This window comes from Lactuca sativa, chromosome 2 (assembly GCF_002870075.4).
Source record: "Lactuca sativa cultivar Salinas chromosome 2, Lsat_Salinas_v11, whole genome shotgun sequence".
NCBI classification, from domain to species: domain Eukaryota; kingdom Viridiplantae; phylum Streptophyta; class Magnoliopsida; order Asterales; family Asteraceae; genus Lactuca; species Lactuca sativa.
The window spans coordinates 120,951,753-121,023,841 of record NC_056624.2 but is presented as its reverse complement, the minus strand read 5'-3'; the positions used below and the strand labels follow the sequence as shown (position 1 = coordinate 121,023,841).

General features: G+C 38.1%; 2 protein-coding genes and 1 long non-coding RNA gene across 3 annotated transcripts; all 3 read left to right on the top strand.

Moving 5' to 3' along the window:
• Nucleotides 1-18,862: 18,862 nt before the first annotated feature.
• Nucleotides 18,863-21,216, top strand: LOC111887751 (uncharacterized). Its single transcript, XM_023883914.3, has 2 exons — nucleotides 18,863-19,074; nucleotides 20,679-21,216. The coding sequence occupies exons 1-2, from the start codon at nucleotides 18,901-18,903 to the stop codon at nucleotides 21,015-21,017; spliced, it is 513 nt and encodes a 170-aa protein (XP_023739682.1). The 5' UTR covers nucleotides 18,863-18,900; the 3' UTR covers nucleotides 21,018-21,216.
• A 20,506-nt stretch (nucleotides 21,217-41,722) lies between these two features.
• LOC111887743 (uncharacterized) lies at nucleotides 41,723-43,096 on the top strand. The gene is made up of 2 exons (XR_002848893.3): nucleotides 41,723-42,797; nucleotides 42,865-43,096. It is a non-coding gene; the product is annotated as an uncharacterized LOC111887743 (long non-coding RNA).
• An 8,223-nt stretch (nucleotides 43,097-51,319) lies between these two features.
• Nucleotides 51,320-52,379, top strand: LOC111887732 (ras-related protein RABA5e). Its single transcript, XM_023883897.3, has 2 exons — nucleotides 51,320-51,769; nucleotides 51,868-52,379. The coding sequence occupies exons 1-2, from the start codon at nucleotides 51,436-51,438 to the stop codon at nucleotides 52,188-52,190; spliced, it is 657 nt and encodes a 218-aa protein (XP_023739665.1). The 5' UTR covers nucleotides 51,320-51,435; the 3' UTR covers nucleotides 52,191-52,379.
• Nucleotides 52,380-72,089: the final 19,710 nt, after the last annotated feature.

Below are 72,089 nucleotides of genomic sequence, written 5' to 3'. Positions count from 1 at the left end.
AAAACAGGTAGAAGAATCAAACACAAAGAATGGAGATCAAAGTTGTGCTAAATTATTCAAAAGCACCGCCTTAGAAGAGCTCAACTAAGAACGGCTACTGTAAAGGCAATGTAGGGTTACAAGATCATTAATTCAAAACACGGTACATACATGTACTATTTATACTCTAACCCTAGAACAATAAAGAACCGGGTGGACAGGCCCAACCCATTACAAAAGATGGAATAAAACAATACAATAATTGACACAACAAAATATAACCCCAACTATCTCCCCCTTTGTGTCAATAAGGAAGGTAGATCTTCATTGTTGTTGGCGCTTTTGAACTTTAAACAACTTCGACATAATCCCCAGCAGTGTCTTGTGAACCAATACATACCAATTGATCATGTCAGAAAAACACTTCTTGTCCGCAACACTGTCCACTTTATTCTGACTCACAAAATCCACGATATATTCTAGATAGGAGGAGGAGTATAGATGTTTGTCTGGCAAATAGAAGCAGACTCTGTGAAAGTGCGCATCTGGTTTCTCTCTTATCTGAAAAGTGACACTGCAATCCTTCTTTCGTATCCTCCCCAACTTCATCGTATCAAGATCCTTTGGAGGCTACTTAGGGAGAACTGTAGGTTTCTTATGCAGAACAGTGGCAATCTCCATGTCCATCTTTCCAACCTCTAGAATGTAACTGACCAACATTAGTTTCAGATGTGCAATGATAGGCTCGAATTTCTGTTGATCCTTCAACGGTAGAAGTAACAGAGAAATCCAATCGAATGGGTTGAGGCAGGGCAGATCTGCAAGAGTAAATTCGTGCATTGAACTCACAGCCCCACAAGCAACCTTGAAACGTGCATTAATGAAGCTCTCAGTTTCAATTGGTCTGAACACCTTAACAGTTGTGATCTTCTTTGAGCTACACGTTTCGTATTATGACCTCATGTGCTTTAGATAAAACAAAAAGAGCACCTAATCAGCACCTTTGTCAGCAGGAGAGACATTCGCAATCTTATCAAACTGCGAAACAGAAAACCCTTCGGTGTAATAGGCACATCAAGCTAGAAATCCGAAGAGTTCTCCAAATTGAATGATCTAATAGGCTCTAGCCAATAAACATTCGGATTTTCGACAACTTCTTTCAGAATTCGTTCCAATGTCCACAGAGGAAAGATAGTTTTCTGAGCTTTCAAGGTTTCCTCTGCTTCATGAGCAAGCATTTCTTTCTCTTCAGCTTCCCTGACAATATGATGATTTTCATCTATTTCAGCTCGACAAATCTTCCTTCTCAATTTCTCATTCTCATCTTCTTCTTCCATATCACTTTCATTAATCAGTTTCTCTTTGCCTCTTGAACTCGAAGCTGCATTAACCTTCTGTTTGTTTATCTTGGGCTTTTGTTCTTGATCATCACCACATCAGCTGGTTTTTGACATCTTCAGTTGTCACTTTCTTTGCTTCTTTCATTGCTTCTCCCCCTTGTTTTGGAATAAAAGATTCCAAAACACCTTGAATTCTGTCTAACATGGAGAAGATAGGTTGTAATTTCTTTGCAAGATGTTGACGGACAGAAACAGTGCGGAGAGAGTTCTCGATCAGACTATGTAAATCAACATTCACATCAGCAACACAACTTCGGATGACAGCATTCTCAGACTTTAGATTAGCAATCTGGGAATTCACATGTGTTAATTTGACTGATAGAACTTTCACCCGTTCAGTTTTAACAGCAAGGTCATCCATTATCTTGTTTTCATGAGCCAAATCAGCCTGAAGTTTGTTGATTTTGGAAGAGATGGAAGTGTGAAACTTAGTATTATCTGATTGAATGCTTGTATGAACCTTCTCCAGAGCATCCTTCTCAGTTTGAAGAGAAGTTTTGAGACTAGAATTCACCTGATTTGCTTTGGCAGTATTTGATTCAAAGGATGTTTGGAAAATACCCATAAAGGTTTGAGCATCATAAATTAGTTTTGCAACTTTTTTGGTCGTTTCCTTGCAAGTCTGTGCAGAATCAACAACTACTTTTTTTGGTGAGAGCGAGATTAGAAGTATGCTCCTTAGTGAGAGTTTCAAGGAAGGCTTTGACAGAGGCCTGAGAGTATTTGTTGTTGGACGAGGCTTTGGTGGACTCAAGTAAAGAATCCAACTTGGAATTCAATGCCTTGAATTGCTTTGTGGTTATGGGAGCTTTGTCTTCATCACACTCTGGTTAGATGTTAAAAGGACTAAAATGAAAATCCTCAAAAGCATCCCGATCATCACCAAATACGGTATCTGGATCATCTTGATGAAGTGGTGAGATGGGAGTGGACTTTGTACCAACAGAAAAACCAGAAGCTCTTACCCCCATATCAGATACGTTAGTAGTGACTGGTGGCGAACTAGTGGTTGTTGTAGTGGTTCTTGTTGAGTCTATGAAGAGCGGAGGTGATAACTGAATCGAAGCTTAAGGTTGCGAAACACCCACAAAAACGTTTGGGCAGGGAGAAATTAAGATCGGTGTTGTTGTAGCAGTGGGTGAAGGTGGAGTAAAATATTGAAAGAAATCATCTGTAATTGGAGTTGAAGTAGGCATAAAAAAGGTTACCTCATGATTCATAGTTATTGGCTCTGAAACCGTTGGTCGCAAAGACACACCAATATCATATGTTTCACGTTGGTCTTGCTCGGGTCTACAAACATTAGAAATCGTATGAGACTCCGAGTCCTCCTTATCGCTTGGTGAAGGAGTTCGTGGTTTGTGACCTACTTTCTTTTTCTTCTTCGGAGCCTGAGCAGGTTCGGAGGCTCCAACCTTAGCCTTTCACTTTCCCCCTTTCTTAAGCTTGCCAGCCTCTTAAAAAACTTGTTTTATTGCAGCAGTGAGTGGACAAACACCCGAAGTTGGTTGTCTGCGATACTCAATAATAACTTTACTGTTTGTTGGGACATTTCATAGCATCGGTTTTGGAATTGAACCAATAAAGGAAAATCTTGAACTATCTGAGAGAATCACATTTGATGTGTGGAAAATCAGAATGGCAGCAATGATCGAACTCTCTATAACTGGAATGCAAAGACGATTAATCGCCCTTTGAACAATAATCGGCCAAAAACGAGCACATTAAATCTCGTTGTGCCTTGTATCAGAAAGAGTGCTTTGTACAAGTTGAGCCCAAAGCACAGACCCATAATCCAAATTGACCCTTTAGTAAATCTCATACATAATCGTGAGAAAGATCTTACTTGCGTTGTCGGATCCGGTGACCCTTTCAGAGAAGCTCATGAATATAAGGGTAAATAGCCCATTCCACACAGGAGGAAGGTTGGGCTTTTTGAATTTGGAGATGACGGCAAGATATTCCTTGTAGCCCATCTGGTAAAACATCTCCAGAATAGCAGAGTTGGAGATGGTTTCATGATTAATTGAATCTCTATCATCATGAAATCAGCATGAAATCCAGGTAAGCGACTGAAGCTAGACTTGGTGATTGAGGTTTGACGATTATCTAGTTCAAACGTGATAGTTGCAGTTCTCTCTTCATAGCGGGTAGTGGAGTAAGATTTCGAGAGAAGAGCCAATGGAACGGACGCCGTCTTGGATAGAACAGTAGATATAGGAGAGTATTTCAGACACTCGATCAACGGTTGGAGAAAAGCCTCATACTTGGAAGAGTTAATGTCCAAGACAAGGTTCTGGTTAGCCTTAATTCCCAGTAAGGTTGATTGTGCCATTTTTTCATCAACAGAAGAAGAAACAACCATTGATGTTGTTGAAGACGATGATGAACAATACTTTGAGAGAGAGAGAGAGAGGTTTTCTTGTGCCGGAAGGGTAATTACTTGGAAAGCGGCGAATAAAAGTGAACCGTCGAATTTCCTTTTATAATATACGATTGGAGAGAGAAAACTGATGTTTTGTGTTTCGAAATCCCAATAAAGTAGCCTTGAAAGGCGTGACAGGTTGGCGTGTGTCAGCATGATGTTAGGTGGGGTGATGTCACTGTCAGTTTGAAAGTCTCCACGCGCCAAATGCTCAACCTTATCCATTAAATATTGTCGTTTCAGTTGCTTACTTTCGCAATTGATCACCATTTCCTGTACTCTGAATCTGAAAGCAACCATTAGGACTATGAACCAGACTTTTGAAAATCACAAGGATCTTCATGCAAGAGTGTTCAAAAGATAAAGAAATAAAACAAGTTCTCTAAAAGATTCTAGTGATGTCACTAAAGACATAAAGCAGATGGATCCCGGGCAACGATCTCTTCCTTCGCAGTCAAGAGAGACTTTGAAGTGCATGTGTGGTGTCCTGTTGAATTACGATCATCTATTTATGGAGAAACAATGAAAGGCTTCTTTTTAATAAGGAGAAAGGGGTGGCTTCATCTTCAACTAAGTCTGAAACTCGATATACGTCTGAACGTTCATATGAAGTACTTTTCTGACCAGTGTAGCCATAAGAACAAGTATGCTTTGGAAAAAAATTTAGTGGTTGGATAATTTAGAAATCTCAAGAAAAATAAAATTTGGATCTTATGGGAAGAAATGTCTTAGGTCTAGAACATTTCATTAAGATCTCACAAAAATAAAAAGAGATTTCAAGGTACGAACCACAAAAGTGGAGTTTCGTCAATTCCATGCAGGGGCGGATGCAGGATTTCATAGTAGGGGTTGCACGATAGTAGAAAAAATAAAAATTTTAAAAATTTTCGAAATTTTTTCCACTGCGGCCGGAAAATTTAGGGGTTGCCGGTGCCACACCAGAACCCCCCTAAATCCGCCCCTGATTCCATGGTGATTAATCTAGAACATTTAAATTGTTCACCGTCAATTCGTAAATATGTGTTGGATTTTGGGTTTCACTCAATTCGTGGTGATAACGAATTTAAGATCATAAACACAGAATTTGTGTAACCGTAAACCTCAGTGGTAATTTCTAAGAGTCTCAAGGGTTACTAGTGTGAAATTGTATGTGATGGAGAAATATTGGGAGATGGTTCCGAAGAGTAATATACCTCTGTTATATGAAAGTGACCAAGCACTCAACTCTTAACTCAATGTGAGAAGAGTAAGTTAGCTCAATGACTTATGTAAATATTATATTGATTGGGAAGAAATGATTGGTATTATCAATTTATTAAGGCTTCAAACATAAAGTCTCAGACGCTTCGGACTACATGCAGCAACATGCTAAGCGTACTAAGTGGTACGCACCGCGTACTGGCTTTACAACTAGTATGCTAAGAGTACCAAGTTGTACGCCCCACGTACTACTTCAGAGACTAAAATGCACAATTCCAAAAATAAAAGGGCCATAGGGTACATAATAGGGTACGAGTGTTACAACAAACATACCATTCTTGGACAAAACAAACTTTTCCAACTCAAACACAAGCTTAAAATCAAATTTATTCAACAAACCACCCGACACTGGATTATTACGAAGTTTAGGAACATACAAAACATCCCTAAGTTCCAATTCTTTCCACGAAGTCATTTTTAGAACGACACCCCTAAGTTTCAACTCTTATCATGACAAACATGATGAGTAGCCCCCGTGTTAATCCACCACTCCTTTGAATTTGTATTTATGATATTCACCTTAGAGACCATAGCCATGAGATCGGTTATCATGACCACCAACTCTATGTTATCATTCACCATGTTTGCTTGATGGTTTTCCCACTTAGGTTGCGGGAACTCTGAAAACTTGTGACCCGGTTGGCCATAATTGTAGCACTTGAACTTCTTCTTGAAAGTTCCTGCCTTAGGGCCTAAGTTTTTGTCATTTGCTTTCCCTTTGTGAGGCCCCTTGCCTTTTCTCTTGGAAGTTTGACCAACTTCCACCATATAAACCTTAGAATATTCAACTTCAATACCTTTCTTTAAAACCATTCGATTGTCTTCGTGCGGTAACTCTCCAACCCACGAAACTATCATAGAACATTCAGCCCACATAACACAACTCATGTTATCCACATCCACCCTCGCTGTCGGTAGCCTTATGCATGCAAATTATACACAGAACAGGATCTAATAGACTATCAAATAATAGACTCTACCCTAGGACCACAACCATAAAAGGAACAGGAAATAAGGCCAAATCAATTATTCTAAGGCTATAAGATCTTAACCGTATAAAATTTTCAAATCATACACTTAGCAGTTACTAATACCAATAGTCATTCTCATTCCAGCCTGGCATCCAATATCCCCAAGTCTACAAGCATCACATGTCAGGCCAATCTATTGCTGACTACTCGACACTAGCATGCAAGTCTACCAACTCATACAACATATACAACATCTCTCTAACCCTAACTAGCATGCGATTCAGAAATTCATAAATCAAATCATAATAGATAACATATATGGGTATTATGGGGAAAACTTACTTGAGCTCAGCCGATTGCATGCACCACACCCTTTCTTGTCTTATAAAACTCTTTCCTTGAAAACATTTTTCTTTTGAAAACTTTACAGATCCTCAGTTTGAGTTCAGACACACCCGAAAGTATGTCTAAATCCCTCAAACCAAGGCTCTGATACCAACTTGTAACGACCCAAAAATCAAGGGTAAAAATTTCATTTTTAATATAGTCAAAACACAGATATCATTTAATTCAACATTCCGAATCCTTGCTAATTAAAAACATTTATCAGAGTTCATCCCGAAATCACATGTTGTGGAGAACACGGGTGTGTGCGTTGCGATCAAGTTGTGCCCTTCCTTTCCAAACCAGTGATACCTTAAACCATAAACAAAACTGTAAGCATGAAGCTTAGTGAGTTCCCCAGAGCATACCCCACATAATCCACATAATCACATAAACCATATCAGTCACATAAACCATGCATATAAACATATAAGGATGTCGTGGACTCCCCCAGGGTTTTACTCCAGGATATCGTGGGCTCCCCCCTAGGGTCTTACACCTATGTGTCATGGGCTCCCCCATGGTCTTTACCTAGAATGTCATGGGCTCCCCCATATGGTCCGATAACCAAGTGCCATAGGCTCATCCCATGGTCTTTACCTGGAATGCCATGGGCTCCCCCACATGGTATGATATCCAAGTGTCATGAGCTCCCCCATGGTTTTACCCGGAATGCTATGGGCTCCCCCATATGGTCTGATTACCAAGTACCATGGGCTCCCTCGTGGTCTTTCAATCAAATATCACAGAGACAACTAACATACCACATAGCACATAACCAACTAGTATACTACATATCACTAAATCAACTAGTGTACCACATATCACAAAATAGGCCAGCCTTGGTGCCTTCGACCTATAGGTATGGTGAGGAGACTCATCTCGATTGTAGAAGCTTCCTGAATGAAATCCCTAGTTGCTGCCTTGTCAACTCCTTGAGCTGTCAATACCAAAATATCACCCAATTAGCAATTGGGTCCCAAACCATGATCCATAATCCATCCTTGGGGTAATTTGACCATTTTACCCCTGGCCCAACAAGGTTCCTAGCTAAGTACCAAGCCCAAAAGCGACAAGGACCAAAAATGTAAAATCCATAAAAGCCACTAATGGCCCAATTTTCCAAATTAGGCCCAACTCCTCAAATGGGCCTTCCCTTTAAGCCCAAACACATTCTTAATGCAAGTCCTTTCATAATGGCCCAAGAGTCTTCCCTTTGCTAATGGGCCCGAAATCCATTTCCAAATCTACTAATGGTCCATATAGCCCAATAAGGCCTAACCAAAACAACCATGGCCCAAAACATATAGATCGGACCACTAACCTAAAATATGACCAGGCCCAAAGGGCTTACAAGCCCAAACGAAGCCCAAAACCCAACTAGAGTGCGTACGCCCTACGTACCACTCTAGTACGCTCAGCGTACTACCCCTTCAAGTATTACGCGTTGTGTACACGAATTTACGCACGATGTACAAGCAGGATGTGCACATTTGACCATTAAGTGCTTAATACTTGGGATTCCAACGTCTAACTTTAGATCTGAGTCCATTAAGACGTCCTAAGGCATAAAGTTGGCACCTTTATGTGTTTGCATGCTCCATATGCTCCTAACAACCCATTAAGACCTTTCCAAGGGTATTAACTCATGCATGAGGTCATAACACCCATTAAGACTACATTTTTATGGTACTAATGAACCAAGGGACCTCAGATCTACTCTTCCTAAGCTCTGGAGTTACTCAAACTCCCAAGAGATGATTCATGAACACAAAAAGGGACAATATAGCAAACCCTAACTCAATCTAATGAACAAGGTGTCAAGATTAAGACTTTATACCTCCAAAAGTTCCTCAAAGTGAACGTAGGGTCTTGAAGCCCAATGCCACCCCAACCTTGCTTACTAACTCATTCTTCTTAAATAAGCTCCAAAATGGCCACCAACACACTTCTATGCTCCAAAGTCACACTCTCAAAGAAAAATTGAGGTAAAGGGACGAAATGACGCTCTGGAGGCTGAGTAGGGTTTAGTCCCAATGACTTAAGGATGCTTAAATAGGTTTCAAGTTCGAGAATTAGGGTTTTGCATATTCATCACGTACACCTCGCATACCCTTTGGTAAGCCTAGTGTACATGCTGACCCTCCGCGATCATCCATCCTTAGTACGCTAAGCGTACTACAAGAGGACGCCCAGCGTACGAAGGGACCATTATGCCACAATTTTCATTTCAAGGGTATAAAAAGTAACTACCAGATTTTGAGTGTTACAATATACTCTTCTTAAACATCAAAATATCATATTTGTCCAACCTAATTTTTAAATATAATATTTACCCTTCATAAACTTTCAAAATATCGTATGTCTTTTTTAAACATCAAAATGTCATATATCATTCTCATATATCAAAGTATCATATATTGTCTTCTTAAACACTAAAATATCAAGAGTAATATCTAAACTATCATCCATCTACAACATTGTAACACCGAAAATTTCAAAACCATTTTTCATTTGAAAATAATCGTTTAATTCTTAAAAACACTTTGCTTAAAATCTCATTCATAATCGAATTACAAAACATAATTCCATTTTCACTTGCATAATAAACCAGGATCCTCAAAACATGACTCTTTCTTTGGTGTGTACAATCGAGCTGGTGCCGTCCCGTGATCTTGAGAGAAACCTGAAACACATAACACAGAACACTGTAAGCACAAAGCTTAGTGAGTTCCCCAAAATACCACACATAACACATATTAGCCACTCAAGGCTATAACTCTGTGGGTCCGTGGACCCTACTCTATGAACCCTCTGGTTCTAACTCTGTGAACCCCCCGGTTCTAACTCTGGGAACCTTCCGGTTCCAACTCTATACACATGCACAGCATAAATCACATAGAAATAATGCAGTACAACACATAACAGACATATAACATACAAATACTCTATCACATAACTCTGATTACCTACTCAAGGTAAAGTATAGTGAGAAGACTCACCTGGCAAGCAGAAAGCAGATATCCCCACACTTGAATCTCGAACTTGCCGCCTAACACATAAGGCAAATACTCTCATGAATATAACTCTCGAGTCTAGGATCAACCCTCTCTTGACACCCTCTTAAGGGTAAAAGACCATTTTACCCCTCTCTTGGCCCAAAGGCCACATCGCTGACCAAACCCTAAAAGTCAACAAAAGTCAACGGTCAACTTTGACCGGACTCGGCGAGTGCACTAGGGCGACTCGGCGAGTCTACACGTGTCCTCTGACTCCCTTGGTTCCTCTCTTGACACGTCGAGTATTTCTCTGACTCGACGAGTTTCACCTGGCATAATCGCGGGGCCACCACGACTCAACTCGCCGAGTCTCAAGAACAACTCGGCGAGTTCTAGCTTGACTCAGTCCACCTGTCAACCCTCTCTAACTCTCCCTGACTCACTGAGTCATCCCTTAACTCGGCAAGACCACTCGCTGAGTGGTTAGGACAATCTTCATGCTACTCGCCGAGTCTGTTCTTCGGACTCGGCGAGTCCATGCCATGCATCGACTCAATCTCGCTTCCGAGGTCAGATCCGCTCCAACAACTCATAGATCTAGCCCTCCCAAGCACATTCATCACGTAAAGTCATAATCTTGGCTACCAAGAAACGCCTACAAGGCTTCTTTTGATGAAATGACATCTAAAATGGAAACCTAAGTCTCCAACTAAAAAGGAAAGGCATAAAGCATGGCATTTGGGACTCTCTGGACCTACTAAGGTCCAGATCTAGGTACCATTTCCCCATGGGACCTCTCATACTCCAAATACAACGCAAACAAGGCATGAAGAAACCCTAGATTTGGCCATATCAAGAAAAACACGAGAATAAGCTCCGAATGTTACCTTAATTAGCTTCCTCTGTCGAAATGGGAGTAAATCTAAGCTCCCCAACTCCCTTAGCTTGGTTTTCCTCTTCCTTTCTTGCAAATACACACAAAATGGTGAATAGTGGCCTCTTATCTCACTCACAAGAACTCTCAGCTGCTCTGGTGCTCTTAAGGTCGAAGGTAGCCGTAATGAAGGCCATAAGGTCCCTTAAATAGGGCTCAGGACCGGGAAATTAGGGTTTCATTAAACAGCATGGACTCGCAGAGTCTTTTCCTTGGACTCGTCGAGTCCAGGTGTGAACCCGCGTCGAAAACCGTGATCCTACTCGGCGAGTTTGAGCTCCAACTCGCCGAGTCCCCTCACAAAACACCAAAAATATATGAATAAATAACACCTGGAGTTCCGGGCTGTTACAATTCTCCCCCACTAGAACTAGACTTCGCCCTCGAAGTCTCGCTCTGCAAAAAAACTCCGGATGCTGCCCACGCATCTCACGCTCCGGCTCCCAGGTCATCTCGGATCCCTTACCATGCTGCCACTGAACCAAAACCAAGGGTACCTCCTTGTTCCTCAGAATCTTGATTTTCCGATCTCCGATCTCCACTGGTCTCTTAGCATAATTCAGGCTCGCATCCACCTGAATATCCTCTATTGGAACCACTGCCAACTCATCGGCTAAACATTTCCTCAGTTGCGACACATGAAAAGTGTTGTGAATCTGCCCCAACTCTGCTAGCAAATCCAAACGATAGACTACCCAGTCTACCCTCGCGATCACTCGGAATGGACCAATATATCGGGGCCCCAACTTGCCCCTCTTCCTGAATCGAATCACTCCTTTCCAAGGAGAGACCTTCAGGAGTACAAAGTCATCGACCAACAATTCGAGCTCGGATCGGCACCTGTCCGCATAACTCTTCTGGCGACTCTGAGCGGTCAACAACCCCTGCCTGACCTGTTGTATCTGCTCTGACGTCTGAAGCACGATCTCTGTACTTCCCATCACACGTTGCTCTACCTCTTCCTCGCAAATCGGGTCCGATACTCCCTTCCCTACAACAACTCAAAGGGTGGCATACTGATGCATTAATGATGGATGTTGTTGTAGGAAAACTCTGCCAAGGGAAAATACGGCCACGATTCCCCCCCTCCCCCCCGAAATCTAATACACAAGCCTGAAACATATCCTCGAGCATCCGAATCGTTCGCTCGCTCTGAAGTGTCCGCAGACATCACCATGGTAAACTCTATCTCATTTCTCGCATTCATCCTCGATACCGAGCACCAAGTCAGCTTTTGGCCCCTCAGATTAACCCCCATAGGTGACACATAACATGATCCAAAACATCTCACTAACTTCTTCCCCGTGACCACTATCACGGCCCAGTGACACGCAAGTCATGAAATTCCCTTTTCCTCATAAAAATACAATCCAATCGAAGATTGACTCAGCTCTAACCTTTGGCGTTCGCTGCGCATATTCTCCCGCGCGCCTCGCTGACCCTCCCGACAGAGACGGAGACCCCAGTCTCGCCCTGGTTTAACCACTAGGCTCCAAAAACTCAACACTAGGGCTACTCAAGCCCCAAACTCTTCTGCATTATGCACTTATCGGAGAACACTCCATCATCACACTCTCTTGTCGTCTAGTGGGTACTATAGCTTCCCACAACATTACGAAAGCCTCTGACAAGTGAGTACTACGGCTCCCCGTAGTATCACAACGCCAACTAACTAATGAGTACTACGGCTCCCAGTAGTACCACAACTCCTTCCCTCTGACTTGTGAGTACTACGGCTCCCCGTAGCATCACAACACCCTTTGACTGGCAAATACTACGGCTCCCCGTAGCTTCACCCTATACTCTCATTCTCATTACAACACCACACTATGTTCACTCACCCATGCACCGAAGACTATCATAGGTAGTTACACACACTTGCCCCGATATGCATTACAGACTCTGGCGGCAACCGCCATAACACAGAACCTAACTCTGCGGAGATCCACTTCCTTAAATAATCCCTCTTGACGACAATACACGATGGGCTCCCACTGGAACCGTGGATACATGATACATCACTAGTCATATTAACCCAAGACTCTAAATAACTCTGAAATCGGGACGCTATATGCGGAAACCACAGAACGCCCTAACAGAGCATCACAATGTCCTGCCTCTACCACTGATCCCCTTACTTCCAATACCATACACACACAACAATACATTTCCTCTGAATCCCATAATAATTTCTTATATCACTCGATGCGCAACTTCAGTGCATCCAAACACTCAATTGGAATACAAGGAAGGTGCTAACCCTTCGGAACACATCGATGATTCTCCGAAACCCTTTCCACTACTGCTCAAAATTCAAGCAAGAATGCACATCCCAGCCCGGGAGTTGGCTACTCGATAATCTTCTACCCATATTTCAACCCAGAAGTTCTCAACTGCCCATACCATCATTACGAGTCTTCCACTTGAAACGACTCTGACCAACACCAGATTCCTGACCATTGACCACCCGTCGTGGAGACACCCATCCTTCTCTCAGGCATACAGCACATGCATTACCTCGCCCTACACCTTTCCTTGACCACCAATGACCCTGATCTCATGAATTAAAGCCGCAGGTTTCTGCATCCAACCCCTAACCGCTCTTGCACAAATCTCTGGTTCTCTCAATAAACCACCCGGTTCTCCCCCACTTAGGGTTCGAACCATCACTATCTGACACATCAACAACCTCACGAACTATTTCCAACAGCAATAACGCACCTGTCCTTGGAAAGTGCTACGCAACGCCCGATAATCCCCTTTAAGGAAATCAATCGATCTCATAACTCTGAACCTCAGATGAAATCCTCAAGAACTTCTCGTCACGACTGCCTCTAGTCGTTCCAAGTCTCGTACTAATCCAATACCAACAACTCAACTGTCCAATAACATCACTGACTCATAGACTGGACCACGAAATCATCATATTCCCCACTTCGACTCATCAACCAACGTTCCAACACATGGATCATCCCAAGAACAGGGACCCACTCCCATATTCAATACCCAACATGGATAGAAAAACCACTACAGTGATTAACTCGACTGGACTCCCCACTAATACCTCTACAATACGCCCTACTATACTCAAATAGGTGTAACGTGGCCCTTGACTATCTCAGTCCCAACTGACTATCTGCTCATGGTAAATCACTGTCTCGCAGCACACATGCTACCTCATACTCTGATGGAAAATCATCATCAATGACAACCTGCAGGGTTTTACCCCCAAACCCGAAACTTGAACATCAGGCCTCTCATGTTCCGCACACGAACATAAATAGCACCACTCAGGTCATAGAAGGTGACATCTCCTCTATCGACTGATTGCCCAACTCAGACCAAAATTCTCCCCTCCCTCTAACTCCTTACCAAAATACTCTGATAGGCTCTCGACCTCCCTCTCGAGGGATGCCTCTCCAAACTCAATCATGGCCTACAGGCCTAAAACCCATATCGTCCAATCTCTACCTCATCAATCGTGACCGGATAACCGGAGAATCACAAGCATCATTCACTACGAACCATGGTACTCATCCCATGACATCTCTTCTCAATATGCTCCGGTGTATGGTACCTGAACCATAGCATCACTCCTCCATCTGTTTCGATGTATGGTACTCGAACCATAACATCACTCCTCGATCTGCTCCGATGTATGGTACTCGAACCATAACATCACTCCTCGATCTGCTCCGATGTATGGTACTCGAACCATAACATCACTTCTCAATCCGCTCCGATGTATGGTACTCGAACCATAACATCATTCCTCAATCTGCTCCGCTGCATGGTACTCGAATCATAACATCATTCCTCAATCTGCTCCGATGCATGGTACTCGAACCATAACATCACTTCTCAATCCGCTCCGATGTATGGTACTCGAACCATAACATCATTCCTCAATCCGCTCCGATGTATGGTACTCGAACCATAACATCACTCCTCAATCTGCTCCGATGCATGGTACTCGAACCATAACATCACTCCTCATTACGCTCGTTAGAACCTTCAGAATACTCCCTATATCAAGTATGGGTCCTCTGCTTTCAGTAGTACGAGCCCATACTACCTGCCACATCTACCCATACTTTCCACACGGACTATCCCGGAGCTCCTAAGTAGCTGCTCGACCTTCTCGTTCACCAATTTCCGACGCGCGCTCGTTCCCCAGCGAAATTCTCTACTCTGCCAGCGCACTCATCTGGCTAAGGTTACTCCCTAGGCTCTTCCTAGATTCCCACACTTCTCTGCCATCAGCTGCTGAAGAGCTCCTAATGATGCCAGCCATCTACCTCCTGAATATCGTTATATTCGCTTGGTAGCTGACTCCCATCATCGAGAGTTCCACAAAGCACGAAGCAAGCAGCATTCGAGCATCGAAGAATATATATGACTCACTCTAGGTGATAACTCCGCTTGCTCTGCTCATCCTCGAAAGTACCACCGAACTCTGCAACTCTTCCCCTCGCGGGTTCTAACTATTCTTTCTCTAAGTACCACAGTACTCATCTAGGTATCTCCCCTAGATTACTCCTCTACTCAAATCCCCTAAAGGATTCCAACTAAATATTCTCACTCATCACATACTCAAAAGCACATCGCATATAACAACAATTCCTAGGCTAAGGCATCACAAATCAGGCCACTCTAGTCCTAAGATATGGAATACCTAGCCTGTCTCTAGCATGCAATAATACCTCATAAAGTGCATCATAAATATCTTATAACACAAAAGTAAGGGTATTTTGGGAAATCACCGTTCGGGCTCTGGCTGATTGTACACACTGCTCTTTCTCGCTTTCTCTTTGAACTCTTATTCGCTTTAGAAAATTATTTCTTTGAAAACTTTTCTTACTTCCTCAGTTTGAGTCCAGAATTACCCGAAGGCGCATCCGAATCCCTCAAACCAAGGCTCTGATACCAACTTGTAACACCGAAAATTTCAAAACCATTTTTCATTTGAAAATAATCATTTAATTTTTAAAAACACTTTGCTTAAAATCTCATTCATAATCGAATTACAAAACATAATTCCATTTTCACTTGCATAATAAACCAGGATCCTCAAAACATGACTCTTTCTTTAGTGTGTACAATCGAGCCGGTGCCGTTCCGTGATCCTGAGAGAAACCTGAAACACATAACACAAAACAATGTAAGCACGAAGCTTAGTGAGTTCCCCAAAATACCACACATAACACATATTAGCCACTCGAGGCTATAACTCTGTGGGTCCGTGGACCCTACTCTATGAACCCTCTGGTTCTAACTCTGTGAACCCCCCGGTTCTAACTCTGGGAACCTTCCGGTTCCAACTCTGTAAACATGCACAGCATAAATCACATAGAAATAATGCAGTACAACACATAACAGACATATAACATACAAATACTCTATCACATAACTCTGATTACCTACTCAAGGTAAAGTATAGTGAGAAGACTCACCTGGCAAGCAGAAAGCAGATATCCCCACACTTGAATCTCGAACTTGCCACCGCCTAACACATAAGGAAAATACTCTCATGAATATAACTCTCGAGTCTAGGATCAACCCTCTCTTGACACCCTCTTAAGGGTAAAAGACCATTTTACCCCTCTCTTGGCCCAAAGGCCACATCGTTGACCAAACCCTAAAAGTCAACAAAAGTCAACGGTCAACTTTGACCGGACTCGGCGAGTCTACACGTGTCCTCTGACTCCCTTGGTTCCTCTCTTGACACGTCGAGTATTTCTCTGACTCGACGAGTTTCACCTGGCATAATCGCGGGGCCACCACGACTCAACTCGCCGAGTCTCAAGAACAACTCGGCGAGTTCCAGCTTGACTCAGTCCACCTGTCAACCCTCTCTAACTCTCCCTGACTCACTGAGTCATCCCTTAACTCGGCAAGACCACTCGCTGAGTGGTTAGGACAATCTTCATGCTACTCGCCGAGTCTGTTCTTCGGACTCGGCGAGTCCATGCCATGCATCGACTCAATCTCGCTTCTGAGGTCAGATCCGCTCCAACAACTCATAGATCTAGCCCTCCCAAGCACATTCATCACGTAAAGTCATAATCTTGGCTACCAAGAAACGCCTACAAGGCTTCTTTTGATGAAATGACATCTAAAATGGAAACCTAAGTCTCCAACTAAAAAGGAAAGGCATAAAGCATGGCATTTGGGACTCTCTGGACCTACTAAGGTCCAGATCTAGGTACCATTTCCCCATGGGACCTCTCATACTCCAAATACAACGCAAACAAGGCATGAAGAAACCCTAGATTTGGCCATATCAAGAAAAACACGAGAATAAGCTCCGAATGTTACCTTAATTAGCTTCCTCTGTCGAAATGGGAGTAAATCTAAGCTCCCCAACTCCCTTAGCTTGGTTTTCCTCTTCCTTTCTTGCAAATACACACAAAATGGTGAATAGTGGCCTCTTATCTCACTCACAAGAACTCTCAGCTGCTCTGGTGCTCTTAAGGTCGAAGGTAGCCGTAATGAAGGCCATAAGGTCCCTTAAATAGGGCTCAGGACCGGGAAATTAGGGTTTCATTAAACAGCATGGACTCGCAGAGTCTTTTCCTTGGACTCGTCGAGTCCAGGTGTGAACCCGCGTCGAAAACCGTGATCCTACTCGGCGAGTTTGAGCTCCAACTCGCCGAGTCCCCTCACAAAACACCAAAAATATATGAATAAATAACACCTGGGGTTCCGGGCTGTTACAAACATGAAAATAATAAATAAATTAATAAATAAAAAACTAAGCAATCGATACATACATTTCATGGAGAGTGTTGAAGATTAAACATTGTGTGTGTCAAAATGCCACATTTCAACAATTTAAAATGAGATGATCCATTATTATAGAAACTAGGTGGGGAACCCCTGCATTGCGGGGGTCGAATGCGATCCGTCTTTCAGCAAAATTGAAATATGTACAAAATAACTTTACATTTTAAGAATGACTTTTAAAAAAATTAAATTCATCTTTTTTAAATATTCATTTTCACTATAGGATGTAAAAAGTTTGTCTTTTTTATATATTTGTTTTAAAAAACAAAATTTGTACCTTAAGACGGATTTGAACACAAAATGATCGGGAAACCGTAACTATTCCCAACACGTGTCCGCACAAAATATGGGTACGGACATAAATAACCTAAAGATGGATTTGAACACAAACACATAAACAGATATATATGTATATATATATATATATATATATATATATATATATATATATATAATATGATCACCTTTTTTAATTATTATAATAATCCAAGACATAAAAATGATTATAAAATGTATATAAAAATTTTGGAAATATATGATATTTTAAAGAGTAAATTACACGAATGGTCCCTATGGTTTGGGGTAATTTGCGCGTTTGGTTCCTAACTTATTTTTTGAACTCGGAAGATTCTTACTGTTTGTTTTTGTTACGCGTTTGGTCCCTTCTATCTGTTTTTGTTACACGTTTGGTCCATGTCTTACCTAAAAAGACTATTATTTGAATAGGAAAAAGTGATGAGATAGGTAGGATAAGGTGAGGGGAGTGGGGTTGGGAGTGTATTTATTTAAATAAATTAAAAAATCAAGGGAAAAATAGTCTTTTTATGTAAGACAGGGACCACGCGAAACAGTAGGGACCTTCCGAGTTAAAAAAATAAGTTAGAGACCAAACGCGTAAATTAACCTAAACCATAGGAACCATTCGTGTAATTTACTCTATTTTAAAAGTTTATGAAAAATAATATGATATTAAAAAATTAAATTGGTCACATATTATATTTTGATTTTAAAAAATGCAAAATATGTATCAAATAAAAGCTACGTCAAAAAAAAATTACTAGCCAAATTGATCAACAAATTAACGAATGACTTAGAAGGTGTTTCGTTAAGTTTATCTAAAAAGTTATTTAACTTATTATCAATTTCATAACCGTATAACCTAAAACTAGTATTTGAATAGAGATTTTTTCAAAAATAGTTTACAACAATTTCATATCAGAGATAAGTCTTTGATAATTTACTTCTCACTAACTTATCAAAAACTTTCAAAAAATTTTGTAACAACTTCATTTTGATACCGCTATAAATTAATAAGTTCAAAATGTTTAGCATTTTAAATAAACTCTACTAGACACCCTAGTAAATGAATAATTGATATATCAAATTTTATTTTCTAATCAACAATATATAAAAATACAAATATTAAAAGATAAAATCATAAACATTCATCAATATAGACTTTTTGTGTAATCATGATAACCTAAATTTAAGGTAATCATGCTGATAAATGCTATGGTTGTACCAATTTAATGCTATTACTCTAGCAAATTCCACCCTAAAGAAAAAAAAAATTGGTAACAAAACAAAGGAAATAAGTAGGGCCTAAAAGGTCCCCGAGGTTAGTATGTATACCACGTGGCAAAAGAATTTAAGGGTAACCGGCTATATCCGGTAACCGAATCCCGGTCACTTTCAATACAAAAAGCTTATATCAAGACCCTTCTGGTCACCTTTTTCTTCGTCTTCCTCCCCCTAGACAACAATGGGCGGCGGAGCAGAAAAATCGTTCGCCTCAACGGCGGCCGGAGATATCACCACTCCAAAAGATAAAGAAGAAGATGTAAGCTTGACTGACTTAAAGAAAAGAATGGCCGATTTCGCAAAGGAAAGAGATTGGGATCAGTTTCATAGTCCACGAAATCTCCTCCTCGCACTGGTAAAATCTTCCGATCTTGCTCTATGCTTCCTCTTTTCATTATCATATGCTCGCGTACACATGATTCAGTTAATCTAGTTGTTTATTTGAATTTACGTTTCTGCTGTTCAGATTGATTACGAATGCAGAATCGATTGTAGAAGCTTTTATGCTTATTCTCTATATCGTTTATATCCGAGTTTCAGTTTCTGTAAATTTATCTTCCTAAATGTTGCTTTGATTTCACGCATTTCAATTCATATCCAAAAAATACCAATTACGATGCGACTAAAACCTTCAAAAACCTATTCGTCGATTTCAAACCGAGTATCCATTACAAAATTTCCTCGCGTTCGCTGTAAATTTACCTCTAAAATTTGTACTATTTCCTATGAAGCAACATTTACTCTGCTGTTTCAGTATACAGAAGGGATTTTGAAGTTAAAACAATAAATTGCTTACGTTTGAAAAGTAAACCCTTTTTTTTGGAATGAATTACTTTTCCTCTTTTTGCTTTTTCTGGGGAAAAGGTTATGAGAATTGAGGTGCATCAATGGACCAGTACTTGCTTCGTGGCACCCCATCACACCCCATGTCACATGCAATGTCCAAAGAAATTTAGACTTAATAATCCCAATTTATTAATATCAGATTCTATAAAAGTAAAAAATTCTTTGAAATCAGTAGCTGTAATTAGGGGTTTATAATTGTGATCAGAGTAATTACCTCTAATTTACTCTAATCACAGCTATATACACTGCTAATTACAAAATCCCCAATCTTCATTAGATTCAAATCCAGATTGAGGATTAGTTTCTGGTTTAGTTGAGTATTAAAAGTTCTAATGATGTTATTTTTATATGCCAAAAGCCCAAAACCATTAGCTTTTTGCTTGAATGATATGTTATTCTTACATATGATATTATTGATGCAATGAAAGATTAAGAAAGAAGACTGAAACTACATGTTTCAACTGCTGTAATATGATTTAATTACTGTAGACTAATCTTTGTAGATTAATATCATGAATCTTTATTTGGTATAATTAAATTTTTTTAAGTGATTTACACATTAAACCATATAAACCATTTGTGGTAAATGTTTGGGGGTGATTAAAGCTGGCAGTTGTCTGCTTCTGAGAAAAAGACACTGCCTGGTAAAGGCAGCCTTGTTTTGGTCGTTGTAGGACCACTTCAAAAGTGGGTTAATTTTTTTTTGTTGAAATATCCATTTACTTACATAAAGTGACATTTTTTTTCCTTCTACAATTTTTTTTAACCTTATATACGAGTAGTTGTTAAAAATATAGCTTTGGATAGTAGGGTTTTAATCTCAATAGTCGCAATATAAGATATGCAATTACTATACGTACCCCCCTCCCAATGTGTGTACCCCCTCCATGTGAGGATAATAGTGTTTTGTGTATCCCTCATTGTGAGTGGATGTGGAGGGGGGTACTTATAGCACAATTCTATAAGATATTTATAGAATTGTGAACAATTAACCCAACCAAAAATTAGCTGGTTGGGTTGAAGGGTTGAAATTTTCAACCCATCAGATCAACTTGTATTATAAATAAGTTGTTAGGTTATTGACCTAACACAAGCGTGTTTTTTGTTATTCAGGTGGGGGAAGTGGGAGAGTTATCGGAGATATTTCAATGGAAAGGCGAGGTGCCAAAAGGGCTTCCGGATTGGAAAGATGAAGAAAAAGAACATCTCGGGGAGGAATTATCAGATGTGTTGTTATATCTAATCAGGCTATCAGATATTTGTGGTATTGATCTTGGGAAAGCTGCACTTAGAAAACTACAAGTCAACGCCATTAAGTACCCGGTCAACCTTTGCAAGGGATCTTCCAAAAAACATAATCAAACCGTAAACACCTCTTTTCCGGCGGCCACCACTAGCAATGGTAGCGGCAGCATAGAGGATGGTGTTGGTGTCTCTCATGATGGTGTTTGATTTTTTATTTTTTTTTCTCTTTTTGTTTTATTTCTTGTTTTTACTGTTGACTTAATGAAATTTCTTTTATATGGTTTGTTTTTTTATATGGGTTATAATTGTTTAATCAATTTTCATTTGTATGGTCCCTGTTTGTGTGGTTGCGGATATATGGTCCTCGTTGTTTTAACTTTTTCTTCTAGAATGTTTGGTTTTTTAATTTCTTTCAACTGTTTCTTCTATGGTAAACCATTATTGTTAATACGATTAATTTGCATTGACATAGAAACTGTGGAAAACTTTAGGAGAGTTTGGAAATAGAGAGATTTTCTTGACTTTTTACGGGGTGTTTGGGATTGCTAATTTAAACCATTTTTTTCAAGTGTTGGTGAAAACTGAAAACTCCACAAATCATAGCAACAAGTTGGATCAGTAAAAACTGAAAACTCTGACAAGGGTTAACTGATATATGTGTATAGTTGGTTATGTAAAGAGAAAAGAAAATGATGATACAATCTATATTATTTTTAAGTTAAAATATTGGTAAGAGAGTAACTTGGTTTGCTACGTATCAAAAGCATTTTTAAATCATTTATTAATACTATAAAATAAGTTGGAAAATTAATTTATTTAACTGTATTTCTTTTTTCAAATATCCAATACTACTTATTACTCATGATAAATTAATAAACATCTTAAATAAACAAATCAACCCATTTCTACCTTCCCACCCTTAAAGAACACTTTTTGGAGTTATATGGAGTATGGCACAAGTACAAATACACATACTCTCTAATCTCTATGTACCTCAAATTGTCTTATGTTCATATCTTTATCAAAGTAATGTTTTTGTATTACATACCATAATTTGGATAATGACAACAATAATAACAATTTCAGTCATAATTTAATGAATCTATATGAACCGGTTAGAATCAATTTGAAAATAGTTCGATAAAATTTAGGATATGTTAAGTTATGGAAAAACAACTTGTTTTCCAAAAAATAAAAAAAATAGATAAAATAAATAAATTGAAAGAACGTTTTCTTTAACATTTTTTATTATTTCTAAGAAACAAGAATTTTTCATTTTCAAAAATTATAAAAAACAAAAAGAAAAAAAAAACTTGAAAACTGATAGTTATTGTTTTTCATACTTTTCCAATTCTAAAAGTTTCTTTAAATATAAGAAAACCTATGCACCTATTCATACCTACACCCCACACATATCTCATTCATCCGCCCCCATTTCATCCCTACCCACCCCCATACAGTGGGTAGGGGTTGGGGTAGTATATGAGTAAGTAGGTAGGTAATGGGTATAACTGGGTAAGGATAGGTACGTTGGGTAGGGATAGATACGATGGATGTAGAGTGGACAAATATTGATGTAGGTGGATGGAGTGGTATGTGTGGTGGTAGGATATTGTAGCGGTGTGGCCCTACCATACCCACACACACATACACCTTACCCACCCATCATAACCTATCTACACCTACCTTGATTAGGTAGGTGGGGTAGGGTAGGAAGGTGGATGGTTGTACGAGGTAGGTATGTATGGGTGTAGGTGTGTTTATAAGGATGTAGGTGTTGGGTGTGGATATGTGTAAGGTTGTATGTAACACCCGGTTTGAAAGCGTTCGATTGTGTCTTCGGAGACCAAGGGTATAAGCATAATTTGACGATTCGGTCTTTTATGGGTCTCGGGTCTCACTCGGAAGGTTGTAGGGCTCGAGTATGGATCTGGGAGCGTAGGGTTTCTTATCACCTTTTCGCGGATATAAAGTTCGTAGGAAACGAGATTAGAAGGAAGACGTCATAGTACTTTGAGGGTATTGGCATTATTGGTCCTTAATAGAGAAAAATGGCAAAGAAGGTGGCCAGCATGAGTACGCCCAGCGTAGAAGGGATGAGGAGTCGCGGGTGTTGGAGACGTACGCCCAGCGTACGAGAAGTACGCCCAGAGTCTTTAAACCCTAATTTTTAGGGTGTGCCATTATATAAAGAACATTATACCCTCAAGGGTCAGCCTCCTTCTCACCCTTAGACAGTTTTGACGAAACCCTAATCCTCTTTGAGTGTTCTTGGAGCATGGAAGGCTTTGTGTGAGCATTTTGGTGTTTTGGAGCCACTCTTCAAGGAAGCAAAGGTCAAGGCAAGGTGTTAGTGCAAAAGAGGAAGTTTAGATCTAGTATTGTTGCTTCTTTACAGATCTTTTCAATGTATAAAGTCATGAACTTGATGATTATCTCCTTAGATCTCTTAGATTGAGTTTTGGGACCATTTTGGTCCAAAGGATGAAGCTTTGTGGTTCAATCCGATTTCTAGGACTTGGAGTTGCTACTCTCAGTTCTAAATGAGTCCTTAAGGCAGAAAGTTGCCACCTTTGATGTCCTAATGGGTTAATGCATGAGTTAAGACCATTTACATAGAAGTAGATTGTCATTTTTGGAGTTTGAGCTTATGTGGGTCGTGCAAAGCCATCAAGTAAGCAACTTTATGGTTTAAGACGTCAATAAGGACTTGGATCTGTGTTTGTAGCTTCTGGATCGGAGTATTAAGCACTTAATGGGAAAGTGACTTAACAGGGGGATTACGTTGAGTGTACATGCAGGTACGCCCAACGTACTCACCATTTGGCTTGTACGCTTAGCGTACATAGGAGTACGCCCAACGTACTCATCAGATATGGTTTTGGGCTGTTTTAGGCCTCGATTTGGGTCATGTAAGGGATTTTGGTTCCTTGGGCCTTAGTGGGCCATCAGAAGTCAGATAATGTGTGCTAAGGAGATGTTCGGGCTTAGGGTAAAGCCCATTAGAGGATTTGGACCCAATTTGGCAAATTTGGCCATTAGCGGGATACTACTGGGCTTGGAAAGCCTACCTAGTGTTGGGCTTTTGTGTTGGAATTGGGCCTAATTTTGGATCATACCAGGCCAAGGGTAGAATGGTCATTTTACCCCATGCATGGATTAAGGATTATAGTATGGGACCTAATTGCTAATTGGGTATATTGGTTGGTATTGATAGCTCAGGAAGTAGACAGGACAGCAGCTAAAGACTTCTTTTAGGGAGCTTTTGCATTCAAGGTGAGTCTCATCACCATACCAATGGGTTTAAGGCACCAAGGTCAGCCCATTTTATGTTATGTAGTATGCTAGCCATTTTATGTTATGTAGTATGTTAGCCATTATGTGTTATGTGGTATGCGAGATGTTTCTGTGATATGCGGTATGCTAGTTAACTATGTGTTACTTGCATGGAAGACCATGGGAGAGCCCATGGTAACTAGATGTAAGACCCTGGGGACGAGCCCACGACTTTCCTATTAAAGACTAAGGGAGAGCCCATGGCACTTAGGTGTAAGACCATGTGGGGAGCCCATTGCATCCTGGAGTAAGACCCTGGGGACGAGCCCACGACATCCTCATATGTTTATACCTATGGCTTATGTGATTGATATGTGGTATGTGGTAGAGATAGCTTTTATAGCTAATATGATATGTACTGTGTGGATTGTGTGTGGGGTATGCTCTGGGGGACTCACTAAGCTTTGTGCTTACAGTTTGCAGTTTTGATTTCAGGTATCAACGTTTTGGAAAAGAAGAGCTCGGATTGATCGCAGTGCACACACCTATGGTTTCCGCAACGAATGATTCTGGGGATAAACTCTGATTAATGTTTTACTTAACGACGATTTGAAATGTTAGAAATAAATGGAATTAATGTTTTAGCTATATTTAAAATGAAATTTTTATCCTTGAATCTTGGGTCGTTACAAGTTGGTATCAGAGCCTTGGTTTGAGGGATTCGGACATACTTTCAGGTGTGTCTGAACTCAGCCTGAGGATCTGTAAAGCTTTCAAAAGAAAAATGTTTTAAGTAAAGAATTTTTAAGACAAGAAAGGGTGTGGTGCATGCAATCAGCCAAGCTCGAGTAAGTTTCCCCAGAATGCCCACATTTGTTATCTGTTATGATTTGATTATGAACCTGTGAATCACATGCTAGTTAGGGCTAAGGGAGATGCCTGTATATGTTGTATGAGCTGATAGATTTGCATGCTAGTGCTGAGCAGTCAGCAATAGGTTGGCCTGATATGTGGTGCTTGTAGCCATGAGGATATTGGATGTTATGTTGGAATGAGAATGATAAATGGTATTTGTAACTGCAATGTGTATGTTTTGAAAATTGTATACGGTTAAGATCTTATAGCCTTAGAATAGTTGATTTAACCTTATTTCCTACGGTCTTAGGGTAGAGTCTTTTCTTCGACAGTCTATTAGATCATGTTCTGTGTATAATTTGCATGCATAAGGCAGCCAACAGCGAGAGTGGATGTGGTCAGCAGAGGTTGTTGTATATGGGCCGAATGTTCTATGATAGTTTGTCGGTCAGAGGTTACCCTAGGGTCAGCCTAGGATGAGGTTAGCGACAGGTGTTACCTGCTTGCAGGATATATGTGTGGATAGACTAATTTGGCTGGTATATGCTGGTTATAATTTTCATTTTTTCTAGTTAAATGTTTCGATTTTCTTTTTTGCACTTTATTTTTCGCATTGCATTTAGAAAAAAATGAGAAAAGTCCAAAAATATTTCCTTTTATTTTCTGTTATTTGCATTATAAAAAAAAAAACATAAAGATTTTTTTTATTAGTTTTTTTCTGAATAAAAATTAAAAATTAAAAAAAAAATACATGGTATAATGACATTATTTGCATTCGATAACTACGTAAAGATGGAAAATGAAAGTCTGAAAACAACAAGATCGATAGCGGTAAGTGTAGTAACAGTTTCCATAACTATGGGATTGCAAGAGCAAAAATAGAATAGTTTTTAGACTAACTCTTCAAAACTTATGATTAAGAACCTGGTTCGATAACTCTTAGCCCCACAATACACGAACATATTTATCTTCACACGTTACCTTTCGGGATAACAGAGAGCTCTATATCGTATTCATACAACCAAAAAAAGAAATGAAGAAGCGAGAAAAAATGTGATATCTGAGGTCGTCGCAGGTATAAAAAAAAAGTCAAATTCGGTATTTAAGCAAATTTCAAGCACTTAACTGAAGAAATATCAAGAAATACACTAAGACGATTGAAGAAATTAAAGATGAATGCAAAAGATACAAAATTCAAGTTTCAATCAAGCCAAACGCCACCTCAAAGTCAAATATGGCGTAACTAAAGAACTATGTGATATGGTATATGATGCTCACGGGTTTAGGTGTAGTGTTGATGCAACGAGGTCATGTGATTGCATACACGTCGAGGCAGCTGAAGCCTCATGAGTCGTATTACCCTACACACAATTTGGAGTTGGGGCAGTGGTGTTTCCCCTCAATATTTGGCAACATTACCTCTATGGGGTCCATTGTACTATCTACACGAATCATAATATCTTGCGGTATTTGATGGATCAACCAAATCTGAACATGAGGCGATGCAGATGGTTGGATGTGGTGAAGGATTATGATTGTTAGATCCTTTATCACCCTGGGAAGGAAAACGTGGTGGCCGATGCACTCAGATGCAAGGTGGTCGCTAACTCTGGTTAGGGATTTATGTTTGAGGATGACAGTGATTACCCCATTATTAGAGCATATTCGAGAGGCCCAGATTGAGGGTATGAAGAAAGAGCACCGGAAGAGTGAGCACATTATGGGGCAGGTGGCTTCTATTGATTATTGTAGTCAGGGGTTATTGAACCTTCATCAGAGGTTGTGGGTTCCATATTAGGGTGTTGTGTGGTAGATTTGAAAGGAAGATGCACATAAGTCGAGATTCTCTATTCATCTCAGAGCGACAAAGATGTATAGATATCTTCGGCCTGGTTATTGGTGGCCATGTATGAAGCGAGATGTAGCATGGTATGCAGAGAGGTGCTTAATTTTTAGGAAAGCCAAGGTCGAGCATCAATTGCCCTATGGAAAAATGAAGTCGTTGAATATTCCCGTTTGGAAATGGGAGGAGATTACGATGAATTTTATGACTAAATTGCCCCAAACGACGCACGTTGGATTCGATATAGGTCATCGTGGATCGATTGGCTAAGTGCGCGCATTTTATTCCAATCCATGAGAGTGTCTCTACAGAGAAGTTGACAAATATCTATATTCGGGAGGTTGTGGCACACCATGGGGTGCCGATTTTTATGGTCTCGAATATGGATGTTTGGTTAACTTCCCGATTTTGGAATAGGTTCCATGAGGAGTTAGGTATTCGTTTGCACTTCAGTATGGATTTTCACCCACAAACAGATGGTCAGACTGAGCGGACCATCCAGACATTTGAGGATATGATGCGGGCATACTTTCTGGATTTTAGCGGTAGCTGGGATATGTATCTTTCGTTAGCGGAATTTTTGTATAACAGTTATTATGCCAACATCGATCGAACTCCTTTTGAGATGCTCTATGGGAGGAAGTGTAGGACCCCGGTATTTTGGGGTGAGGTTGGTCAACAGGTCATAGGGAGTATCGAGGTGGTACTCAAAATGACCGAGATGATTCAGCAGGTTCGTGGTAGACTTCAGATAACATAGAGTCGACAGAAAAGCTATACAAACAGATGTTGGTCAGACTTGGAATTCTAGGTCGGGGATATGGTACTCTTGAAGGTGTCACCTTGGAAAGGTGTCATCCAGTTTAGGAAGCAAGGTAAGTTGGGCCCCAGGTATATTGGTCCTTTCAAGGTTGCATCCCGGGTGGGGAGAGTAGCGTATTGATTAGATCTTTCGGAGGAGCTCATTCAAATTCATAGTACTTTTCATGTCTCTTAGTTGCGGATGTGTTTGTTTGATGATTCCGCAGTAGTTCTATTAGAGGATATTAAGGTGGATGATCGTCTGAACTACATTGAGAGACCGGTGGCAATCCTTGACCGGAAGACGAAAACTTTGAGAAACAAGGTTGTAGGATTGGTGAAGGTGCAGTGGCAACACCAGAAAGGTTCGGAGTGGACTTTGGAGCCTGAGGAAGGGATGAGGGAGAATTACCTAGAGTTATTAACGGAAACGGACTTTGAGGATGAAGTCTGATTCAAGAGGGTGAGAATTGTAACGCCCGAATCGTCAGGTAAACCTCTTTTGCAATTATCTTGATTATACATGGAGTAGACCGAAGTACGATGGGCGTATACAAGGTACGCACCACGTACTCCCATGCATGTGCGAATTGGGGATGCCCCCTGTGTACCCATGCGTATGTAGGGTGTACACAAGCTAGGAGCAAACCCTAATTTTTAGGGTTTTCACCCTATTTAAGCTCATTAAGTCCTTCAATTTCATTACCTTATCAGCCCCATTACCCCTTTGTGCTAATCTCAAAACCCTATCCATCTTGAGAGCATTCTTGATCTTGCAAAGAGTTTTTGGGTGTTATTTGTAATCTGAAGAAGAAGAAGAAGAAGAAGACTTGAGGATAAGATTGGTATAAGAAGGAGCTTGTAGATCCAGAGATTATTCATCATTTCTAGCTCATTGGAGGTATAAAAATCTGAAACTTGTTTATCTAGGTTTAGGGAAGAACTTAGCATCTTTTGGTCACATAACTTAGTCTCATGGATTGTGGACTACTCCAGACCATTTGAGCTATCCTTTTGGGCTCTTAGGGGTGCATGAAGTCATAAAAATCAAATCTTGGAGGTTATAACTCAACCATGCATGAGTTGGTTACCACTTAAGGGGGGTAGCAGGCTTAATTCATGGTTTGAGTCCCAATAAGTCATGCAAAAGCATAAAGTTTTCAACTTTATGGCTTAATACACTTTAATGACCTTGGATCTGAATTTGGATGTCAAAATCTTAATGGGTAAGACAATACAAGATGGATGGCTGTCTGACCAGTACGATGGGCGTACTCTTGAGTACGTCGCGTGTACTGGGCCAACGCCCCGATTTCGGATCATGCAGTGTACCCCGGGCGTACGAGCCAGGTATGTTGCGTGTACGAGCTTCCGTGGGACTTGGAAGTTTTGGGCTCGGGATTTGATGGGATTTTTGGGGGAGCTCACTAATCTTTGTGCTTACAGTTTTCAGTTTATGTTTCAAGTACTTCTAGCTCGAAAGGGAAGGGCCCAGCCTGATCGCACCGTATTCGCCTATATTTTCCGCATTACATTAGGATTTGTACTCTGATATTTTTACACTATGATGCACTTTTGGTTGTTTTGACATGTTTACTAGACATTCTGGAATGAATTGGAAATGAAAATTTTTTTCTGTGAATTTTAGGGTGCTACACAAAGATCTTGGTAACATGTGACCATCTCACATGAAACCATGGAATGAGTTTGCAAATCCCTTCTTGTAGATCATCGCTATCTAGAATATCAGTAATACTCACAAGCATCACTGCTTTCTAGGGATAAAAATCATAAGTCTCAAAGCTTTAGGACAACTCACAACTTTCAACCTAGCACACATTCATGTTTGACATCTCATTTCCAAATGAAATAGTTTGTCTCCATTTCTAAAAGTTCTTTACAAATACATTTTGTGAATATGTATATATATATATATATATATATATATATATATATATATATATATATATATATATATATATATATATATATATATATATATAGGTTCAAATGTTTTTGATAATTATTGTGTGCATGAATGCACCAATAGGAATTCAGGAAAAAATAAATACTTAAATAATCAAAATAAGGCTAGATATGTAATTTTACATATAAAGTAAATAATAACCAAAATTAAATCTCTTAATTTATGGATCAAATCCCTTAAACGAGGCCATCGATTTAGCAAACCTATAGCACCACCACCGATTCCCCCTTTTCTTTACGAATCATCGTCTACAACAACCCTTCGTTGTTGCCTCGTTTCCGTCGGTCCTCCACTTGCCGCTGTTAATCGCTCGAAGTTCACCACCGTTCTCGCTACCCTCTAAAAACTCTATAACATAAACATACATGCTCAATTGAATAGTTCATCAATTAGGTTTTCTTATATTACAGGTAATTTTGATTATTGAGTTTTTGATTTGGAAAAATATGATTATGTAGTTTTGGTGTTTGTTGAAAATGGTTTAAAATTTTAAACGTTTTGGGAAATTAGCAAAACGTTGCTATGTATTTATTGTAATCGAAGATTGGTCATGGCAATTCAAGAACCCAACATTGCGATTATTAAGGTTAGTTTGATATTTTACTTATATTTTTGTTCTTGCATTTGAATTTAATTAGGGATTTTAGTTGTAATCTTGATTCTATTCGTAGCTTCTTTTTATCTTCGTATGTTTTTTTAATACAAATCCATGTTGTAGTTTTTTTTTAAAATAAAAGGAATTATTAATTTTTTCCACCATTATATTGACAAAATTCGTATGGTGTCAAAACTGATACAAATTCTATAAGAATATTGAAAATCATTCTTGGAGAATTTTTACAGTATCATTCTTGTAGAATAAACATGTTTCTTGATAGCTATTAGACTCTAGGTAATATTATGTTAGAATAATTCATTAATTTGGTGTATTTTATGTTTTTGGAGTCTTTTTTCGATTTAAAATTGGTGGTTCAAGGTTTACATTCTATCAAAATGGTTCAACAAGTTCACACTTCTTTAAATACTTTATATTAACTGTAACATCCGGAATTTCGGGTATGATAGTCTGTGTTTCAATTTTGAGGATTTAGGAGGGACTCGACGAGTCGTAGGTCTGACTCGCCGAGTCACGTCGAGTTAATCACGTGGATTTAATGAGAGGATTCGACGAGTCCAAGTATGGACTCGCCGAGTAGGTATTAGGCAGAGAAAACCCTAAGTTCCGGGGTTGGAGCCTATTTAAAGGAACTTATGACCTTAGATGCGCCTCATATCTCCTGTGAGAAACCCTAAATCACCATTGGAGCCAAGGGAGAGTTCTTATGATTAAATCAAGTAATTATGGTGGGATTTTGCAAAGGAAGAGAAGGGATTCAGCTAGAAGGATCAAAGGAGGTTGTTATTCTGAGACATCTAAGCAAGCATCTCCATTCTGAGGTACTATTTCACCCCTTCCTTCTGTTTTGTGTAGAATCATTGAATCTAGGGTTTTCTTATGCCTTCTTTAGCTTGAATTCGAAGCATATGATGTCCCAAGGTGGAATTCTTCATAGATTTGGACCTTAAGAGGTACAGAGAGTCCTATCTATCCTGCTTTATGCTATTCCTCTGGAGATATGAACCTAGGTTGCCATTTTAGAAGCTATTTCACCAAAAGAAGCCCTATGAGTGTTGCATGAGTGTAAAGGTTGGACCTTTACGTGATTATTGTGTATTGGAAGGTCAGATCTATAGGTTAGAGAAGCAGATCTGACCTCAGAAGGTCTTTTGAGTGTTGCCATGGAGGGAACTCGTCGAGTCCATAAGGGGACTCGACAAGTCGAGTCGGGTTACCCCGCGATTCGTGACCAGTGGTAACCCGTCGATTGAAAGTTTAAATCGACGAGTCGAGTGAGGATTTATGAGGATTAAGAGGACACGCATGGACTCGCCGAGTCACACGAGTGCACTCGACGAGTTTGGTCAAAGTTTGACCGTTGACTAGAGTTGACTTCAGTTGACCTTAGGGTTTTGGTCAAGATGGTTCAAGAGAGGGCAGGGAGGGGTAGAATGGTCTTCTACCCATTCTATAGAGATGAGGACAAGAGGAAGTATTAATTAGAAATGTTTGCCTTATGTGTTAGGCGGAGGCACGATCAAGGTTATCAAGCCAGAAGGTTTACTAGACATCATGTGAGGTGAGTCTTCTCACTATATTTTACCTAGAGTGGTAATTATGTGTGACCGGAAGGTCGTATGTGCTATGATGAGTACGTGATGCATGTTGTTACATGATATGTATGTGCTATTTTATGTTATGAGTATTATGATATGTACTGGAAGGTCAACAGTGTATGGACCGGAAGGTCAACAGGGTATGGACTGGAAGGTCAATATGGTATGGGCCGGAAGGTCAATATGGTACGGACCAGAAGGTCGGCAGAATAGGACCGGAAGGTCAGAGAAGTGGGACCGGAAGGTCTACCAGGATTGTGGGACGGAAGTCCCCTAAGACACATTGACCGGAAGGTCTTGTAGAGTTGTAGCCTTGAGTGGCATATGTGTTGTATGTGGTATTTTGGGGAACTCACTAAGCATTTATGCTTACCGTGTTGTGTGATATGTGTTTCAGGTACTAGCGAGGATCGTGGGAAGGCGCTGGCATGATCTATACACACTGATGAAGATCCATATGTTTGAGATTCTGGGATATGATTTATGAGATAACATTAGATGGAATGAGTTTTGAAATTATTTTATGAAATTTATTATGTTTGGAATGAAAAATTGTTTTGAGATTTTACGTCGTTACATTAGTGATTTGTTTTCCATTGGAGAATCTTCTTCCTACTTACTGTTCCCTTACGAAGATGGTTTATATATTCTAATTGTTTTTTTCCTTAGTCACCTTTTGTGTTAACGTGATCTTTTCATGTATTTATATTTCAAATGTTTTGTTCGTTGGGTATATTCTTGATAATACAAATTCTTTAAGAATATTCAAAACCATTCTGCAATAGTAATTTATTCTGTAAGATTATTTTTTTTGGTTTATGATAGAATTGTAGTTAATTATTTATATGTTTAATGTGCAGTTGTTACAAGCGTATCGCTATAAAATATTTTGTGATGAATTTGTGATAGAAATAGCTTGAAGAATGGCTTGAAGACCTGATGGGAAAGGCTTGTAGAATGAATTAAAGAATGACCACACTCATTGTTTAAGAATGTTGTTATTTTTTAAGAAATACACTTGTTATTCTTTCAGAATGATGTTATTATTCAACGAATCACAATCATACAATGTAATTATTTGGTATATTATTAGTTCAAGAATCGATTTTGTGTATTTTCCGAATGTATTTACTAGTTTATGGTTAGCATTCTGTCATTCTGACAGAATAAAATCGAAAAATATATTTACTAGTTTATGGTTTGCATTCTATCATTCTGACAAAAATAAAATCGGATTTTTAAATTTGTATTAATTAAAATATTCAGATTTTTTAAAATAAATGAATTAATTATCCCTAAAAATCTGAAAATTTCCTTTTTTAGTATAGTTAATTGACCAATATGCCCTAGGCTGAAATTTGTGTGATTATATGGTACATGTTATCCTATTCTAATATCATAGACACTTAGATCATGACATTTGATTCTATTTCATCCGGTGGTCCAGATCTGTGCATTCTGACACATAATAATTAGTAAAAACAAAATAATCTAAGCCTATATATATATATATATATATATATATATATATATATATATATATATATATATATAATTTTATGTAGTGGATGTATATAAAAATTCAATAAATGATGATAATAATTAACCTCTAATTTTATGACTATTTTAATGGCCTTAAAATAATTATTAATTAATTATAGAGTAAATTACAGTTTTGGTCCATGTGGTTTGGTCAGATTCACACATTTAGTCCTATCTTTGAAAAATTGACAAGATATATTCCTATGGTTTAAAGAAATCACACTTGTATTCCCTGGTCCAGATAAAAAGACAATATTACCCTTTCTAATTTAAATTTTCTTTTTTCTGTTACTCATTTATATTATTATTAATTAATAATATGAAATAAATAAATAATGTCTTGGTTTGATTAATATGACATTATAGAAATCACCCACTTCACCTCAACACCCATCCTTATGTTGTCCTTCTTCTTTCTGTCTTCCTCCCCCATTACCCTTAGACGGATCGGTATGGGCCACAACGAGAAACGATTTGGCTGAGGTGGCGCATGAAAACACCGTCATAACCGGGGGGAGGGGGACACCGCCCCCTACTCGTTGAATCTCGTTATGTCTTCACTCGTGGCTGTTACCACGGATCGCAACGGATGAAATTTTGAATGTTAATTACTTCGACCGTTTGCAAACTGTCAAAACTTAAATAAAAAAATTTACTTTTTTATCCTTGTAAATACTATTTTAACCTATTTTTTAAAACCTTTACCTCATTCTCTCTATATCTTATACATATATTTTCTTCAAATTTTTAAAAAATGGAGCAAAACCCAAACACCCCCCCCCCTCCATCATCAAAGCCAAACACAAGCTCGCCTCTCGGACTTGCGGATTATGAAAATTATATCAATATTTATCGTCTTAAGGATCACCACAAATCTCATACCAAGGCGCCGCTTTCAATCCCGCTTCACCGCCACTGCAATTTTCCAACTCACCTTACCTTCAACAAAATTTAATTGGTCAAAACCCAAATTTACAACAAAATCTTTTCCCTACTTTTGCTTCAATGCAACAAACAACCAACCAACCATCACCTACAACACAACCATCAGTTGAAGTGGAAGCGAGAAGTAGTAGGAGAGGCAAAGGGAAAGGGAAATCGATAGCGGTTGAAATAGAAAATGCAGACGTTCCACAATAGTGGACACCGGAGGAGGAATATGCTTTGACGGCGGCTTGGTGTGCTACTTTAAAAGATGAACTCCGCGGAATTTCAATGGAATAAAGAAAGGAGCTTAATGGGGGTGGGATGCGTGACAAGTTTCACGCTATTTTAAAGAAAATTTCGTATCACAAAATGACATGTTGAGTAGCAAATGGGGTCAAATAACTAAGCGGTGCAACAAATTCAACGGTATTTACAACCAGCTTCAGGCGCAACAGCAAAGTGAAACCAACGACTTCAATTTGTTAAAATCTACTAAGGAACAATATCGGATCAATATGAGACATGTTTTCGACTTTGAAAAATCATGGGAGTTGTTGTGAGTGGATCCAAGGTGGAATAAAATGCCTACATCGTCGGAGGTTCAATACAAAAGGTCTCGAAAATCGAGCTCGGTCGACGTGTTGGACGTACGGACTCACATCAACCTAAACGCCGACACCGATGAGATCCCAGATGATATCGAAGAGATATCCCCACCACAAAAACCGTCCAGATGCGAAAAAGAGAGGCACGATGCAAGGTATGTAGATGAGGTTGAGGCGAAAGCAAAAGAGGTGACGGAAATGAGAGCGAAATTCAACGAGCACAATTTATTAATAAAAGAAAAAAATGACTTGAAACGTCGTCATTTGGAGTTCCTAGAAAGGCAAGCACGGGAGAAGCAGGAGCAAAGAGATAGAGAGCTAATGACATAACAATTGTCAATTCTCCAGACTAGCGAGGAGGGTTTGGCGCCTTAAGATCTAGCGGTGCTACAAGTCATGAAAGATCAAATTAGGAAGAAGTGTTTGGGTTAACTAGGATTTTAGGAGTAATTTGAATGCTATTTTAGTTATGATTTTTGTCACAAATAGCCTTTTTAGCTAAGAAATTATGTCTTCATGTAAAGATCAACTCTTGTATAACTTGTAATCTAAGTTGATGTCAAGTACTATGCTTATTCAAAATCAACCATTTGAATCAAAACTCCTGAGTGAAGTTCAAAACCTAATTCAACACATCTCATATACTCAACTATGGGTTTGAAACCCTAATATCCACGCTCAAACATTTTAATGAGCCATGAATCAGCTATTGGGCCTAATGGACCACTAAAACCTCAACTTGATTCTTTTTAAGCTAAGAGTCTTCAATTGGGCCCTAATTGGACCCACATTCATTAAATAATATCATTTTGGGGCCATAAGACTTCTCATAGGCCTTATTGGGCCTAAAATGTCTCACTTTGTCATCATGGACCGTAAATGATTTTCTTGAACCCTAATGGGCCGTAAACTCCTTTTCCCCATCATTATTAGGTCGTAAACCCTCATAAGGGCCCAATGGACCGAAAATCTTCAACTTGGGCATCATAATTTCGAATATAAGCAAGCATGGCCCAAACCCTTCCCTTCTCTTTCCTCCCCCCCCCCCCCCCCCTTATTCTCGGCTATACTACAAAATATATATATATATATATATATATATATATATATATATATATATATATATATATATATATATATATATATATATATATGGGGAAAATTATGAGGAAGACACCTCACCATTGCATGGTGTGTATCCATGCTTAATATCCATCAAATATCCATGTTAAACTCATTTATCCATGCATGTCCCATCTTACTTCTCTCTTATCTCTCTCTTCTTCTTATTCACAGCCAAAGCCCCCTTCACTCACCATTCTCCATTCCACACTTCCAACACTACAATCCTCCTCTCAAAGCCATCTAAGATTCTCTCATTTCCATCCCTCAAAATTTCGTAAACGAAGGTGTGTTCACCAAGGTTTTCTTCAATGATCATCACTCATTTGGTAAGCTACTCTTTAAGCTTGATGATTTACTTCATTTTATGATAATCTTCACTCCTTAACATATCATTTCGTGATCCATGCCCTTAGATCCATTTTAAGTTCGAAAACTCCACTCAAGAAGCTTCTAGGGCCGAGATCTCATCTATCCTCCATCAAAAACCGAAATCTCCAAAGCAAAGTGAGTTCATACCCATTATTTTTGGTTTTTACTATGTTTTGGGAGAGAATAAAAGTTGTTTTGTGTAGATCTATGTGTGTATGCATGATTTTGTGTGTTTTTCATGATATATGTGTGATTATGTGTTATAAACTCCATGAACTTGAAGACATGTTAAAATATGATGATAATTGTAGAACATAACATCTATTGAAAACTTATTGTGTAAATAAAGGTTTTAAAATACTTCAAGGTTGCTTAAAACCAAGAAAAGTACATAAAAGGGTCAAAAATGACAAAATAATCAAAAATGAGGTTATTATATGTAACTCGCGGCTTTAAGGGACTAAAAAGGATTGTTTTTTTTATAAATATGATTCCTTATGGCATTTGTGATTTTAAAAGGGTTAAAAGGATAAATGTTCTCAAATGGGCCTCATTTTTGGGCTTTCATAGTTTTGGGCCAAAAATTGTAAATTTTTGGACTTTTGTGGCTTAAGTGTCATTTTCAACTAAGTCGTGCCAAAAATGTAAATTTTTTATAAGAAGAACTAAAAATATAAATTTATTAAAACTTGGGGCAAAAAGATAAATGTATTTATAAATGGGCCGACAATGCACATGTTCATAAAGTGATAAAACTAAGCCAAAAATGATATTTTTGACAAAAGTGAGTTAAAGATGTTATTTTTACTAAAACTAGCCTTAAATGTAAACTTTGGCCTTAAAGGACCTAAAATGTCATTTTTACCAAAAAGGTGCCATAATTGTAAATTTTCGATTTTTAGGACCAAAAATGACCTTTTACAAAAAGGTGGGCTTTTATGTCATTTTGGTAAACAACGAAGCTTAAACAACCAATGTAACAAACCACAGATCAATTAGGTCATTTATACTTTTATTGGACATGAAATATAATTTACATGCTTAGTGGCCTTAGTTGTCCACTTATATGTTTATTGGGCCTGGAATACACCTTATATGCACGTTGGGCCTGAAATATAATTTACATGCTTAGTGGGCCTTAGTTGTCCACTTACATGTTTATTGGGCCTGAAATATATCTTTCATGTTTATTCGCGTAAATTTGATTAAGGATCTAGTGAGACGTTTGGTTTGGCACCAAATGAGTGTACAAATGTAGCCTGTAGTTATAACTAGAGTCTCCCGGAGAGAGAGCAAGAGTTTGTGTATAGATCTATACGGGGGTGACACCCCACACCTGAGCTATTCGCTACAGTTAGACTAGGCCAGTCTAGGGTGACAAACCTTATCTTAAACAAGTAGACGTCTAATAGACGTCATGACAGGCGAAATTCTCATTATTAAGTATGGTTAAAACGGATCACTTAGAGGAATTAACATCATTATAAAATTTACGGGAAACAACCTTTTTTGGATAACACGGTAACCTACACGCACTGGTACTCAACCTCGGGTGTTGAGATTCCAACATTTTTTTTATAGACAGACAACTTCGGGTTGTCTGGGGTCATTCTCTTTACATTCTCATAAACATTAACACACATGCATTAATACAAGATCGGACACAAACATTTCAAACCGCTTTTCGGAAAATATCGGATTTTCTGGTGTTTACAAGTAATACAATACATTATTTTTTAAACATGCTTATGAACTCACCAATATTATATATGTTGACCTTTTTAAATTAACTTGTATTCTCAGGAAATCGTTGAGCAGGAAATAGTTGATGTAAACAATGACTGTGGTAATATTACACGTGTGATGATGATGATGTTATGTTTCAATTATATACACTGTGATGATACTACCAGAATGAAGTTGCCCAAGCCCCCAGACGTGTCCGCCGTCTGGTTCGGGGGTGTGACAATTTTAGGTTTAAAATTATGTTTTTTTTTTTTATTGTAATCGTAATTTTAGATTTATTATGTTCTTTTTTAATTTTATGTTTTATAAAAATATATTCATGTTAGTGATTAAAAAAACACAAAAAAAACGAAAAAGTAAAAAAAAAAAAACAAAAAAGTAAAATAAATGAAAAAAAAAACTCAAAATTATAAAAAAAAAAAAAAAAAAAAAAAAAAAAACATATTTATTCTCAAAAAGCTGGTGTTGCATCTTGGTGCCCACACCCAATTACTTAACCTCCAACCCTAGAAAAAACATGATCTTAATATAACTTTCAACCTTTCAACCCCAACAGTTAAGAAAGATAGAGGAGAGAGTTAGCAAAGTAAGAGCAGGTAGGTGGCGTTACTGGGAATGGTGATTGGTGTCTCATATTCTTTCCTTCCCCTTCCTCTAACCCTTTATCATCTTCTATACATCTCGCATCTCCACAGACTAACACCATCTTTATACCATTATCGCATCCCAATAACACAAAATACTACTCATTATGTGTAACAACCCGTTATTTCAGGTCAATGTAATGTCTAAAAGTCGAGTCTTGTAATCTCTTTGTGAAGTAATAAGAATATCATAGAAAATGAAATGTTCAAAAAAAAACTCCGTTTGAGTACACTATATGGTAGATATCGTGATAAGGTTTCCAAAAATATAAAGAACACTAAAATCCGAGTTATAACGAAGGAGTTATGACCAATCAAAGATTCGTAACACTACCGGTAAAGCGTTATTAAGCATAAAATGAGAAATTTCAATAAAATACTTTTTAGCCTTAGGTATCTAAAAGAAAGTCGTAGATATCATTAAACCGCGAACATACATAAAAAGAACGCCCAAATCTGAATTCGTATGAGGAAGTTATGATTTTACGAAGTTTCTGACCTAGCAGTAGACAGCTAAAGACTCGAACTAGAGATCGAGCGATATTTAGCTAACACAACCTACACGAAAGTTGAAGACCTGGACCATATGAATACAATGGTAAAAAGACAGATAAAATCGGACGCCGGATGAAGAAGTTATGGATTTTTAACGGACTTTTCTAGTCCTGGCCTGCTAAAAAGGTATTATTAAATATAAAGTCAAAACTAGCCGACGGAGTCTAAATGAGAGTTGTAGAGTACAGTCTCACCTACGCATGGATATAAAGAATGCCAAAAACGGAGCTCGTATGCGAGAGTTACGGAATTTAGATGTTCTGTAAATCGAGTTACGCCCCGCATAAAGGGGTACGCCCAGCGTACCAGGCGATAAGGGCGTAGTCCCTTCGGCAGCATACATCCCATCGTTCGTCAGGAGGTTGACGTAAGCGCTGACGTACGCTACGCCCCGCGTAAGAGCGTACGCCCAGCGTACAGAGGCAGTTCAGCCTCCTATAAAAAGGGAGGCTAGGGTTCCGAGTTTCTTGTTCAATTCTTCTCTTTTCCCGCGCTTTTTCTCTGCGTTTTTCCAATCGAAGCCATCCCAACACCCCGGTTTTCATACTCAAGATCAAAAGGAAGTTCTACACTCCCGAGATTCCCGAGAATTCAACTCTCACTAGTCGAAGTTCTGCTCGATTCTTCTCTCGACTACTTCAAAACAACCACTTCAATCAAGTGAGTTCATACCCCCATTTTATACACCTTCAAATACTTTATAATGTACTTTTAATACATTTCGGGGGAGTATACAAGTAAACACACGGTTAATCCCGAGTAAAAACGTGATAACTCTTATACTTTGCATGCATTAGATTTATACAAAATGCATAATATCCAGGGTAGCCATCCTTGTTAAACCATTTTATGCATTCAAATAACTTATGATTTATGCTTTGTCAAACATTGTGAAAGAGGATAAACATTGCATACAAAACTATTATTTTAATACAAACTTAGTTGAGAATCCGTGAGACGATTACATCTTCAATGCTACATTTTTGTTAAAAGGTACTACCTAAAGTCCTATCTATTATAACCAGGGTCTCCCGTTTGGAGAGCGTGTCAAATGTGTATAGATTTATACGGGAAGTCATGATCCCGCGCCCTGACTGTTAGCTACAGTCCTTTGGGTGATAGTTTGTCATAACGTTTCAACGCCTGAAGACCGTCGCCACAGGCATATTATGTTTAGTATGGTTATAAAACTCACCGGATAGACAATTATTATGGTGTTCTGATTTTATGAATGAGTAGTTATTAAAACTATTCTTCATCTAACAAGTGCGATCTTCTTATAGCTTTATTATATAAAACTATGCCTCTACCTCTTAAGCATTTCAGTTGCTTGCGATTTTCGGTCTTGAACATTAGAGATTATCTGTTACTTTAGGAAAATAAGGGATTTTCCTGTATCCAAAACAATCAACTAATAGGAAAATAAGGAATTTTCCTAGTACAACTATTTACAATTCACAACACGAACATTCATATGCATTTTATACTTTTATAAGGAAATAAGGGATTTTCTTGGAAAACGCACGAACTTTGGAATGGTATACATTTTCGCAAAACCGCTTATGAACTCACCAACTTAATTCTTGACACTTTTTCTTTGAAATAACTTGTATTCTCAGGGAACCGTTAAGCAGGTTTGGAAACCAACTTTTGGGGATTAACGCTCTGACGTTAATTACTTCTTTTGAAAGATGTTTACGTATTTATCTTTTGAACATGTAACAAATACAATTATGTAAACATTTTTGATACCTTTATATATATGGTGGTGTGTACTTTCCTTACTATTAACTGTTATGATACTGAATATGATGTCCTCCACCCCCGAACGTTTCTGCCGTTCCGGTTTGAGGGTATGACATTATGTGTACGGTGACACCTCTATTCATTAAGAACACCCAGAAACCCATGTTCATTGTTGTTGTAATCCAGAGATATTGTGTATTTTGTTCTTAGGAGCAGCTTGCAATCTGGTAATGATTCTTTAAGAAGTGATGTGGTAAAGCATAAAGGTTATGATTATGATGCAGACAATAGTAAAGAACATGGTAACTGGATTCATTGATTTGGTTGTATTTATTTTGGAGAAACAATTGAGAAAAAGATAAGGCTACGGTGGTGATGGTGACAATATTTCATTAGATGCTTTTTAACTTGCACATTAGTTGTTTGTAGAAATGTCTCTATGTGACCATCATCAGAAACATCACATGTATCACACACGTATCACCCTGAAGCTGTTATTAGTGGTGTTTAAGAACTTCCTTCTAATATTTGGGAAGTATGGTGTATTGTGTTTGAGAGGTTGACTGGAAATCCATTTTCGTTTTGTGAAAAAGAATTATCTTGGTGTTTGGCTATATAAGGGCTGACCAGGGACTACAAATTAGAACAACGGTTGAAGATGATGGTGGTTCATTTGTTGATGTTGTTGGTTTGATGATGTAGAGATAATGAATGGCTTGTGATGTGGTGGTGGTTTGTAGACCGATGCTTGATTTCATATTGTTTACAAAGAGTAGATCTTCACAAGTTATGGTCGGAGATAGTAAATTTGGTAGCCGGAAATCAAAATGGAGGTGGTGGTGAAAAAGACAGAAGAAGACGATATGATGGGTTGAGGTGGGTCTAAATGGGCCCTTTATTAATTACTATTATTAATACCGTAAAAAAAACAGAAAACAAAAAAATAAATAAATAAATAAAAAGGGTAATATTGTATTTTTATATAGGCCAAGGATCATGGGTGGAGTTTCTTTAAACCATGATGGTCCTATCAAATTCTCAAAAGGTTAGCCCAAATTGCTAATTTAAACAAAACCAAATTGGACCATTTCTATAATTTATTTATCATAAAATAAAATTCAAGTGTGCTTACAAACAGTAACAAGTACTAAGCTTAGCCAAACCACTTTTTCTTTGGCCGGCTGGTTTTAATCCCTGGCTTCTATTCAAGCCGGCTTGGGTTTTTGGAGTTGCGGCTTTAGTTTACTTTATCATCAGCTAACCCCTTTTTATGGCTAAAAGTATCGGCTCCACCGCTTAAATCCCCTAAATCACAAAACGATAATCTGTGCTTGAATTTCCATTTTGCTGGTGTTCCTGGTGGTGGCCAACAAAAGCCCTAAATCGATTTCAATCGTATACGCTGCATCTCCATTCAACATTAACGATATGTCAAACCTTCCTTGTATCTCTCTCGTCGGGTTTGCACCCCTCCCAAACCTCCGATTTCATTTCATCGCCTTCAATCAAATCGGCGCCAACGTGAAAGGAAGACAATCTGTTGGTCCGGAACGAAATCACGACTACCAATGAGGACGACGATCAACCAGATTCTGATATTGACTTTGAATCGAACTTGGACTCGGAGTCGGATTCGGGGGTATTCAGTGTATTCTTCAGACGATGAAAGCGGAAACGACGATGAGAGCCGGCGGAGACAATCGACCAATGAGGTCGACGCCTACTACTCCTTTGCATTTCACTTTCTTCTAGGTAACACTCGATCATCAGAGGAAGAAACTTTGGTATAAAATTCTCAGTATCTCTTTGTGTGTTGCAGATAGTAGTGGTTGTTGCTGACACTGTTTGTTTTCAAAAAGGTATTGTATCTTTTTGCTTATTGAGTGTAGCAGATTGGTCTTCATTCCCAACAATATCAGTAAGCTCTTCATCATCTTGTAGCGAAAATATGTGAGTTAATGTAATCTGAATTAATTGTACATGCTTTGGGATGTGGATTATGGAATAGTTGTAATTGGAAATTGGATTGGTGTACATCTTTCATTTCTCGATGTTCTTCGTTTGAAGTAGATGAATATGTGTGAGGCTAACTTCTAATTATTTGTTTGCAATAAACCTTTCTACCATCGGACCAATCATCAATTTTCCCTCCATAATTATGAAGGAGTAGCCTGGTGTTTTTTCTTTTTTTTTTTCTTTTAGAAATTGAGTTGATAAGTTGCAAATTACGCAGGTTTTTTTTATTGTTTTATAGAAATTAGATTAATTACTTTCATAATGAAATTGGTATTAAATGTTTCAGTTTTAATGTTTTAGGGATTATATTGTGCAGTTTGCTAAAAAAAACAAGATTAGTTTTGCCGTTTTCAAAAACTAATTAATATGTTTATTGGTATTAGTAGGCTAAAAAACTGGTGGCCCTTCAGGCTCCTTAAGGGGTCTATTTAGTATTAATGAAGATTTAGTCGAATTCTAGTTCAAAATCCATTTCAAAGGTTAATGAAGCTCTATTTGCTTTATTTGAAGAACTACTTATCCATATTGATTTAAACAACATCAAAACATGATTCCAAATTTCAGATTGGTGATTAATTGATAAATTAATGATATGATCCAATTTAAAATGAATCAAATCATCAATTTCATCCTAAAAAGGTTTTAAAACTTCATTAAAATCTCAAATTTTCCAATACAAAGCTTGACAATTTTTTTTTTATCTAAAACACTGTCGTTTTATTTTATTTTTGTTCAGAAAACCATTTATTTTTCTTTTAGAAAACCATGCATATTTCTTTTTTTTTTTTCTGAAAAGACACTCGTATAAAAAAAAGAAAAAAAAACACATTTTTTAAAGAAAAATAATACTAATACAACATAAATTATAAGCAGTTAAAAGAGTTTATTAACGGCTAGATATAGGGGTGTCAAACGGACAATGTTTTATGTAACACGAACACGACAAAACATGATGTATTTTTTTAACTAACATGAAAACGAACCACTTAAAAAACGACAAACACGACAATGATAATATAATATAACAATTAGTTTATTTAATTAATATTTAATCATATATAACAAGACAAACAAATGTTAAATCATGTCAATTTCGTATCGAAATTTGAACATGAACACGACACGACATCGTGTTTTTTCCAATTGACATAAACACGAATTTGAATTTCAATTTCGTTTATTGTTGTGTATTTTTGTCGTGTCGCGTCATCAATTCACAGTGAGAGTTGATTTGTGTTTGAATAGAACTGAACCTTTTTCTTACTTGAAATTTTTGATTTTTTTATTTTGAAATTTCCGGCTTTTATAAATAAAAAAGCAAACTAAATAGAAATATGTGATTTTTTGGATAAGTGTATCCTTTGGTTTATTTTTTCTTGATTCTTAAATATAAAAAAACAAACTAAACCAAAATAATTGGGTTTTTAAATAAATGGTTTGTTTCGTTTCTTTTTTAACTTTTATATATAAGAAACTAAACTAAACTGAAATAATTGGTTTTTCTTTTTTTTTTTTGGTATGATTTTTGTTTTTTTATAGAGTAAGTTACTGAAATCCTCCCTATGATTTGATTAAAATTACGTGTTTGGTCCTTAACCTTTTTTTTTTGCACTCGGACCATCCTTATGGTTCGGTTTTGTTACGGATTTAGTCTTTATCAGAAGTGTAATGACATTAATACCCTTATATATTTCCTTTTTTTGATTTTGTAAGTTATTTATTATTTTTTTTAAAAGGAAAAAAAGGGATTGTGTGTCCCTTTCTCCTTTCTCTCCCAACAACCTGCAACACCACTACCACCTCATCGGCCACTTGCACCACCACCCACCCATCATAATCAGGGGCGGACCTAGGGGTGGTCCACGATGGCACCGGCAACCCCTAACATTTTCGGCCGTAGTGGAATTTTTTTTGAAAATTTTCGAATTTTTTATTTTTTCTACTACCGTGCAACCCCTAACTCTTCCGTGCAACCCCTACTGTAAAATCCTGCATCCACCCTGATCATAATCATCGTCGGAAAATGAATAACAAAAGCTCAAATTTGCATAAACCAAATGCAAAACCATGACTGGAACCCAACAAAACCACCACTCATCCTAATTGAAACCACCATTACAACCTTGTAAAACACCACCACCATCCAAATCATTGCAACCCTATACTAGAAAATCAAAATGAGTAACAAAATCATGAGCCCTACATGAAAATCAAAAAGAAAAGCAAAACTCAGAAACAAAATCAAGTTAAAACCCTTGTAACCAGAATCAAAATTAACCCATGTAACCAAAATCGAAATTGATTTGTTCCGATGAAGACTCTCCGAAACCATGATTGAAACTGATTTCTAGGTAAGAAATATTTTTCTTTCAGGGTAGAGAATCTAGATAGAGACAAATCGATTTCTGGATGACCCATGAGACAGATCGATTTGGCCATCAAGCATAGTCGTCGATTGAATCGATTTCAGGAAGAGAGAGATCAGATTCAGTATGAGATGGAAAACCCTACATTCATTTGCAGGTTTGAGATTCCATGGGTAGTCGATGGTAAAGATGTTGATCTGCATCGAAATGTTTTTTTATGAGAGAAATGGATCATCGGTCTCATGGGTGGCAGAGGGGCGGTGATGGATGGACGATCAGGATCGCTAGTATTGGTGGTGGAACTCCACTGCTCCGGTGTGAGTAAACTTAACGCCTTGTTCCCGAGTTTTTTTGTAAATTCATTAAAAGAAAGGGAAGGAAAATTTTGACGGAAAGAAAGGGATGTGAAGGAAAATATTCATTATTCCGTGTTCCCGAGTTCGAAGGAAATGAAAGTAAATGAAAGGAAAATTTTAAGTTTTTGTGTTCCCGAGTTAGGAGGAAAAAACAAATAAAGCATAAAATTTTCCTTCCCCTCACTTTCTTCCCAAATCCGCTCAATTTGGGAGAAAAATTTGGAAGGAAAATATGACTCCAAAATCCTTCCCTTCCCCTCACTTTCCGTCCATTAATGAAACTTAGGAACACGATTTTCCTTCGACACCCCTCACTTTCCCTCCGTATCCTCCCATTTCTCTCCTTAAGTAGAACTCGGGAACAAGGCGTAAATGAGGAGGGGGAGACGAAGATGTCATGTATTAGGGTTGGGGTGGGGTAATACCCATTTTTACTCTTTCTTTCAACTCTAAATAATTAAAATGATACAATTTTTTTTTAAAATAAATATATAAGGCGGTAAGGTCATTTTACAAAACGTAATAAAACCAAAACACAAGGAGGGTCCGAGTACAAAAAAAAGTTAGGGACCATACACGTAATTTTAGTAATTTACTCTTTTTTATATTGTGTTTCTTTTTTTTTAACATTTTTTTTTGCAAATTGTGTTGTTCATTTATAAGTTTTATATGAAAGTACGATATAACACTTTTTCAAAGATATTCATGATGTTTGTTGAAATTTATTGTAAGTTTATTAACGATTTATCAGAAAGAATAGTAGAAATGTAAAGTTTCATAGAAAAACAATAATCATAACAAAAAACCCATAACTTTGTATACTCAAATTTAAAAACCAAAAGTTTGGGTTTGGTTCGAGTTTTTGTAAAAAACAAACCAGTCTCACTCTCGTGAGTTAACAAATTCCGTTCACTGAAAAAATTACGTTCTTTTTTAATAAAAAAACATCATATATAAAAACCGGAAAAACAGTTATCTCGTTTTAGTTTGCTTTCTTACATATAAAAATCGGAAAAACGAAACTAACCAAAACTATATTGTTTGAGAAATTAGACAATATGATATGGGTGAAGTGGGTCAAGGGATGTCTTTCCTCCGTAAGGGCTTCCGTTCTCCTTAACGGGTCTGCTACAAAGGAGTTTTCGTTATCCAAAGGCGTTAGGCAAGGTGATCCTCTGTCGCCTTTCTTGTTTATAATTGCAATGGAGGGTCTCAACGTGGCGGTGAAGTCGGCTTGCCAGAAATCGTTGTTTTGTGGCATTAAAATCCCCAAAGATGGTCCTATTTCTTATTTATTTTATGCAGACGACGCGATTTTTGTGGGCGATTGGTCTAGTACGAATTTTTGCAATATTGCTAGAATCTTGAGATGTTTTTGGTTAAATCCGTTCTTGGTAGCCTTCCTTTATATTTTTTCTCTATTTTCAAAGCCCCTATCTCTATTATTGAAAAGTTGGAAAAAATTAGGCGTCAATTTCTTTGGGGAGGCAGCGACAACAAACATAAGATTTGTTGGGTGTCTTGGAGTTGCGCTCTTGGGCCAAAGGAAAAAGGTGGACTTGGTATTGGGTCTCTTCAATCCTTGAATCTATCACTTCTTACCAAATGGCTTTGGAGATTCAAGAATCAACCGAATGCACTATGGAGACAGGTGGTATGTGGTATTCATAACTTGAGCAGGAAACCGATTCATCACCTTGCTAAGAAGTCCCTCACTGGCGTATGGTCGGAGATATCGCAGGTGGTGAACATCCTGGAGAGTGAAGGGATTAATTTTAATTCTGTTTTTGGAGTTAAGATTATGGCTGGATCTAATACGTTATTTTGGCTTGAAGATTGGGAGGGGGGTGGCTCATTTGACTCTCGATTTCCTAGCCTTTCGATCCTTGACAAGAAAAAGTCATGTTTCGTTTCGGAGCGTATTCTCCCAAATGAGTTCAAATGGGCCTGGAAGAGGAATCCTTCAAGTGATCAGGAACTGGCGGATATAAATTCCCTTAGTGGACTTATATCTAATGTGGTCACGTCTCCTGGTTTGGACCAGTGGATTTCTTTGCTTTCCGGAGATGGGGTGTTTCATGTGCGTGAGCTTCGATGTCTTATTGATTCCAAGATAACCTCGCCTATGGTGAATCCCACTGTCTGGTTTCACATTCCCCCCTTAAAAGTCATTTGCTTCGTTTGGAGGGCTTGCATTGATCGGATTCCGACGGTGATGGCATTGTTTAAAAGAGGTGTTCGTGTCGGGACTAACTCCTGTCATCTATGTTCCTCAGGGGTTGATGACACTGATCATTTATTCACGAGTTGCTCTTTTGCCGGAGATATTTGGAAATGGCTGTGCCATTGGTGTGACATTCCCTTTCGATCGTTCAATAACGTCTCGTCGTTAGTGGAGTTTGCGGCTAATTGGGGTCATTGCCCAAAGAAAAAGAGAATTTTTCTGGTGATTGTTTATGGATTCCTATGGTGTATTTGGAAAGCGAGGAACGAAAAGGTGTTTAGATCTACTTGTGCTAATGCTCCTAAGGTGGTGGATAATATTCTTGTTTTGGTGTTTGATTGGGTTAAACATAAGGGGAAGTTTAATAATTGTAATTGGTATATTTGAGTTTGTAATCCTTTTGACATTTTGTAGCTGTGTTGTTTATGTTTTTGCCCTGTCTTTGCCTCGTTAGGCTGTGGCTTTAATAAAATTCCCCGCCGGTTCAAAAAAAAACCAAAACTATATTGTTTTTTGAATCTAAGAACTTCAAGTAAAAAAAACCAAAAAATTTGAAGCATCCCGGAATTTTCAGTTTATCGTTTGCCCAAATTAATTCATACCTATACTTGTTAACAAACTTTGTTTCATGTTTAGAAATTTGTATCATGAGAAAAAAAATCTAAAAAATGATGTTTATTGAAAGAAAAAAATTGATATGAATGGCTTCTATGAAAAGTTTAAGAACTATAAATGGTTTTTTTTTAATAAAAAATAAATTAATAATTTTTCAAATAAAAGCTTAAAAAAAATTATGATATTTCTGATGTTAAAAAAATATAATATTTTCTGATAAAACTACAAGGCATCATTCCTCTCAATTAAATTACTTCGTAACCAAGAAACATCAAATTTAGCAATAAAATAGAAGGAGAATGTGGGCATGTGACCACTTGTTAATTATGGACATGGGAACGTGATCATCATCGTCACGCTTAATCACTTTGCGTTCCCATTTCTGATTTCCCCCCACTCTCTACCTCCCCACGCCTCGCCTGGACAATAGACCTGCTGTTTTTTTTTATTAAGTGATTATTTTTTATATATTTGTTCTAAAATAAGTATTAATTTTATAAACTTTGCAGTTTGAAAAAGAAAATACTTATTTTGTAAAATAGATTTTATAAAGAAAAATGTCCTTCTCTTCAAAAACTTAGAAAAGTTATATTTTTAGTGGACCATTTTTGGAAGAATGATGTATCGCAAAGATCACTTTATGAAATATATACTTATTTTGTTATATATGTTCAAAAGATGGTACGTATAATACGAAACCTCTATTTTTATTATTTTTGATGTTTAACTTTGTCTAAAATAAAGTTTTTAGTTTAAAAGAATAAACCTTAAAATTCAAAAACTATTTGAAATAACTTTCAATAGCTTTTACAAGTTTTTTAACTTTTAACTTTTATATTATTTTACAAATTTGAAAGGTTTACATCTAATTTTTTCAAATATTTTTATATAAATAAAAACTACATTTTCATTATTAGTATTGATTTATCAAACATATATTTAATATCAAATTAGGGGTGTTTGATATGTTTCTACATCTGATAAGAGACTAAGTCGGTAAGTATTATTCAATAAGATTCAAACCGTTTGATACCAATCGATCAGACTTAATAGTTTGATACAACATTTATAAACTATAGATTCAGTAATATATCATATAGTATGTTTTTTATTGGGTACAAAAAAATATTTGATCTAATTCAATCATACTTTGATTTAATTAGATCAAACTAAATTATCTAAATTGAAAACTATCAACTAATGGTATTGTTTGTTCAGTACAAAAAATATCATTAAAGTATATTATTTGTATACAGAATACCAACAAAATACATATGTGTTCAAATAAAAATTTGTGGTAATCGGTTATTTCAGGCAAACAGAAAAACGACTTAAAAATGTAAAGAAGTTTCCAAAATGTTCAAGAAATATTTATGTTTTTTTAGTAATAAAAATATCATTGAAGTATGTCATTTGTAAAAAAATACTAATAAAGTACACACATTTAATACAAAAAATATCATTGAAGTTTCCAACATGTTCAAAAAATACCATTTTTTTATAGCACTTTTTGTTAACTTCGTTCTTGTCGGATTATGTAGAACACAATTATCATCAGAGATTATTCACCGTCATATCATTTCACAATAGTTGTGCACTCTCTTTCATTCCCCCACTCGATCGTTCTTACGGTAACATGAGAAGTAAGTGGATAATAACATTAGTTAAACGTTTTTGCTTTTAAATCATGTTATATGCCTCAAAACTAAAATGTATATATGTTATATATGTACACATATTATATATCAGGTTTAGCCGCTCATTAGTGTTGCAGCACAAGAGAGACAAAATACTAGACATAGGAACGGTTGTAGATTTTCCAACACTACAAAGGTTGTGAGAGGATGATGTTTCATAATTGGTTAATGAGAGAAGCGAGTGTGACATTATGCCATGAGAATTCCTAAATGTGGATGCAGAGGGTAGGAATTGTATTTAGTTCTCCATGACTATTGAGCGATGAATGGCCAGGAACACTCAAATTTATGTGGCTAAGTTGATAACGATTTGTGGTCAACGTATAGAGGGGAAGAATATGTGTTGGAGCGCTTGAACGACTTGCATCCTAATTGATTGATTCTTAGTTATGTGTTTTTCTATGATTATATCTAGATACAAACCAATCGAGTGAGGGAATAAAAGAGCGTGCACAACTGTTGTGAACTGGTATGAGGGTGCATGATCTCTATTGATTGCATTCTATATAATCCGACAACAAAGTTAACAAAAAAAATGCTTTAAAAAACAATGATATTTTTTGAATATTTTCAAAACTTCAATAATATTTTTTGTACTAAATGTATGTACTTTGTTGGTATTATTTATAAAAATAGTATATTTCAATGATATTTTTTATACTAAAAAGCAATTGTATTTTTTGAAATTTTGGAAACTTCATTATACTTTTAAATCATTTTTCCATTTATCTGAATTAATTAGTTATCATAAATATTTTATTTGAACACATATATTTCATTGGTATTCTATATATAAATAATATATTTTTTAAACACTTTGTCAGTAATTTTCCCTAAATTAATTTAAGATATAATCCAAACAAATCAATTTACCAAATATATGAAACATCCTAAATTTAACTTTGTCAATGTGATATAGCACGCAAAATATGTGAGCGCGTAGGAATTGACTTGGTGTCAATCGCTAACAAAAAGGTCCACAAACGCACCCCTGTCTCTGACACCTTTTTACCTTTTTTCTTCTTCTTCTTCGTCTTCGTCTTTTTCTCCCAAATCAAACCAAAATTCACCTCTTCGATCATTATCAACTACAGATTCTACTTATTTTCTCAAAAAATGGACTCATCGGACGATGAAGGAGAGGAGTATCTGTTCAAAGTAGTGATAATCGGAGATTCAGCTGTCGGCAAATCAAATCTGCTCTCCAGATACTCCAAGAATGAATTCAACATGCATTCTAAATCCACCATCGGAGTCGAATTTCAAACTCAAACCATGGAGATCGACGGCAAGGAGGTTAAGGCTCAGATTTGGGACACCGCCGGTCAAGAACGCTTCCGCGCCGTCACCTCCGCTTACTACCGCGGTGCTGTCGGTGCGCTCATCGTTTACGATATCTCCCGTAGCACTACTTTCGATAGCGTCACCAGATGGCTTGAAGAACTCAAAAGTGAGTTTGAATTTCGTATTTTAATAAAATTTGTTGATTTTCGATTATCTGTTTCAGAAGAATCTCATGTTATTAGATCCGGTTGAAATTGTATGCAGCTCATTCGGATACAACAGTGGTGAGGATGCTGGTTGGGAATAAATGTGATTTGGGGAATATTCGAGCTGTAAGCGTTGAAGATGGGAAAAAACTTGCTGAAAACGAAGGGTTGTTCTTCATGGAAACATCTGCACTTGATTCAACTAACGTGAAAACAGCTTTCGAGTTGGTGATTAAAGAGATCTACAACAATGTTAGCAGGAAAGTATTGAATTCTGATTCGTATAAATCTGAATTGTCCATGAATAGGGTAACCCTTGATAATAGGGGTGACGATGATGGATCAAAGCAAAATCAAAGCAGATCCTCTTGTTGTTCTTGAATCTTTGAGTAGTTAAGAACTAAGGCAAAAAAATGAGGTCTTTCATGAGTTGTATCTATGTTTATAGATTTGATTTCACATATTTAAAATAATTTTTTTTCCAGAAATCAATTGTTTTGTGCTTGAATTTTATTCAACTTATGGAAATTGTGTTCAAGATATATCCGGAAATAAAAACATTCTTTGTCATGTTTGACCACAAATGAAACAAACTCATGATTTTTGTTTACAGAATCTCGTTCGCCTATATTGTTTTGAATCACTTGACTTTGATATATTGGACATCTGATATTCCCTTTAAAATAATGATTATTCAAGATGTATTTGCCTCTATTTAAAAGTACATTTTTAAATGAAAAAAACCACAAAAATTTTTGGTCACCGTATTATGTATTTTTTCTGGAAAATGGTCCAAACCATGAAAGTTTTGGATTGATGGTTTTTTGAGCATGTTTATGTTTATATTTGTATGTTGTTTTGATTCCTATGAAAGTTGAAATTACTAAATGGCCCTTATAATATTTATTTTCTATTTTTATTGTTTATATTCCTTCCGTCCCAAAATTATTGTCAACAGACAAAAAACACACAGATTAAGGAAACATTAATTACCGGTAACTTTATTTAATAAAATGACACTTTTATCATTATTTTGCATTAATGTTACATTAAATGTTTAGTTGGTTAAGTAATAATGAAAAAGTATTTTGGTAAAAACGTTATTTATTTTTAAAAACGGACTATTATTTTGGGACAAACCTAAAAGAAAATATGAACTATAATTTTGGTACGGAGGGAATATTAAATAAAGATAAGACATGTGCACACATTTCCTATACAAGGAGCCCCACCATTTTTATACATCAATTACTATCCCATATCATAAACCAATTTATGAGTTACGGAACGAATCGATGGTTTGGTTTTTGAAGTTTCAAAATCAAACTTACCATGACCCAAAGCTAATAATCGAATTTTGAGTTGACATTTTCGAAAAATCAAACCTGCAAGTTGTCAACAAGAAGAAAAGAATTAGAGGCTGCAAGATTTTAGAATATCTACAGCATTTCGGCGAGATGGTTGATTCAGATGAAGATTATAGACAGTGGAGGGTGGATCCTAAAGTAGCAGAGAAACAAGTCAAATTTTAGTTGAGACTAAATCCTGCTCATTTCGGAGTAAAGGTTGTGAGCAAGAGGCTTATGGATATCCTTCCATGGATCGTACTTGGGTATGGAGATGGATATATGATGGAGGATATGGCATAGGAAGATGATTGTGAACGGCAGAAAAGAATGGTGGCACGGAGAAGATGACGGAAACAATAGAGTTGGTGTTGTTTGTGTTTCTTTTCGTAGGTTTATGTGTGGCTGGAATCAAATAGTTGTGGAGAGAGAGAGAGAGAGAGCTCTCTCTTTATATATATATATATATATATATATATATATATATATATATATATATATATATAGAGAGAGAGAGAGAGAGAGAGAATTAAACAAAACGGAAAATACAAATTATAATGACAATTTAGTCATTTCAATTTTTGAAGGGATATAATCCTCATACAAACATGTTCAAAAGGACTACCAATTCAAAACTTTAATGGTTTGGACCATTTTTTAGAAAAAATGCATACCATAAGGACCATTATTGCAGTTTTGTCTTTTTAAATAAACGTATGGCTTCTCTAAGACGTTGAAAACAATTCTTTACAAGATGGTTATTCCTTCTAGTCCATTGAAGCGTGAGTTAGATTGTTACTATTTTCTCCTTCCATGGTGGTGCACTTTGTAGGTGTTGAAGTCCGGGACCAAGAATAGACAAGAAAGTAGATATGAGAATGAGAAGTTATTGCAACATTATTATATCCTAAACTCATTGGCTACATAGGGAAAAAGGACGGTATTGACATTCTAGTTAAAATTTTGTTCGACAATACTAGATTAAGATCTTTGGACCAAAAAGGATACCACATTCAAGAGGAGAGAACACTCGGCATAACAACCTCAGGCAATGTCTATATAAGATTGTAGGTGGACATTTTAAAACATTAGTGAAAGTGTTATGCTCCTTGGAGCTGCTCCATACGATTGTTAGTGGCGGATCCTAGGCCAGGAGGGGCCATGTCCACCCCGCTTTTTGCCTTACTAATGTCACTATACAAGTTATATACATGTAATTAAATCCAAAAATTAAAAAAAAAAATCAATCTCATGGCCCCTGAGGTACATAAAATGCATCCAAGAAAATCAAATAAATTAGGAACTAAATCAATAACTAACAAAAATTCATGAATTATAGAAAGAATCAAGAGCAATCCTAGTAAAAATATAGGATATTGAATTCTATAAAAATCTAATGTACAATTTATTCATGTAATCTTGTAGAAATACAAAACTCTAAAAAGTTATCTCTTCCACCGGAACCAGTGGATGCCTTCGACGACTAAGTGCTCACCTCCTTTGTTCACTGAACTAGTGACCTCCATCCACACTCTCTTTGTTCTTCGCCCTTGTTGTTCACTTCCGTGTAGTCTCTATATATGTGGTCCACCCTTTTCCGTGCTGATCACCATCTCCGACCGGTGACCTCCGTGCAGTCTCTCAATCTCCTTTTTAAACTTGTGTGTGCACTCTTTCTCTCACCGATAATTATTTTTATCTATTTCTTTATTTTCTCTCACTAGTGATTAAGAGAGATGGGAGATAAGAAAAAGAAAACTGTGAATTCTGAAAAGGTAAAAAGTCTCCTGCCAACTTTTAAATATTTATTATTTTCTTGTTTATTTGTCTTATCGAGAAAAAATTTACTTGTTATTGTAGTAACTTATTAACTAGAAAGGTCCGAATCAATAAATATGACAGACGTAGAAAGTGCAATGATGAAAAGTCCGGAGTTTGCCCCAGACCGTTTTATGAAAAAATGAAAAAGTTTTGACTGCAAGGATCAGAAGTTTCAAAACGGTTAAAGAATTAAAGGGGTAGGAATTAGCAAATTTTTAGAAAATGGATCAAAGTTGTCAAACTGTTAAAGTTTTGTGGTCAAACTTTAAATATTAAAAGGTTCCTAAAAAGTGTAAAAATATTGATTGAAAGGACCAAAAATGTCAAAATAGGTAAAGAATGAGGAGCAAAGTGCAGGGACCATTCTGCCAAAAAAATGTCCAGTTTACTATTCCTAAGCTTCATATCTTTAATATATATATATATATATATATATATATATATATATATATATATATATATATATATATATATAGAGAGAGAGAGAGAGAGAGAGACAGAACTACATTGAATATTGAAGAATACTGAAGACGTCTAACATATATCATCCCTTATTATTGCTTGTTAGTAAGTATAATTAACTTTTTTGTGAAACATTTTACTAAGGTCAAAATAATTACTTTGTCATTTTCTTAGCTAATTACAGAATTGTACGGATTTTATGATGTTTTAGTTTCTGCCCCTTTAATTATACCGCTCGTGTTCCGCCCCTGACGATGGTGATACCATAAAGGCTTTGGAGGCTAAAAATTCATACAAGCCACCCCATACATGTTGAGCACATTTTCTGCGCCTCCGCTTGTAATGGAGAATGATAATGTCCTTGGTTGCATTAAATTGTTTCCTAAAGGAACTTCGTTGTGGGAGGGATGAGTTTAGGGCACAACATTTTTTGGATTCTCTATGTGGAGAGGGGTCTGATGTAGCCACAGATCTCTTACGTGCAATCACAACAATGATTAATTTGTAGCTAGGAAAAGATGTTTGTCGAGTTTGGAAGAATTTGTTGTGTCTGCTCATCTTACGTTGCTTTTAAAACCCGATAATATTGTATCCTAAACTCATTGGCTACATGGGGGAAAGAGGACGGTATTGACATGCTAGTTAAAAATTTGTTCGACAATACTAAATTGAGATCATTGAACCAAGAAGGATACCACATTCAAGAGGAGAGAACAGTGGGCATACCAATGTCAGGCAATGATACCATAAAGGATTTGGAGGCTAAAAATTCATACAAGCCACCCCATCCATGTTGAACACATTTTATGAGCCCCAGCTTGTAGTGGAGAATGACAATGTTCTTGGTTGCATTAAATTGTTTCTTAAAGGAACTTCGTTGTGGGAGGGACGACTTTAGGGCACAACTTTTTTTGGATTCTCTATGTGGATATGGGTTCGATGTAGCCAGAGATCTCTTACGTGCTATCACAACAATGATTAATTTGTAGCTAGAGAAAGATGTTCGTCGAGTTTGGAAGAATTGGTTGTGCCTGCTCCTCTTATGTTGCTTTTAAATCCCAACAATGGAACCTGACCTATTATACTTGGTATTATATACATGCATTTGATTTCCAAGGTTGTATCGGGTGGTGCTAAAGAAATGACAAAATGCCTTAATGATTTTTTCTGGGGTCGACGTATCGGGTGGTGTTAAGGTCGTATTAAATATTGTCAAAAGGGTGTTTAGTGAACGCTATGTTGATGGGTTTCTTGCAATGGTTACAATATATTTCCCAAAATCCCTTAATTTGGTAGACAGATCAACATATTTGGTCCATCATTTGGGTTCAACAAGGCGGCGATTTGGAACCATTTCTTTTCGCTATTGTAGAATTTCGTAGGGGATGTTCGGGGTTCAAACCTTGGCATTCCTAAAATATCACTATATTCCACGATTAACCTCCCACGTGGGCCTTGGGATGGGTTGACATTAGCCGCTCGATGGTGTAGTTTATGATTTTTTATATTTCACCCATTTGTGCAAAAATTTAGAGATAATAGCAAACTTCTTCTTCATGCATAGTATCTTGATGATGGGAACGTCATTGGAGATTTAAAGGAGGTAGCTATAGTGTTGGACTTTATTTTGGTAAATGATACCGAATTGGATCTTGAACTGAATATAAAAAAAAACGAGTTATTTTTTTCCTTCATGTAATTGTAGGAAGCTTTGTGAGGGATTTTTTCCTATAGACAGACACCAGGAAGATGTTTGTAACGCCTAGTTTCGAGTATGTTATTTATTGATTATTTAAGGGGAAAAAGGAAAGAAGGTTTTGGTATGAAGGTGACTTCGTGACGCAATGCTTGTGGTGCGTGATAGTTGGATTAGCTGCGCACGCGGCCATTAAGTGGACCGCAGCGCAGCGCCGCCACAAATCAAAAGCCTAGGTCTTGGGTTTTTGACCTTATTTAGAGGTACTAACTTCTAGTGTTTTCTCTCTTATCAACCTCCATCCTCTAGGAACCGTAGAGCTTGAAACCCTAGCCTCTTTCCATGGATTCTTGGGCTTTAGTGTGCTACTTGAAGAAGAAGAATATTCTTTTGGTGCAAGAGAAGCAAGATCCATATAAGTTTCAGCCTTCTAGTAATCTTCTCAACCTTTGTAAGTAATAAAGTTTAAACCTTTATGATTCTACTTCATGTATCTACTGTTTTGGTGCATTTTTGGTCCCTTTTCCCTTGATATTTCATGTTGTTTGTTTTATCCTAACATGTATATAGTATTTTAACATATAAAACAATATGTTTTTTTACCTAGTTTAAAGAATATATACATGTTTTTCTTAAGATTATGAAAAACTGGTAAAAGTTTGTTTGAGATACCCCTAATTATAGTCTGTGTATTATTATTATTGAGAATCGACCCAAAAATATTATGTAGCGTTTCTTTAGGCTTGTTTTGAAGTTTTCTTTTCGGCGCTGTTAGTTGTAACTCTTGTGTTCCGCCCTTGCAATGACGACCGTGTTAGTTAGCTATTTGGCGTTTTTGGGCGGTTCCAAGACCTCGCATACGACCAACAACCTCCTCTTTCTTCTCCCAACGTTCGCTTCCGTGGTTCTCTGCCTTCCACCTTCCATGGTCACTAATCCGTGTTTTAACATAAAAAAAAAAGCTTAGGAGAAGCAACAACAAATGCATGTCGCGGACATCAATAGGAAATTGGCATTCACCAAATAAAACTTGCACCCAAGATCATTGGCCGCTTCATCTCCAATGTTCTTGAGAACCTGCTTCTTTCACACATTCACAATCCGAAGCTCCTCTATTTCGTCTCCTTCTCTAGCTTAGGATCTTCATCTGCAACATTCATTATCGCAAACCATTCTGTCTCGTTCTTCTCTAGCTGTGACAGGCTCTACAAATACAAAAAGATGGAACCTTTTTTTTTGGAATTCACTCCTTGTTACTCTGATCAAACCATTATGTCTCCTTTTGCAGCTTCGAAGTCTGTCACATTGACTCGGTACACCCCAAATTCTAAATGGTACTCCATTATTGTACAATTTGGTTATGCATATAATCAAGAACATGACTCACAATTTGGTTACAAATTGTTTTGTTTTAAAAAAAAGGCATCATTACCGCATATAATCAAGAACATGACTGACATATTTCTATAAATATGCGTAAAGGGACTGGAGTCAAAGATTGATTGCCGACTATCATTATGATGAAAGAGGTACACGAACATTGATAGGAACTAAGTGCAAAAATTTCTTGAGACGTAATCAGGCTTTAATGTTAATGATAGGAAGATAAAAGAAATGTTTGAGAATAACAAGCAAAAATTGTTGGTGTGAGTTATGGGTAAACATGATGCGGTTCGAATGGTTTTTGATAAAAACCAAACCGCAAATGCAAGTATTACATTTTTAAAACAGAATAGTTTGAACCACCATTTTTTGGACTAAGACAATTTAAATAAAGTCCATTTCAACTCAATCACAAAGGCAGGCGTTGGTTCTTTTTTCCCAACACGAGGGTTCTTTTTTTATATGGAGTGAATTGCCTTTTCTTTGTTCACCACTAGCGATGTGGGTGGAGGATCTCACACAAATCTTATGTATTACTCATGTATTGATTATGATTTCCATTTCTAATTTACACAATATTTAATTTATATGTGATTGTTATATGCAGTTTTTAATTGTATATAATATATCCACATCTTTAAACAAAATGTTATTATCCACATATTGGAAGTGGGGATGTGAGAAATATGCATTATGAAGTCATATTAATCATATGAATATGAGAAATCCTCCAATCCAGTTTTTCCATCTGATATATTAATCGTCTAAATGGAATTATTTTTTTAGAGGAAAACATATATATATATATATATATATATATATATATATATATATATATATATATATATATATATATATATATATATATATATATATATATATATGGGTAAAATGAATATACCTAACAACCTTATATAAGCTTAGGTACCTAACTCAATAATTCTACATCGGTTTGTATCATATTTACATTGTAATTGTCTAAGGTTCTTAAACTTCAACCCTATAACTTGATTACTTCCAAAATCTTTGGATTTTCAACAATATCTTTCTTTTACATCACGTCTTTCTATCGAATACCACCTGATGGGCTTCATATCCTACCGCTACAAATGAAAGGATGTAGGAGAAATATAATGATGAATTTCCAAAATTTTTTTAAGTAAATCAAGTTTAGGGATGAACTTTAAGAACCTTGGATGATTGCAATGAAAATTTAATGCAAAATGACCTAGTTTGATTAGGTTAGGTACCTAAGCTTATATAAGGTTGTTAGGTATATTCACTTTACCCTATATATATATATATATATATATATATATATATATATATATATATATATATATATATATATATATATATATATATATATATATATATATATATATATATATATATATAAGGGCAAATCAATAGAAAATACATAAAGGTTTGGAAAACCCTAAAACCTAAAAAATCAATAGAAATACATAGTCTTAGGATATCTAATCTTTTTTTTAACTTTATAGGGCTAAAAATCATAGATTTCAGAACAAATTTGATGAAAAAAATTATATAAAAAAAGATTTTTCTTTCAGCGATTTTATAAAAAAAGTAGAGATTTTTATGTTTGTAAAGTCAAAAAAAAAAAATAGATATCTCAAAGTATTATTTTTATACATTTCTATGGTTTTTAGAGTTTTTTTTTAGGTTTATGCATATTCAATTGATCTTCTCATTATATATATATATATATATATATATATATATATATATATATATATATATATATATATATATATATATATATATATATATATGTACACACACACACTAGTAAAATGTATGCGTTGCAACGGCAACGATTAGTTTCATTTTGACGACATGTATTCAATTATCGATTAAGTAATATGTTTTTACGAGTAAAAAATATAAATACATTGTTGTTTTTATTAACAAACATATAAATATGTTTACACAATATAGTGTAATAATATCTAAGGATCCGTTTGGTTCGCTCGAATGGAATGGAATTCCAGGGAAAAGAATTCCAATTTCAACATATTTCAGTGTTTGGTTCAGCTTTTATGATGAAATTTAAATCCTAAATAAAAAAACTTTTCATCAAATAAGGGAAAACAATTTCCTTCGAGAAGATAATGGAATTAATTCCCTTCTAGGAAGGAAAGTAACATTTTACCTTATTATCCTTATTTTATTTCACAACATAACCTCTACCACCATCACCCACCACCGCCACCACTACCCACCACCACTCACCACCACCCACCGCTACCACCACCTACCACTGATACCACCTCTGCCACCTACCACTGATGTCGCCGCCATCACCACCGACAATGTCACTGTCACCACCACCACCACTGTAACGACAAAAAATTTCCAACCATTTTAAAACATTTTAATCCATTCAAAACAAAATCATTAAGTTAATACAACTTGTTTTCAAACAGTTTTAAACATCAGAGTATCCCCAGAACCACATCACAAAATCATGAAATATGAGGAGCGATACGATCACGCTTTTGCCTTGCCATGATCACCTAATGTACCCGAAACAATAAACTGAAACCGTAAGCTCGAAAGCTTAGTGAGCTCCCCCAAAATACCCATACACACATAACCATACACACACATCAATAAACAACATACTATGGGTCCAATCAACCGTCAAGTTGGAATACCCCAGGCCCTCAACCATCGGGTTGGAATGCCAACATACTATGAGTCCAATCATCCTCAGTATGGAATATTCTCGGCCCACAACCATCGGGTTGGAATGCCCACACTTATACATACAATAGCTACTATGGGTCCAATCATCCTTCGGGATGAAATACCCCAGACCCACAACCAACGGGTTGGAATACCAACATACTACGAGTCTAATCACCCTACCGGGATGGAATACTCCTGGCCCACAACCATCGGGTTGGAATGCCCAAATACTAACAAACATGTGCATCTATCAAATAATCACATAACAGTCTACTGAAACAACATAGTAGGGCCTTATCATCCTACCGGGATGGAATACCCTCTACAGTTATTCAAACATGCACACATATCACAGGTAATCTCTTACTAGTACACAGACAGTCCGACCAGCTACAGGTCACTAAGCATAACCACATCCAGTTTACCAGGATGCCAATCTAACCAACCATACTAGCATATAATCGTCCATTCTAGCAGAATACCATACTAACACATCACAACAACAATTACTCAAACAACAATTCAAAGGGTTGGCCTTGGTGCCTTAGACCCTTGGTATAGTGAGGATAACTCACCTTGAACTGCTGAAACACTTCTGGTACCCTTCTGACTGCTATTTGACAATCCCCGCACCGCTACTCCTCCAGCGCCTCGAACTATCAATGCCACAAAAACACTTAGCCCCAAAACAATATCCTTCTAAGGGTAAATTGACCATTTTACCCTTAACCCAATCTGGTCCATAACTAAGGTCCAAAAGCACAACATGAAAAACCCAACGCTAGAAAAGCTTCTCAAGCCCATTAGTGACCCACTAATGGCCCAATTTGCTACATTAGTCCCAATCCCTTAATGGGCCTCACCCTAAGCCTAAATTATATTCCTTGGCCCACTAAGGCCCAAATACCCAAACATTCCCCAAACCACGGCCCAAAACTCATGATCCAACAGACAGGGTTACGCGGGGCGTAATTCAATGTACGCTTAGTGTACAAGCTCGATGATGGTATGCTGGGCGTACCTGCACGTACGCTTAGCATAGTGCTCTGCTAAGTCATTTCCTTATTAAGTGCTTAACACTCCAATCCAGGTGCTATAATCACTGATCCAAGTCCATTAATATGTATTAAGCTATAAAGTCGGCTACTTGGTGGCTTGCAACCCACCAAATGAACCCAAACTTGAAATAATAACATCATACTTCCATAAAGGTGGCTAGATCTCGTGCATGCTCACAAATGAGCCCTAAAGGTTGAAACTTTACTGCATAAGGGACTCATATGATACTAAGGGTGGCAACCCTGGACTTAGAAACGTGCTAGAGTCATAAAGATGCATTCTTGGGAACAAAAAGTCCATAAAATTGTACCAAGAGAGATCTAAGAGATTATTCATCAAGCTCAAAGCTTTTTACCTTGAAGAGGTCCGAAATGAAACACTTGTCCTAGATCTATAAGCTATAGCTTCCAAGGTTCCTCCTTCCCAATCTTCTTCCTTTCTCTTCCAATCTAAAAACCGCTAAGATGAGCCATTATGTTCTATATATAGTGGCTCAACCCAAATTAGGGTTTAATGAACTTTAGCGTACGTTGGGCGTACCTTCACGTATGTTGGGCGTACGCCTCAGACCCCGCGATCCAAATACTCACTACGCTGGGCGTAGCCACGCGTGTCCCAAAAGCATGTATGCCCCTTTCTCGTCAATTTTTCTCCATAAGGGTCATAGTTGCCAATATCTTCAAAGTATCATAACTCCTTCATTATAGATCAGTTCCCGACGAACTTTATGTCCTCGGAAAGGTGGCGAGAAGCCCTACGCTTCTAGCAACATACCCTGGTCCGAAACCTTCTTGAATGAAAACCCATTGCACCTAAAAGACCGAAACACCCTTACTCTTGATCTCGGGAATCCATAAATAATTACTTTTAGAACGGGGCATTACAATTCTCCCCCACTTAAATATGATTTCGCCCTCAAAATCGCAAATTGCCAACTCTGGCTACCCAAAATCCTGAAAGGCACATTCACTCCCCTAAAGCGTGACGACCACCAAGGGAGGCTAATCCCACTGGAGCACCAACTTGAAGAGATACTTACTCATTCACATGCAATATCAATTATCTCATCCCCGGAATGCTCTTTACTTAGAAAGTTAGATTGGATATGTCTCCCTGACAGGCCGCCCAAACTAACCATCACCTGCCCTCTTCCCATTGCTATTAAAAGGGCCACTCAACGTTGGGAACCTAAGCTTCCGACCCGAAACAGAACCATGGGTCCTATCCTGCTGTCGACTACACTTGCTCTCTTTCAACTCATACCCAAACGTGCATACAATGGTACCCTTACAAAAACCAACACTCACACCTGGTCCAATCAGCCTCGGGCTATAATACCAGGCATGCCTACGACGGGTCTGCTCATCCCTAGGATGGAATACCCTCGCATCCCTACACATGTTTGGCCCAGTCAACCCTCGGGTTGGAATACCAAACACATCATGTCCAATCAATCATAGGGTCCGATCATCCTCATGATGGAATACCCTAGATCTGCATATCACTACACACATACCTCAAGATCTACAATCACACTTGTAGCCCAAGGATCCAACCTTGCAGCTTCCTCAAAACTACTCTGATTCGACTCTACCGAGTGCAATTCACCCAAATCTCGTCATCACGTCTACTCCAAACGTACCACGACAGAGAATATTACTATCGCGATCTCTAGATCCATAACCTACTACTTATACATCCTCACATAGTCCTCAACACCGGTCTAGACTGCTCCCGAGTCTATCAACTCCGCCATCTCTACCTCCTCTGTCCATACCTCTAAATCTGGAGCTACTAACCTTCTCCTCTTTCGAGGAGAATTAAACCATAACTTTGCATCGTCATTCCTTGCCGTAGAGACATATCCTCACTCTACATCACCCACTGATAGAGCACATCGCTATCTTATAACACACATACATACCCAGGACTAACCGCATAATCATCAATCCGTGCATAGTCCTTTGCATATCCCTCATCATTCCAAAACTTGGGAGTAATCCCCACCGGTTGCTATCGCCTAGCAACACCCTCGATATTCGCTCAAAATCCATAATACACACAGTGTCCTTATCAAAATTGGACCTCCCCATCGTAACACTCCCGAACCGATATCCAAACTGTGTCAGTCGACATCCTTCAAAACAATGTCCCATCCAAGAATTTCTAATTCTCCCCCACTTAGAGCAATAACCACTATCTACCGGCGGCAAGCTAGCATGCTGCTCAATCGACCCAAACTAAAACATCGCCTTACAAGGAATCCGAGTTTCTGCTGACGATTTTGAATCTTGAATCATGACCTTTCCTTTTTCTTGAACACATCCCCGAATACTACCTCTCTGTAAATTCTTAATACTAACTCTTCACTAACATATATCACAATTTAATAACTCGTGTAGGAAACAACAGCTCATAATCACAACATGAACAAGATAAAATAGAAAACATACCGGCTGTCACCTCTGGTGCTGTCCCGATCTCCTCGATCACAAGCTGATAAGGACGCCCTGGAGCCTTCGGTGGCTCTGCTCGACCCTGACCCCCGTCAGTAAGTCTCAAAGTGGCTAGCGCTGGGGCCTGCACTGGCCTGGCAGCCAAGAGAGGACATTGGGCCTTCTTATGGCCCACCTAATTACAATGATAACAAAGTCAAACTCCGGCAGCTGGAGCCTGCTGCCTGTAATCCCTGGCTATGTGGCCCTCCTTCCCACACTTGTGGCACCCAGAAGAAGAACGACAACTTCCTTCATGTACCTTGCCGCACTTTCCACAAGTGCGACTCCTCTGACCTCCCTGTCGATAATCTGCGTCCCTTGTCCTTTTCGGCGCAGGTTGCGACTGCACCACGGCCTACCTTTGCTCTCTCAACTGAAGCTCGATCTCTAACTCGCGCCGCCTGGCCGCCTCCTGCAACTCCAACGAGGTATCACATCTCTGCATAGACACAAACTGTCGAATATCTGTCTTAAGCATGCTCAAATACCGGGTCATCTAAGCCTTCTCCGAAGCAAACTCAGGGCAAAACATCGCCCTCTCCTTAAACTGTAACACCCCGGATTCCCAGGTATTATTTATTCTTGTATTTTTGGGTAATTTGTGAGGAGACTCGGCGAGTTGGAGTCCAAACTCGCCGAGTAGGATCGCGGTTTTGGGCGCGGGTTCGCGTCTGGACTCGGCGAGTCCATGCTGTTTAATGAAACCCTAATTTCCATGGTTTGAGACCTATTTAAAGGGGCTTATAGCCGTCATTTGCGGCCACCAACCCCTAGAGAGAAACCCTAAAGAGATTTGAGTGTTTTGGGAGAGAGGATAGGCCATTGTTGACCTTTGAAGCTTTGTTTGGCAAGGCAAAGGAGATTCTAGCTAAGAGAAGGCTAGGGAGGTGGACATCCTTCGATTTTGGAGCTCAGAGCATCATCTTGGAGGTATATTTTGGCTCCCTTTTCTATTGTTATGATGAACATTGGGGTTTAGGGTTTCTTGACCCCTTTGTTGGTTAGATTTGACGTCCATTTCGTCCCTATTTGTGATGAGGCTTGAGATGAGATCCATAGAGGTCCAGAGAAGCTTTATTCCTTAAGCTTTATGAGGGTTCATGAGAGTATTGGCCTAGAGTTATGAGATATGGGGCTAAAACATCATTTATGAGCAAATAGTTGTTGTTTGAGCACCAAGGTTTGGACTTTACGTGATTATCATGCCTGGGGAGGCACAATCTATGATTGTATGGAACAGATCTGACCTCAGAAGTGAGTTTGAGTTTATGCATGGCATGGACTCGCAGAGTCTGAAGAACAGACTCGACGAGTAGCATGAAGTTTGCCCGTAACCACTCAGCGAGTGGTCTTGCCGAGTTGAGGGGTCGACTCAGTGAGTCAGGGAGAGTTAAGGGGGGGCTGAGTCAAGCCGAAGCTCACCGAGTTGTTCTTGAGACTCGGCGAGTTGAGTCGTGGTGGCCCCGCGATTCATGCCAGGTGGAACTCGTCGAGTTAGGGAAGTACTCGACGTGTCAAGAGAGGATCCAAGGGAGTCAGTGGACACGTATAGACTCGTCGAGTCGCCCTAGTGCACTCGTCCATTCCGGTCAAAGTTGACCGTTGACCTTGTTGACCTTTAGGGTTGAGTTCAGTTGTATTTATGGGTGTATTACTTTGTGTGATTAGGCGGAGGCTAGATCACATTTATTCCGAGACAGATATTTACCGAGATACTCGAGGTGAGTCTTCTCACTATACTTTACCTAGTGTGGTAATAGAGTTCAGAGACAGAGTATTATAGAGTTATATGCCAGTGTGATTGCATGTTATTATGTGTTGTGATTTGTTGTGATATGTGATATGCATGATTTAGAGTTACAGAGTTGGGACTTTCGGGTCCCTAGAGTTAGGGCCAGAGGGCCCACAGAGAGTTGGGGCTGGAGGGCCCCACTGAGACACATTGACCAGAGGGTCAACAGAGTTATAGCCTCGAGTGGGTATTATGTGATTAGTGTGGAATTTTGGGGAAACTCACTAAGCTTATGCTTACAGTGTTCAGTGTTATGTGTTTCAGGTACCAGTGATGACCGCGGGAAGGCGCCGGCTTGATTCGTACACACATATGGGATGGGATGTATATTGATCTTGGGAGACATTTGTGATTTGAAAACTTGATGTTATGACATTTTGTGAATGAATGGTTTAATTAAAAATGTGTTTTCAAAAGTGAAAAATTGTTTTAATTTTTACGGTGTTACAAGTTGGTATCAGAGCCTAGGTTTGAGGGATTCGGGTGCACCTTCGGGCGTATCTGAACTCAAACCGAGGATTTGAGAAAAATTTTGATAATAAAACAAGTTTTCAAAAGAAGAACTTGCGAGATAAACAGAGCAGAGTTGTGTGTACGAACAACCAGCGCCCGAACGGTGATTTCCCAAAATACCATCATTATAAGTGTTATAATATATGATGTGATATGTTATCTGATGAGCTATGATGTGCATGCTAGAGTAGACTAGGTATTCTTATTAGGACTAGAGTGGCCTGATATGTGATGCCTGAGTCTAGGAGTCTTGTTGCTATGAATATTTCAGAGTGGTTAGGTAGCAGCGAGGAGATTTTGAGAGATTTGTTGCGAGTATCATATGATTAGAGAGAGTAGAGTGCTTGGGACTTAGGACTCTGGGAGGAGGACTTAGGGTGGATGCTGCTGTGGTGTGGACAGTAGTATTGGGCCCGTACTACTGAAGACACCGGGTCAGTGCACAGTCCAAGTAAGAATCTTTGGAGTACCAAGGAACAAGTAGGATGGAGTACTCGAGTGTGAGTATACTCGAGTGAGTCCCTGATATTATTCTTGTATTGTATTTCATAGAGAGAGATCATGGTTGGGACTCGCCACACGCCAGGGACCAGTGATACGAGGGATGAGGAGATCCGTAGGATCATCCAGGAGGAGGTGGCTGCGGCCATCAGGGCAGAGATACCAGAGATGTTCGGGTATATCAAGACCACGTTGATAGAGACATTCGATGAGAAGTATGCTGTTCTTTCCGAGGCTGCTGTTGCTGCAGCCACTGCAGCTATAGCTGCGACGAGGCCGCAGGGTAATGATGCGTTGCTGTTCAGAGAGTTCAGCAACACAAAACCACCGGAGTTTGACGGGACCCAGGACCCGATTGCGGTGATGAGGTGGATTTCATACATAGAGGGGTGTTTCTTCACTTGCTCATCTCCTGAGCATTTGAGAGTCTGGTTCACGCTGAACCAGCTTCGCTTGGGAGCGAAGGACTTGTGGAAATTTGTGACGGCACACTATATGTAACGCCTGTGTTTCCGGGCTTGCCATTTTTAGCAATGTAATAGTCTAGGTTAACCTTTGTAACCCGTTTTGAAATAATAAGATTGTATTATTTGAGTATTATGTGTTTTGTGCTTAATTGCTTAATTATGTGGTTTGATTAATTAAGAATAAAAATAAGCGTCAAAATTTAAGTGTAAAATAAACTTGATATCTTTGGTTAATGTTGTAGTAGTTGAAACGAGGTTTCCGAATATATATAGAACGCCCAAATCTGACTTCGTATGAGGAAGTTATGATTTATCGAAGTTTCGGCTTAGCGGTATGCAGCCTGAAATACTCGATTTGAGATCGAGCGGTTTTTAGCCGAAGCAATCTAAACGAGAATCGAAGATCTCGTTGTTGGTATCGAAGCGATGAAAAGTTAGGCGAGAACGGACGTCAAACGAAGAAGTTATGAATTTATAACGAAGTTTTTCTGTCCCGGCCTATTAAAAATAAATAATAAAAATAAAGTTAAAATTAGCCGACAGAGTCTAAACGAAAGTTGTAGAGCGTAGTCTCACCTTCGTATGGATATAAAGAACGTCGAAAACGGAGTTCGTATGAAGAAGATATGAATTTTCGAAGTTTATTAAATAATTAATAATTAAATTTAATTATTAAATCCCGGTATTATCCGAAGACGAGTCATCGGACTCATCCGAAGTACGCCCCGCGTACACCGAGGTATGTCGACATTCGCACTCGAGTATTTCGGATACGTAAGCAATGACGTTTCGGAGCAGTACGCCCCGCGTACTCCGAGGTTCTAGCCTCTATAAATAGGATCCGAAGGCAGCCGACTCCTTTGCTATCTTTCTCTCTTCTCTCTCCCGTTTTACCTCGATTTGCGTGCCAGAAGTACCCCGAAGCCCCGGTAATATTCTCGAGCCCCGAAGCAAGTCTCGAGATCCCGAAGATCCCGAGAAGTGTGATTCCCGAGCCGAAGCTCTGCCTGAGAGAAGTTCGATTTTTGTGAAGATCTTCTAGATCTGCTGAGGATTACTACTTCTTCAAGTCGTAGTGATGTTCGATCATCTTCTGATCAAGTGAGTGTATACTACCTTTCATAAACACGATAATAATACAAGTATGTTTGAGTGTATTAAGTATATTGTTGTTTATAGGTGTGAGTGTGTGGTCACTTTCTTCTAACGCATAATTATAAAGTATTTTATACGAAATACGTGTTATGAGTATATTTTGTGTTATATGTGTGAATGTATATTCACTCTCTTCTATCTCATGGATCTGAATTGTTTTCTATGAAATACGTGTTATGTGTGTGCCTCATCTGTTATGTGGAATATGTATTGATTAAAGCATGCTATACAGGTTTCTAAACTATGTATAAAAATGTATATTTTTATCTACTAATATTTTGGGTAGAACATGGGTAGATAAGTGGTGTGTAATAAACAGATGAGAGGCCTTGTTGTTGTTTTGATTTAGTCATCTAGCGGAGTTTAGATGACGACCACAGACTTTTCTAGACAGTCTTGTGGAAACATTAGCAGGTTCGCCACCTGTAGGTGTTAATGAACTTGGGTGTTCATTCGCTGTACTCTATCCCCCTCATGGTTGCCTTATTTGACTTATATTGCTGAGGAACCCGCGAAGCATGTGTTGTCGCCCCGATGAAATATTCTTAGACTAGGTCCCTTATGTTAGTTATCTTAGGGACATAAAGTAAGAATAACGGGAATGGGTAATTGGGTTATTGTTGGCTGGTGGAAATTAAATATAATTATTTATTGTGGGTTGAAAACCCTATATGCTCACCAGGCTCCCAAGCTTGACCCACTCAGTTTTATTTGTATTACAGGAAGTGGCACAAGGGCATAAGATGGATGAACCATCAAGTTGTTTTGTTTACAAGTCTGTATATGTATATATTTGTTGAATGACTTGTAATGTTATCGTTTATGCTTATTGGTCTGTATCGGAACATGACACCCCGAGTTTTGATTATATAATGAAAATACATTTCTTTTATGAAATGCTTTGGTAAACATTGTTTTATCATGTTTTGTTTTTGGGAACAAATTCCGCAACTCTTTCAAATCAAAAGGATTTACTCTGAAATTATTTTAAAAGCATAAATGAAAATCGGTCTTTTCTGGCCGAGATTTTGGGGATGTCACACTATACGCCTGCTGAGCTTGCAGCAGTGACCTGGGAGAGGTTCACTGCTATGTTCCGAGATGAGTACGTTCCCCAGGTGGAGAGGGAGCGTTTGGCCCAGGAGTTTCTGACCCTCAAGCAAGGTACTGAGTCTGTTACGGTGATTACGAGGATGTTTCATGAGCGGTCGATGTTCTGCCTAGAGCACGTGTCCTCCGAGCAGGCACGTATGAGTCGATATTTGAGCATTCTAAGGATGGATATACGTGAGTTCGTGGCAAACTCGATGTACCGGACGTTTGTCGAGCTTCAGGCAAATGCCCGGAAGAGGGAGATAGAGCTGGAGACTCAGGCAAGGGAGGAGGCTGAGTCGTAGGGGAGGGATCGGCGACTGGTGCAGTCTCATCCGGTAGCCAAGCAGGCCAAGCCCGCCGATTTGAGATCTGGGAGCCAGAGGGGCCGCACTTGTGGCAAGTGCGGCAAGAGCCACGACGGTGTGTGCAGAGCAGGGTCTTGCTACAAATGTGGCAAGGATGGGCATATGGCCAAGGACTGCCCCAAGGGGTTTGCAGTATGTTTTCACTGCAATCAGACCGGACACCGGAAGGCAGAGTGTCCGCAGTTGCGGGGATCAGCACAGGGAGCACCTCAAGGATCTGCCCCTGCCACCATCAGAGCTACCGAGAGTCGGCCAGTGAAGGCCGAGGTGCCGAGGGCACGAGGGAGAGCCTTTCAGTTGACCGCGGAGGAGGTCCGCGCAGCGCCCGATGTCATGGCTGGTATGTATTCTTTCGTGTATTTATTTTGATGTTGAGATAGTATGCTTATATCATGTTATGCGTAGGTACTTTTCTTGTGAATTCTTGTCACAACTAGAAATTTTGTGTCTTGTAATCATTACACTCAAGTAAAATGTAGAATCAAAAACTTAAGAGCATGTATGATGCTTACTCTATGACATCAAAATTTTCAATCAAATACACCATACAAGTATTACAAATAGTCAACAAGCAATTGGAAACCCTAGAAGTTCTTGTTTAGGTCCATTTTGGACTAGGACTTCCTTATTGGACTCAAAGGACCAATAAGCTTCCAATTTGACTATCATGGGCTTAGAACCTTTAAATGGGCTCTAATTGGACCCACTTTCATTTATTCCAACATTTTGGGCCACATTGGGCCTAGAATGAAATGAATTAAATATTATGAACCATTATGAACCATAATTAACTTAAACTAGCCCAACAAAGTATAAAAATCACACTTATATTTTATAGGGCCAACAATCATCAAACCTAACTCTAATATGGGCTTAGGGGCATTAAAGCCCAATACTCTCCTTTTTCTTTCAAAATCTCGGCCCAAAGCCCAAATCCAAGGGTGAAGAGTTGACTTATGGAGTGCCACCTCACTTATACCTCACATGCCTCCATGCATGGACCAACATGCATCTAGGAGTGTCACTTCAACTCCCTCTCTCTTCTCCTCTTTGTTCTCGGCCGAGAGTACCACACACACACACACAATCATTCACCTAAACACTCTCAAGAACACACCACAAATCCCTTCACTTTCCCTTCAAAATTTCGAGATTCAAGGGCCTTGCAAGGAGGATTCTTCACAAAAATCATCATCTAGGTAAGTTGATGCTTGGATCCACACTTTAGACTCCTTCTTATATCCAAAAATCTCTTCTTAACTCATATGAAATCATAATCTTATATCTTAGAACCCCTTAAACTCGAGATCTTCCAAGGAAAGGTTGCTTAGGCCGAAAATCATCTCATTTTCTTCCATCTCTTCTCCACAACCGGAACCACACCCAAAGGTGAGCTTCATACCCCCTATTTT

Coding starts and splice junctions, on each gene's coding strand:
- LOC111887751 (XM_023883914.3), top strand. CDS start 18,901: ATGGGCGGCGGAGCAGAAAAATCGTTCGCCTCAACGGCGGCCGGAGAT. Junction 19,075..20,678: donor GAAATCTCCTCCTCGCACTG/GTAAAATCTTCC, acceptor TTTGTTATTCAG/GTGGGGGAAGTGGGAGAGTT.
- LOC111887732 (XM_023883897.3), top strand. CDS start 51,436: ATGGACTCATCGGACGATGAAGGAGAGGAGTATCTGTTCAAAGTAGTG. Junction 51,770..51,867: donor ATGGCTTGAAGAACTCAAAA/GTGAGTTTGAAT, acceptor AATTGTATGCAG/CTCATTCGGATACAACAGTG.